The sequence below is a fragment of the Ochotona princeps genome, chromosome X (genome assembly GCF_030435755.1).
Source record: "Ochotona princeps isolate mOchPri1 chromosome X, mOchPri1.hap1, whole genome shotgun sequence".
In the NCBI taxonomy this organism is placed as follows: Eukaryota; Metazoa; Chordata; class Mammalia; order Lagomorpha; family Ochotonidae; genus Ochotona; species Ochotona princeps.
The window spans coordinates 107519532-107575345 of NC_080865.1; the positions used below are offsets into that span (position 1 = coordinate 107519532).

At 41.1% G+C, this 55814-nt stretch overlaps 1 protein-coding gene across 1 annotated transcript; it reads right to left on the bottom strand.

Moving 5' to 3' along the window:
• Positions 1-6107: 6107 nt before the first annotated feature.
• TMLHE (trimethyllysine hydroxylase, epsilon) lies at positions 6108-46047 on the bottom strand. The gene is made up of 7 exons (XM_058658521.1): positions 45875-46047; positions 39920-40096; positions 35450-35729; positions 28465-28584; positions 22510-22746; positions 8017-8155; positions 6108-7394 (listed from the first exon to the last, which is right to left on the bottom strand). Exons 1-7 carry the CDS (start codon positions 46044-46046, stop codon positions 7263-7265), a joined length of 1257 nt encoding a protein of 418 aa, XP_058514504.1. The 5' UTR covers position 46047; the 3' UTR covers positions 6108-7262.
• Positions 46048-55814: the final 9767 nt, after the last annotated feature.

Below are 55814 nucleotides of genomic sequence, written 5' to 3' on the forward strand. Positions count from 1 at the left end.
CCTACCCGTTTCTTCCACCACCCTTCCTCCCGTTTTCCACCACCCTTCTTCCCACTTTTCTTCCCGTACTCTCTGCTTCATTCCCCAGTCTCCTTGTCGCCCCCCCAGTCTCCTCATTGCCTCCTAGTTGTCTCTGAGTTGCCCCCCAGTCTTCTTCTGTCTGTCCATCCCGGTCATGCCCTGTCCTCCGTCTTCGTCCGTCCGTCAGTCCATCTGTCCTCGTCCAGCTTTTACTGGGTACTTTTATATCATTCTCCACCAATCACTTCTCCCGGTGGGTCACTTGGTGTTGTGGGCTAAGGAGTTGGTTAGCACTCGCTAAGCTGAGCACTACAGGCAATGGGCTTGGGGCTGAAAGCACCTGGTCTAATGGAACTCAGCTGTAGCCAATATTCTGCTAATGAGGGTGTGGGGCAAAGCGTAAACAAGAACTAGGTGAAAGGTCAAGAGTGGAGGCAATAAAAGCAGGCCTCGAGAGAGGCCGGAGAGAGATATTTCCATCATTCCAGGTCTCCGTGTCGGGGCCTCATCCCCAGATCCTTCGCCGTGCCATGTTACCGGCCTAGCTGGCCGAAACAACTTGGCACTGATAGGCCAGCAATCGCAGCTGGGAACTGGCCTATCCTGTTTACCTGCTGGCGAGACAAATCCCGCCTCCTGGCCCTCGGGCAGCCACCATCTTGTGTTAGAGTTCGGGCCAAAGCCTCCAGACGTCAGGGTGCGAGCTAGTCAACCCCCAGAGAATGACAAAGTGTCTCGCTGGTAATGCAAACAGCAAACAGAGTTTATTGCGCCAGCATGCTGGGGTCAGACCACACTTGGGGCACGCAGGCCAGCCAAGCCGGGTGGTCCGACCCCGAACAGCCTAAGACAGTAGCTTCCTTAGGCCCTTTGGGGCTGGGAAATACATCCAAAGTAACAACCTTAGACATGTTCATTATTTTATGGCCTTCAGGCACAGGGAGCCTGTTCCGTTCCCATACCCACTATCTTTATGGCTCATCCCATTCTCACACCCTTATCTTCCTCCTGTTCTTGGGACCGGAGAAGAACTGTGCCCTTGCCTTCACAAAGTTGCAAGGCAACAAAGAACAGATTTATCGCTAAAACAAAATCCTCCCAAAGTCTAGGCACCTCCTGGCCTAGCAAAGTAGCAGTTTTATTTAGCACAAGGAAATCTCACACTGCCCAGCAAAAACATACTGTTTTAGCATACTAATATACTATCATAGCATTAACCTATACTCGAACACTTGTGACCACATTACATACACGTGGGGTCAGCCGGACCCCACATCTGTTGATACTATTATGTGATTTTTGTTCTTCAGTTTTTGGATGTGGTGTATCACATTTATGGATTTCCATATGTTGAACCATCCCTGCATTCCCAGGACGAATCCTACTTGGTCTGGATGAATGATCTGTCTGATGTTTTTTTGAATTTTATTGGCTAGGATTTTGTTGAGAATCTTAGCATCAATGTTCATCAGGGAGATTGGTCTGTAGTTTTCCTTCTCTGTTAATTCTGTATCCGGTTTTGGGATTAAAGTGATGTTGGCTTCATAGAATGAATTGGGAAGGGTTGCTTCCTTTTCTATTGTTTTAAAGAGCTTGTGGAGGATTGGGGTTAGCTCTGTTTGGAATGTTTTGTAGAATTCTGCAGTGAAGCCATCTGGGCCTGGGCTTTTCTTTGATGGGAGGTCCTTAATCACTGATTCAATCTCCGCTTCAGTTATGAGTTTATTCAGGTCTTCTGTTGCCTCTGAGGTAAGTTTCGGTAAGTGGTGGGAGTCTAGGAACCTTTCCATTTCCTGGTGGTTTTCTGATTTGTTGGAGTACAGTGCTTTGTAGTAATTTCTAATTATTTTCTTAATGGTTGCAGTGTCTGTTGTTATGTTGCCTTTTTCATCTTTGATGCTGCTAATTCTCACTTTCTCTTGTTTTTTCTTTGTCAGTCGGGCTAGTGGGGTGTCTATTTTATTTATCTTCTCAAGAAACCAGCTTTTTGATTCATTGATTTTGTGTATAGTTTTTTTGATTTCTATCTGATTAATTTCCTCCCTTGTTTTGATAATTTGTTGTTTCTTATTGATTGTGGGGTCCTTTTGCTGCTGTTTTTCCAATTCTCTGAGGTGTGTGCTTAGTTCCTGTGTTTGATGCCTTTCTTGGGCCTTGACATGAGCACCAATTGCAATAAGCTTACCCCGTAGCACTTCTTTGGAGGTGTCCCACAAGTTATGGACTGTTGTATCTGAGTTTTCGTTGGTTTCCATAAATTTTTTATCTCGTTTTTAATTTCTTCTCTAACCCATTGTTCGTTTAATAGCATATTGTTCATCCTCCAAGAGTTTACGTATTTCCTGGGGCATTTTGAATTGCTGATTTCCAGTTTCATTCCGTGGTGGCCTGAGAAGGTACATGGTATGATTCCAATTTTTTTGAAGTTTGTTAGATTTGCTTTGTGACCTATCATGTGGTCTATCCTGGAGAAGGTGCCATGCACTGCTGAAAAAAAAGTATAATCTGCAGCCTTAGGATGAAATGTTCTATAGATGTCTAATAAGTCCAGTTATTCTATTGTTCATGTGAGCTCTGTAGCTTCTTTGTTGAGCTTTTGTCTCGTTGATCTATCTATTGGTGTTAATGGAGTGTTCAGATCTCCCAGGATTATCGTATGTTCATCTGTATCTCCCCTTAAGTCTAAAAGTAATTGTTTCACGTAGCTGGGTGGATCTGGACTCGGAGCATAAATGTCAAGGATGGTAATCACTCCTGATGGATCTTTCTGTTCAAGAATATAAAATGCCTTTGTGTGTCCTTTTTGATGTTTGTTACATTGAAGTCTATATCATCTGAAATTAGAACCGCTACACTAGCCTTTTTTTCTCATCCGTTGGCATGAAATATCTTTTTTCCATCCCTTCACTTTCAGTTTCTTAGCGTCTTTTCTGGTTAGATGTGTCTCTTGTAGGCAGCAGATAGTTGGTTCCTGTTTGTTGATCCAATCTGTTAATCTATGTCTTTTGACTGATGAATTTAGGCCATTTGTGTTTAGGGATAATATTGAGAGCTTGTGATTTTGTCCTGCCATGCGCATGTGTTTTTGAGGCTGTTAGTGTCTAATTGTCTTTCCTTGCATGGACTTTAGTGGGGAGGTCTTCCCATTTGCCATCCTTGCTTATGATTTACTTCCTTTTTCTCTGGGAGTAGTGCATTTCTGAAGAGATTTTGTAGAGCTGGTTTTGTGCTGGCATATTCTTCTAGTTTCTCCTTGCAACGGAAGTATCTAATTTCATTCTCGAATACAAATGAGAGCTTTGCTGGGTACATTATTCTTGGTTGACAGTTGTTCTGTTTCAGGATTTGAAAGACTTGATTGGAGTGTCTGTTCTGAGAAGTCAGCAGTGATCCTGATGGACCTGCCTCTAAATGTAAACTTGTCTATGCTTCGTGCTAGCCTCAGGATTCTTTCTTTGTGTTCGTTGGAGGGGAGCTTGATTACCACGTGTCTGGGTGAAGATCTTTTTGGGTCAAATCTGTGGGATGTTCTTTGGCTTTCCTGGATTTGGACTGGGCTCATGTTCCAAGTGTTTTGGAGTTCTGTATAATTTCATCGAGTACTGGTTGCATACTTGTCTCTCTTTCCACTCCTTCTGGAAGGCCTATAATTCTGATATTCGACTTCTTGATGTTGTTATTCATTTCCTGGATGGCCTTATTAGCTTTATTCAAATGTATCTCCAGTTGATTAATAATCTGCCTGCTTTTATTCTGGGAGTCTTCCAATTCAGATATTCTGTCTTCTGCTGCAATAATTCTGTTGGCTAAGCTCTCAACTCTGTGCTTCAGGTCAAGGATCTGATTATTGACTAATTTTGTTTCTGTGATTATGTGGTTTTTGAATTCCTTAAGTTCCTCCCATCGTTTTTCATTGTCTCTGAAGAGTTTCATAATTGCTTTTCTAAACTCCTTGTCTGATAGGTCTTCAATTTCTTCATCTGTAATCTCTGCAATTGACCAGGCCTTTTGGTGACTTTTTGGGGTGGCACTGGCTCCTTCCTCTGACTCATTTATTTTCCTGTGACCTCGCCCCATGTCTATGTGATAGAAGGTATTGCTGACTTCAAACCCTTGTCCTGTGCTGCCACCTAGTGGGTACCTGAGGTCTTGCTGACCTAGATTTTTTTTTCTTCTTTGTGGCACCTGGATTCCCCTCCCCCCACTTCTTCAGTCTGCGGTCTTGTGGATTCTTTAAAACCGGGCGATATTTATGGTAGCTTTTTTCTTCTTCTTTTTTATTATTTTTACTTCATTAATTACATTGTATTATGTGACACAGTTTCATAGGTACTTGGATTCTCCCCACCCCTCCCCAAACCCTCCCACCATGGTGGATTCCTCCACCTTGTTGCATAACCACAGCTCAAGTTCAGTTGAGATTCCCCCATTGCAAGCATCTACCAAACATAGAGTCCAGCATCTTATTGTCCAGTCAAGTTCAACGGCTTCTTAGGTATACCCTCTCTGGTCTGAAGACAGAGCCTGCAGAGTATCATCCCTATCAATTAAAAGCTCCAATGTACTGGAAACCATAATGCTAAGGGAAATGAGCCAATCCCAAAAGGTTAAATACCACATGTTTGCCTTAATTTAAGATGATATGATGTTATGTATAACATGCTATGTTAGTATGTTATATGTTGTGTATAAACTAAATTTCTGCTTATGGTAGCTTTTGACTGTCCCTTCTGTGGAGTTCTTGTGGCCCTGGGATTGGCGCCGCCCAGTGCTGGGGAGCTCCAGTTCCCAGGATCACTCAGGCTCCTTGTTTCTGAGCCTAGTTACCCTCTCCGGCCTGTCTGCCAGATCCAAGCCTGCCCAGATCCAAGCCTGCCCAGATTCGAGAAAACAGCTCCAGCCTCTTTCACGGTATTTTGTCCCAAGTTCCTCCTGCTAAGGGCGGGCACTTCCCTGTGTTAACGGATCACTGAGGTTCGCTCCCCGAATTTCACTTGCCCAATTTCGCTCGAGTCTCTGCAGCCCAGGGCTCCCTTTTTGTCCTTCTCAGGTTGCTGATCCCAGTATTTTGCATTTGTTTTTCTGCCGTGTGTCACCTTTCTCAGTCCTGGTGGGACTGGGGATGTTCCCACAGTGTTCCCCATGGTTCTTTTCCTCTCAGGTTCACTTCAGACTGCTCCCTTCCCTAACTTTTCGGACCCTCGGTTACATCGTTTAACCCCGTAGGTCATCTTGCCTCCTCCTCAAAGCTGTTACTTCTGATCTAATTGCTAAAAGGTGTAATTCAAACTTCTTGACCAATCCTCTGACCCAGGAGGAAAATGAATTTCATGGAAGACCCCCAAATATTCCTATATAGTACAAATAAAATTAAAAAAAAATACTTTGAGGACACATTTTACAGCAGCACTGAGTGGTTCAACTATCAGATGTGACATCAGATTAGGTTCTATGCACTGTCATAATGCAAATATTTCTCTGCTTTATGACACCTATGTTCACGTTTTTTTTTTCTCTTGAGTGTATACATCTTACAGGGTCTCTCCCCATTCTACATTGTCTATGTGGTTATAGTATGGCTTCACTTTTAGTGAGAGCTGACGTGGGAAGAAGTGGGGGTGGAAATCTACAACTCTGTTCTCTTCCCTGTCTCCCTCTCCCCTGCAACACATAAAATGATACATTTTTAAAAATAGGAGAAGCAAGGTATTGCATTTGATTTGGTCAAACCTTAGCAATTAACATGAATTTTTTTTAAAAGATTTATTTTTTTATTACAAAGTCAGATATACAGAGAGGAGGAGAGACAGAGAGGAAGATCTTCCATCCGATGATTTACTCCCCAAGTGAGCCGCAACGGCCAGTGTGCACCGATCCGAAGCCGGGAACCTGGAACCTCCTCCGGGTCTCCCATGCGGGTGCAGGGTCCCAATGCATTGGGCCGTCCTCGACTGCTTTCCCAGGCCACAAGCAGGGAGCTGAATGGGAAGTGGAGCTGCTGGGATTAGAACCGGCGCCCATATGGGATCCCGGCGCGTTCAAGGCGAGGACTTTAGCCGCTAGGCCATGCCGCTGGGCCCTGTATTCTGTCTTGATGTACATCGGGGGCCAGGGTGACAGGGACAGGTGGGGTAGCTCTGTTGTGTGTGTAAAGGTCTATGTGAAGACTTAGCATACTGATGCTCCAAAGTCTCTGAAAACTTTCTGCAATTGTCCATCACATAATTACCAAACTGATTGTTCCACAGCAACTGTTGTGGCTCATCTAGCTCCTTGAGAGATGATTTGGATGGAAATAACTCTTTCAAGGAGTTAAAACACTATCGTTGACACTGTAGCTGAATTCAATTTTTGCATCATCATTGAGCTTGTGCTACCAAGCAATTGCTACAGTGTCTGCAGCTCTAGAAGACTCTAGAGGAAACATCTAGGGTTTCTGGTAAACCCTTTCATCCACAGGCCTGTGTACATGCCTGTCCAAGATGTTTTCTGGATCATCAATTCTCAAAAAATGTGCCCCCTGGAGGGCTCCCTAATGGGTCGGTATGTTACAAGCCATTTTTACAATAACACTAAGATGGCACCTTCTTTTTTCACTCTTACCATGTCAATGCATGTACAGAGGACTTTTCCAGAGGTTACATGGCATGTGATAATGTGTTGTCTGTCTGGTAGCTGAGGGGGGTGTTCTTCTGTGTTCTTGGGTTTTCAACATTTCTGTCTTAATGTCTAATAAGTGTCTAATAAGTGTCAATAGTTATAACCCACACCCAAGGACTCTTTGGGGTCCTCAATAGCTATTGGTAGTGGTAAGGTGTCCAAGATCACCAAATCTGCATACTGCTTGTTTATCAAGATACTGTCATTTCTAGAATTGATTTCCTTCTAACTGTTCTAATGGCTGCTATTGATCTCTTGCAAATATGAAGAGTGTGTTTCTGAAGCAGACTGGTCAGTATTATATGCAAAGGCTTAAAAAAAACAATCAAACAAGAGGGCCATGTTACATTGTTAGGGACGAAAGCTGCCACACTAGATAGCTGACAGCAGGCTACTCTGAGCGCCACCCTCCTCCCCCGCCCTAACAGGTTTCCCTTTCCAGAGATAGGGGCAGCTCCTGTGTTGTGAGGCGAGACAAAGAGACAATCCGAAGTAGGTTTCTAGCACAATTACTATTCTGCTTATGTGAGATTCTGGTAACCAGGGTGCCATGTGTATTCTTAATCACAATGCTGTCGCTGTTAAGCCTGAAGACCCAAGAGGCGAGCAGTGTTTAGGACATCATCTCTAGTTAAATAACAGCCACAGAGTTGGCGGTAGCCAGTGAAGGATTCTCTGCCATGTAGGACACGCCAGTTGTCTATAAATAGTACCTGTGAATGGATGCAAAGAGAGAAACACCATCAGAAGGGACCATTTACAAGAAAAGTTTCCAGTTATTCTCTGGTTACATTCTTTCTCACAATTAAACAGAGCTTTGGAAACTAATGTGCATATCATCATGAGGTAGACCAAATGGAATTTATGACAGCTATAGTGGGTAACAGCCCCTCTACTTGAGGAGCTCAGATTTCTTGAGTAACTGTTCTCCTTATCAAAGCAAATCAGGTAATTGGTTTTTTTTTCTCTTTTCTGTCTCTTTAATCCTAATTCTATACTTTCTCAAAGGGGATATACTATCTTCTTGTGTGTTACGCTAAGCTGAAGATGTTCCTCATGCAGAGGAAATATCCAGATTCTAAAAATGGAGTCATGAAGCTGGAAGTACCTTTAGAGGTCGTCAAGCTAAAACCCCTGACATACAGATAGAGACACTGATGCCTAGAGGTGGTGCAGGGTCTGTTTCCTGGTCATTCAGTGAATGACAGGATCAGAACACTCGGAACTCTTTTCCATGTTTCCTTTGCAATGTTGTGAGACATGCTAAGTAAGTATCATTTCTGCAGTGCTTCAGTTTATCAAGCTTATTTGCCATCTCTTGAGCTTAGGACCTACCCTGCCAGGCTTCAATTTGACCCAAAATTCATTCTCAGGTCTCCTCAACTCTTGTGTTAGAGTGCGGTGTGCAGTATACCAACGATGGACAACATCATAAGGTACAGTATTGATGACAGCCCGGTCATAGTTGTTGTACCTGATGTGGAATCAGGAGAAAGAAAGATCTCAAAGACGTGATCAAGGCACCTGTTGTTTCTTGAACAATTTTATACACGGCCTTCTCTATGTTTGCTACTTGTCCCAGAGTTGAAGTGACAGTGAGTCAACATCCTCGCTGGAATACAGGGTCAGAGAGGCGAGCCCCAGGGCATGTTGATCCTATCTTGTTTTTCTTTGGAGACTGGCTAGGGGATGCAAGTTAAGCTCTATTTGGTGTCCATTTAGCCTATGATGTTTAGTCTAAAGCACCATCCAATGGACTCAGTCCATATTGTTCAAAGCACTCTGGGCAAAGACCTGAGCTTGCTCCTCTCTGAGCTGAGGCGGGCAAGAGAGGTTATACTAAAGGGGGTTTCTTTTTTGACAGCAGGGTTTATGAATGCTCAAAAAGTGTATCTTCCTTTGTGGAATGAATCCCAGTGGTAGCCCAGCCGACAGTTTACCCAGGGATCTTCACCCATTCATTCAATCCTAACGTTTATATCAGCATCTGCTGTATGATGGGCAGTGTGTTAGATAATAAACATACAGTGATGAGTGCAACAGGCATTATCCTAGACTTTGGGCAGCTCTCATTCTATTGAGGAAGACAGATGAAAGAGAAGTAATGAATACATAAACAACAACATAACTTCAGTCATAAAGAAAAAGGCCACATTGTGTGTTCATGAATGTGTAGGAAATCTGTTTCAGATGGAGTGTTGAGCAAGGGGCTTTCTGGTGAAGTGATGTTGGGCTGGTACCTGTATGATAAGAGACTGGCAATACAACCAGCTGAGAGAGGAGTATTCCTGGCAGAGGGAACACCAGCTACAGAGTCATGGGGTTGAACGGAGTTTCATTGTGTTTTCAAAACAGCAAAAAGGTTATGGGTGGATCTGATAAAGTGAGGGTAACAGCGGAGCAAATGAGGCACAGGAACCATCGAGGGAGCTGATCATCTGTGGACACGCAGGCCATGCTAAGGACTTTGCATTTTATTTTGGGTGCCATGGGAAGCCACTGGATAGTCTGGGCTAAGATAGTGGATTTCTGGATTTTTCTCCTCAGGCAAATTCACCTTTTTCTATGTATGTATGTGTTAGTTTTGCTTAAGTGGCAGGAGAGTAACAGAAAATTACACGCATCACAAACTTGATGAATTTCTCTGCTGTGGTTACATTCATACTACTCTTTGGTATCTGACTTCCTTTGTTTAGTATTGATTTTAGGAGCTTCATCACCACTTAGTCATAGTTTAATTCCTTCTTGGTGCTGTGTGTGAGCACATCACAATTTAATCACCCATTTTACCACTGATAAGCACTTAAGTGGTTTCCAGCTCATAACTGTTACAGAGAGTGAGCATTCCATTACATGTCTTTTGGTGAATGTATGAGGGCCACCCACACAGTTCATGGGAAATTTAAATTAAAAGATAAGTTTACTTTGGTGCAGAAAACCCTTGAAATCCACACATGGTCTTCCTCTTAATAAGCATTTCACATGAAATTCTTGAAGTATTCTCATATGCATTCATTTCTGCTTGATATAAGCTTAAGAATGGAACTTCTGGGTGGTAATGTATGCACATGCTCAGCTTCAACAGATACTGCCAAAAGACATTCTTTTCAAAGAGAAATGGGCATCCAATGGTGTCCTTCTTGGACACTGGGCAGTATTTATTATGGGCAACTACCTGGCATAACCAGAGCCATGTTTGGCCTTAGTTTTCTTATACATAAAATGAAATGAATGAAAAGAGTATAACTTTCACTTAGTTTGCAAGGTTCCTGTGACAGCCAAAGGGAAGAATATAACGTCCTTCCTCCCAGAACTTGAAGAGCAATGTTTAGAGGGAGAGTAGAGTGAGAAAGCACAACCCTCACCAGGGTCATCTTCTCCCCTCCCCTCCCCTCCCCTCCCCTCCCCTCCCCTCCACTCCCATCCTTTCCCTTCCCTTCCCCTCCCCTCCCCTCTGCTCCCCTCCCCTCCCCTCCTTTCCCCTCCCCTCCACTCCCTTCTCCTCCCCTCCTCTCCCTTCTCCTCCCCTCCCCTCCCATCCTCTCCCTTCTCCTCCCCTCCCCTCCCCTCCGCTCCCCTCCCCTCCCATCCTTTCCCTTCCCTTCCCCTCCCCTCCCCTCTGCTCCCTTCCCCTCCCCTCCTTTCCCTTCCCCTCCGCTCCCTTCTCCTCCCCTCCTCTCCCTTCTCCTCCCCTCCCCTCCCCTACTTTCCTTTCCCCTCCCTTCCCCTCCCCTCCTTTCCCTTCCCTTCCCTTCCCTTCCCCTCCCCTCCTTTCCCTTCTCCTCCCCTCCCCTCCCTTCTTCTCCCCTCCTTTCCCTTCCCTTCCCTTCCCTTCTCCTCCCCTTCTTTCCCCTCCCCTCCCCTCCCTTCCCTTCCCTTCCCTTTCTCCTTCCCCTTCTCCTCCCCTCCCCTCCGCTCCCCTCTCCTCCTTTCCCTTCCCTTTCTCCTTCCCTTCTCCTCCCCTCCCCTCCCCTCCGCTCCCCTCCCCTCTCCTCCTTTCCCTTCCCTTCCCCTCCCCTTCCCTCCCCTCCTCTCTCCTCCCCTCCTTTCCCCTCCCCTCCTTTCCCTTCCCGTTCTCCTTCCCCTTCCCTTCTCCTTCCCTCCTCTCTCGTCGTTTCCAAACCTCTCCAATCTCCTTCTCTTCTTTTCAATGAACTTATTTATTTGAAAGTCAAAGTTACAGAAAGAGAGGGAGAGACATAGAAATAGGTCTTCCACCTGTCAGTTCATTCTCCACATGACCCAACAGAGAGGGCTGGGCAAGGCTGAAGTCAGGAGCTAGGAACTCCACCTGGGTTTCCCATGTGGGAGAAGGGGTCCCAAGACGTGTGCTATCTTCCACTGCTTTTCCAGATGTATTAGTAAGGAGCCGCGTTAGAACTGGAGCAGCCAGGTCACGAATGGGTGCCCATATGGGATGCTGGCACTGCAGGTAGTAGCTTAACTCACTATGCCACAGCACCAGCCCTCTTACCAGGTTTCTCACATCCATTGTCAGTTCCAGAAACTTCCAGTGCTGATTAAGCACTTGTGCAAATATTTCTTACATTTACATCTTTCATCAATGCAAAAGGGAAGATGTTACTAACATCCTTGTATGTGTAAGGCAGCTGAAACTTGGAGAGGTCAAAACTGTCACAGAATTTATGAGTAGCACAGAACAGAAAATTCATGATTCCTGTGTGTACCTGTTGAGAAGGCCAACATTTTCCAGATCATAATTTCTTATATAGTTCAAAACAGTTATTTGTTTTCATTTGAAAGGCAGATTTTACAGAGAGAGAAGGAGTGATAGAGATAAGATCTTCCATTCGCTGGTTCACTCCCCAGATGGCCACAATGGCCAGAGCTGACCCAACTTGATGCCAGGAGCTTCTTCTAGGCTTATCACGCAGGTGCAGGATCCCAAAGAATTGGGCCACCCTACAGTGCTTTCCCAGGACATAAGCAAGGAGCTGGATGGGAAGTGGAGTATCCAAGACACGAACCAACACCCATATGGGATGCTAGCACTGCAGGGTAGAGGATCAGCCTGCTGCACCACCGCACTGCCCTCCACCCCTAGACCATAATGGACTTGAAATAGACCCTTAGAGTTTATATGTGGTTTCATATATAGTAACTCATTGATTCTGTGATAACCCTGTGAAAATAAATAGTACAGCTATTAATACCTTACTTTATAAGTAAGGAACATAATGATAAGGCTTGGAATTTACCCAAGGTAACATGTGGTCTAATATTTACTTTTTATATTAGATGATGCTGTTTTCTAAGACCAGTAGTAGGAAGCAGCAAAGTCTGTTGCAGATTAGCTAAACGGATATGCAAAGTTCTTTTGATTAGACTGAGACTATTTCTGGACTTTGGCACAGAATGATGTCAAACTATTCTGTAATTTTTCTTTTTTCCTGCTTTGACATGAAGCGTGAGTGGCCTGGAAGTAAGGGAAAGAAAATAAAGCAGGCATTATCGGCCAAGAAAATCTAGGGAGGTATAATGAAGCTACCCCACGCTTCAACTGACCGATCCCAACTAAAGATTTTCCAATTAAAGAGCTCAGTGATTGAATGGAAGGCACAGCTGATGGATTTGGCTAATGTGATGTAAGCAAAAGATGATAGGCACTGTCTGTATAGCCAGATAGAACATTATTATAAATGCAGGTCACATGTATGACCTTGGAGGAGCTCTTTGATCTCTCACAGTCTCAGTTTCTGCAGCTGAAATCTCAGAGTAATAGTAACCATCTTACCGAGTTGTTAGGAGCATTATGTAGCACACTACACGTGACACACTGGTGCTGTGCCTAACACACAGGAGACTGGGTCTGGCGCGGTGGCTCGGTGTCTAAATCCTCACCTTCCACATGCTGGGATGCCCTGTGGGTGACAGTTTGTACCCCAGATGCTCCACTTCCCTTCCAGCTCCCTGCTTGTGGCCTGGGAAAGCAGTCAAGGATGGCCCAAAGCCTTGGGCCCTTGCACCCGTGTGGGAGACCAGGAAGAAGTTCCTAGCTCTTGGTTTCAGATTGGCACAGCCCTGGCTGTTGCGGTCACTTGGGGAGTGAACCAGCAGATGGAAAATCTTTCTGTCTTTATTTCTTTCTCTCTGTAAGTCTACCTTTCCAATTAAAATAAGTAAATCTTTAAAAAAGAAAAAAACCCACAAGAGATCAATACTGTTAGATAAAATACATCTCAAACCAAAAGTGCAAGCCCTAGAAACCAGGAACATCTTCACAGTGCATTGGTTATACTCAAACTTGGAGAATAAGGTTAGACTAAACTTTCAATAATAATATTAAGGAACAGGGAGATACATATAACTATTTACATGTTAACACCCCTCCCTTTTTAATTTTTGCTAACATGTGCAATAGATTTTCAAGTGTGTTTTGGTGAAGTCATTGTGCTTTACCATTGCAACATCCCATTTATTGAAAAAGCCTACCTATATACAAAGCATACAATATTTTTTTAAAAGTAACTTTATGTTTAAAGATTTATTTATTTATTTATTTATTTATTTATTTATTTATATTGGACAGGCAGATTTACAGAGAGGAGGAGAGGCAGAGAGAAAGGTCTTCCTTCCATTGGTTCACTCCCCAAGTGGCCTCAATGGCTGGAGCTGAGCCTATCCTAACCCAGGAGCCAGGAGCGTCTTCCTGGTCTCCCACGTGGGTACAGGGTTCCAAGGATTTGGGCCATCCTCATCTGCTTTCCCAGGCCACAAGCAGGGAGCTGGATGGGAAGTGGAGCTGCCGGTATTAGAACTGGAGCCCATATGGGATCCTGACATGTGCAAGGTGAGGATTTTTAGCCAATTGAACCATAGCACAGGGCCCATATTTTAATAAAAAATATCAAGGAGTCAGCGTTGTGGTGGATCAGGTTGAGCCACTGCCTGTAATGCCGGCATCCCATACATGTTCGGTTTGAGTTTCAACTGTTCTGCTTCAGACCCAGCTCCCTGCAGGAGGAAGTAGTTAAAGATGGCCCAAGTGTTTGGTCCCAAGTGTTTGGTCCCCTGACACTGACATGGGATACACGAAGATCCTGTTTCCAGTTTTAGGTCAGGCCCAGCCCTGGCCATGGTGGTTCTTTAGGGAGTGGACCAGCAGGTGGAAGATATGCCTCTCTGTCTCTGTCTGTGTGTCTCTCTCTTTCTGTAACTCTGACTATAAGCAAATCTGCATCAAAATGTAAAAGATTGAGCACTGGGTTGTGCTTCCAGTGCCAATTGACCAAACTCATGTGGGATACACCCTGTATTCTCACAGGTGACCAATAAAAATTCTTGACAAAAATTATGAAGTAAAAGCCAGAAACAAAACAAAACAAAACAAAAAACCCCAACTACTTTAGGGTGCACATTTGACCTAATGGTTAAGATATCTGTATTCCATCTAAGATTTGACATGCAACTCTGGCTCCCGATCTCAGCTTTCTATTAATGCACACCCTGGGGGGCAGCAGGTGATGGCTCAGGTGACTGGGTTCCTGTCACCGATGTGGGAGACCTAGATTGCATTCCTGGCTCCCAACTTGGGCCTTGGCCCAGCTACAGCCCTTGCAAGCATTTGAGGAAGTGAATCAGCAGATACAAGTTCTTCCTGTCTCTCTGCCTTTCAAACAACCAAAAGAGGTGAGTAAAAAATTAAACAATCTACTGATGTGCTTCTCCCTTTTAGCAAGCTCAGCGTTAATCTTTCTCAGAAGGGGGCGCTAGAGTGGCACTGAAAGAAGAAGCGCTATTTCTGCCATTTCTGACTGCGGCAAGGGGCTCTGTGGTGTGGGTGTGAAGACATCTTGTAGAGTCAGCCCCAGTCTCTAGACTGGGACCTGGTTTCTGTATGGCCTTGCAGCAGCAGCCTGGTGATAACCTCTCCACAGCCCTGTTGACTCAGTAAACCAGGATCCCTTGTAGCTTGTGTACACATAACCTTCATAACGTGCACACAGCCTCCTGCCCCACCTCTGACCTATATCCTATGCAACCCATGAGCTCTGAAGGCCACCTGCTCTTATGGGTACATAGACTTCTACTACACACTCGTGTCACCAGTTGCTGATTGCCTGCTCTGTCTCCACTCCAGAGGGTAGCCCGTTGTTTGCTCAGCAACTCCACAGCAGGTCCACTCTGGGCAAAACCAGTGAATTTCTCTGTTATTAGGTGGCTCGAACTATTCTTTGTCTAAGGTGTGGACCACTTTCAGGTTTATCCTCCTTTAGACATTCTGCCTCAGCCCTAGGTTGCAACACTGATTTTCCTCAAATCTTAAAGTTACTATTTTATTACCACTCATAACTCTTTTTCTTAAGCATTCTTCATTTAATGCTTTCTGTGGTATCTGTACCTGATTGGGCTCACACTGCCAACACACACACACACACACACACAGTTTATTTCAGGAACAGAAGACTGGCTTGACATTTGAAAATGAATCAGTGTAATTTGTTGAATTAACAGAACAAAGAAGAAAAATGACACAGGGGGATTTCAATGGTTAAGGGGGAAGAAAGACTCTCAGTTACCTTGGAAGGAAAATGCCTCAAGATGTAAGAGCCATCATCAGACACCCTATAGCTGCTATCATACATGGTGAAATACTGAACAGTCTATCCAAAGATTGCAGACTAGGCAAGGGTGTCTGCTCTCACCACACTTACTTAACATGGGACTGTAGGTGCTAGCCGGCACAGTAAGGTAAGAAAACAAGTAAGCATATAGATTGTAGATAAAGAGACAAAACGGCCCCTGTTTTCAGAAAACATGGTTGCCTATGAAGAAAACTTCAAGTAACCAAAACCAAACTCCCACACCAAAGAAATGATTGTAGCAAGGTTTCAGGATAAAATGCAAATGAAAAAAACATCAGAAGACCCTCTGTATACGAGCAGGAGACAGTTGGGAAGTAATATTTTCACTTGTAATACCATCACAACATAAAAATACATAGGCCTAAAATAAACAAGAGGCATATAAAGCCTGTGTCTTCAGCTTTAGGAAACAGCACTGAGTGAAATTAAGGAAGACATCAACAAAGATCAGGTTAATGGGTTGGAAGCCTCAAAATTCAGTATCTGTTCTTACCAAAGTGAAATAGCTTCAAAGTAATCTCAATCATAATCCTCATGCACATTCAATATGAACAAAAAGCTAATTTTAAAACATATATGAACATGCAAAGAGTGCAGAACAGAATCCAGAATCTAGGCTGTGAGTCAAATACAGTTCATTACCTGTTTTATCAGTCTTATCATAACACAGTCCCATCCATTCATTTATATATACTTTGTGGCTAATATTGCACTACCACAGCAGAGCTGAGTAGCTGTGATCCAGTCTGTTTGGCTCTCAACTCCCCAAATATTTACCATTTGTCCCTTTTCGGAAGGGTTCACAGATACCGAATCTCTATAGCAACATTAAAAAACATTTATTTATTTAAAAAAAAACCTAAAATAAATAGACAAACAACAGAAAGTAGAGCTTGAAATCTGACAGGAAAGAGCTGGCGTGGATTGGCTCATGCCTTGCCGGGTGGGACACAAAGATTAGTCACTCCTCACCATGGTGTTGAGGCTTTTCCTGCACACCCCCCAAAAAAATGTTCTGTACCTTAATTGTCGACAAACATCTTGTTAGAGTTACAAGCCAGTCTAGATTATCTCAAAATCTGCCAAGATCAACAAAATTATACTTCAACACAACAAATGGCTAAATGCTAAAATGAAATAGACACGAGACAGCTGAATGGTACCTTATAGCCATTTTAAGGTATATAGCAGCCGGTCCTGTATATAAACTAAAATTGAGATGTCAATGAGCTAATCATAGGTTGTGATTAGGATTTGTTTTTTTTTTTTTTAACATACTGGTTACTCAAAACCATGTCAATTCCATAATATTGCAAATTGCTGTTGATGTTATATTGGGAGTCTTAACTGACAGTGATGATATTCTACCAGCTCTAACTTCGGACCAGAAATGGTCTCCCCAAGAAACTGTTCAACCCATCTGGACAATAAGTAGCTGGACTCTATGCTTGGTATACATATGCAAGGAAAGAATCTTGATTGAATTTGAACTGTAATACTGCATCAAGGTGGAGGAATCCACCATGGAGGGAGGGGAGGGGGAGGAGTGGTGGGATTCCCAGAGCCTATGAAACTGTCACATAATGCAAAACATTAATAAAAAAAAATTATTTACTTGAAAGGCAGAGTGACAGAGCAAGATGGACAAAGAGAGCTGGGGCAGGAGAGGGAGGATACTTCATCTGCTTGTTCACTCCCCAAGTGCTCACAAGTCAGGGCTGGCCCATGCCAAAATCAGGAGTTGGAGAACTCCATACTGGTCTCTTCCATGGGTAGCAGGGGCCAGGTATTTGGGCCATCCTCCCTGGCCCTCCCAGGCATATTAATAGGAAGCCAGATCAGAAGCAAAATAGTGAGGCCTTAAATACAGGATGTAGGCACTGCAAACATCACAGTCTAATCCACTGTGTCTCAACACCAGCCTGCTTAACAATCTTGGAAAAAAGAACAAAAATTGGGAACAATCAGACACACAGAAATCAATACACATTTATACAGCTGTTTGATGTCTGACATAATCGTAAAGGCAGACCAGTGGGGAAAGGAAGGTCTTTTCAATAAATGGGGCTGTAACAACTAGATATCCACATCCCAAGAAAACACACATGAGCTTCCACCCATATCTTACAGCACAGAAAAAAAAGTTTTAAGATAGATCACAGGCCTAAATGTGAAAGTTACAGCCAAAACACATTGAGAAGAACACATAGGGGGATAGCATGATCATGGAAGCAGTGATCACAAAGAAACATTTGATCAACTATATTCATATTTATAATTCATAAAAAATACCAACCTCTGCCCATCAAAAGACAGTATCAAAACTGAGTGACTGTGCTTTCATAATAACATAAGGACAAACAGTAGGAGAGGAAATTGGGGAGGGAGGGAAGGAAGCATAGGGATGAACCCCCATGCCTATAAAGCTATATCATGGAAAATAATAAATTAAAAAAAAAACAAACAAGCTAGGAGACTGCGTTCCTACAATACATATTAGGTAGGAACTGGCAACCAGGCTATATAAATAAGTGCTACAGCTCAATAATGAAAAAAAAAGAAAACCTTGAGAAAAGTGGGAAAGCAATCCAACCTGATACTTCATAAAACAAACACAGGCATCAGCAAGGTAGCAGAACAGGACTCTCCAGCATTCATCTCTCCATGGAATTATCAAATCAAACAACTACCCACACATGAAAATAGTTGCACAAGAGCTCTGGAAATCCAGTGAGAGATTGTAGCATATCGGTGTAGCACAGACATAAGAAAAGACACATCGAAGAGGGAAGGAAGGACAGTTTTATATTACCCATGTCGTCCCCTCACAACCCCAAGAAGTATAGCAGACTGACAGACCTTCTGTTTGGGAGAACGGGAACATGAGCTCTAAGCATTGACCTGGACTCCAACAACCTGGCCCACCTCAGTAAACCCCAGTGCTCGGCAGGCCCCCATGGCCCCAGACTCCAGGCCAATATCCACGGCCTAAGCTCTCTAGCCTCCTCCAGTGTCAAGCAAGATTCTGTAGCCTTGAGCTCCAGGCCTGCAATGACAGACTTGGTGTACAGGCTGCCCCCTCCCTGCCAGGGTGCCCATAGCAGCTCCAGTCCCTGGACTGCTGGACTAGGCTCACAGGACTTGAGCTGTAGAGTTTCTCCACTGCCAGGCTGATGCAGCTTGCTCTGGGCTTTGGGCCACCTCCAGCACCTGACTGACCTTCGCAGCCCTAGTCGACAGGCATTTGCCTTGATAGGTTCAGCTGCCAAACTGGCCCCTATAGATTTGGGCTCCAAGCCTACCTTATGTAGGCAGCCCCCAGGTCCATCCACAGGCTCTATCAAAAGGCCTGCCCCAGTGGATTTTAGCTTCAGGACCAACACTGCAGACCCAGTTATCAGGCTTCACTCACTTTCTCACCCTGACACCAGGCCAGCCTGCCCCAGGACCCCAAGAGCAAGCCTGCCCTGGGACCATGCCAGATGGCCTTCCTAGAATCTCTAGGTAGGCTGACTGGTGAGGTGATTTCACACACAAAAACAGTTTGAGGAGACTCAAATAAGTCTCTAGTCTCTCAAACTTGCAGACATCAACACTTAAGGCAACAGGAAACATGAAAGACTGAGGAGACATAATGCCACCACAAGAACACAAGAAGTTCTGAGTAGGTGACCTCATAGTAATGGAGCTATATGAACTGCCTGAGAAGAAGTTCAAAGCAAGCATTTTAAGGAAGCTCTGTATTTCAAGAAAATACAGGGAGACAACTCAATGAGATCAGGAAAGAAAATAACTAGCAAATTGAGAAACTGAGCACACAGATTGAAACTATAAACTATGTAAAACAAATGCAATTAAGTGGAATGAGGCAGTGGACAATGTCAGCAGCAGAAGGAGTCTTGGAAGATCCAGACACAACCAGAATGATAGAGGAGATAGTAGGACTGATATCACAGAAATACAAAGGATCTTGATTACCAAGAACAATGATACAGCAACAGGTGGGCAATCAGAAGATATGCACAATTTCCTAGGCACATACAATTTATGAAGACTATCTCTTGAAAATATAGCAAAACATAAAAACAAGACAAAATGAAAAAACCTGAATACACCAATAATAAGCAAAGTGGTTGGTTCAGCAATAAAAATTCTCCCACCAAATGTCCAAGCAGTGATGGTTTTACTGCCAAGTTCTACCAAACATTTAAAGAAGAGCCTATACCCCATCTTATTCTTAGCTCTTTGGGAGAACACTTCCAAACCCATTTGACTCTGACACTGCAAGAAAAGAAAAAGACAGAAATCATTATGCCTGATGAACACAATTTGAAAAGCCTCAACAAAATATTAGTAAGCTGAATTCAACAGCACGTTATGAGAATCATTCCTAGAGGCTAACTTGCCATGAACAGGGTTCTAAATATAAAATACTATAGACGAAGAAACTGATGGGACAACTTCAGTACATGATGAAGTCTGCAAACTGCATGGGAACTCTGGAGGACAGTAGAGGCAGAACAAAGCATGCCATCTGCTGTCAATGCCCACTACTCCTTTTTCAGATCCCTTGTCAAGGGACACCATCTTGCCAGGGAGGGAATAATCGGAACCCACCCCGTCGAACTTGGGGAATAACCTTACCTGAATTCCAGTGCTCCAGACCCACACCTACCAGTGAGTAACCAGTATAAGCTGTATTCACTCTGTGGGCCTGGGGCCTGGGATCTTTGATAGCTCCCTCTGCTGGAATACTGGCTCTTGGCGCTTTAAGTCACAGCCTTAGCTATGTGTACATAGTAGGACCTGGGGGGAGGGGGTCATGTCTACATAGTACAGTCTGAGGGCCATGTCTATTGGTGCACGAGCCTTAGTATCACTTACACTTGCCTCAAGTGAAATGAGAACTCCCTCAGTGTCCCACAATACCAGAAAGCATGGCTGCAGTCATCAAAAGCCCAAGTGTGATAGACACACAGCTCTCTGGGGACTGAAGACAGGCATCTCTAGAAGTCCATGTCCACTTCAAAGTCACACTATTACTTGCACAAACTTATGCTGACTAAACAACTGTAGACAATACTGACAATGATTATTGCTGAAGAAATCAGTTAGAGGTTACATCTCTGAGCTCAGATGCAAACCAAGCCAAATCAGCGACCCAAGCAACACCAACATTCCATCTACTCAGAAAAGTATTTTCCGATGAAACTAACTCCATTAAAGAAGTGGAACTGTTGTGGACCACCTAAAGAGTGCATAAACCGGGACAGAGAGACCTGGGAGGGAAAAGTGGGTTCTCCCTTCTTGGGTCACTATTCCCGTGGGAGGGCATGAAAACTAGGACGGGGGCTGGGGTGGCTAGATAGAGAGGCACTCAACAACATCTGTGAGGGCTGGATGGTTGAGTTGGTTAGATAGAACTAAGCTTTAATACCCATTGACAAGTACCAGAGCCAAATGGGATGGGGGACAAACTGGTCTTCAGCTACACATACTGGCAAACCAGGGTAGGGGGCGGTCTGGTGGGGGTTATTGTGGGTCGCCCCGACTAGGCTGCAGCTCCTACTGGTTGATGTAAGGGCCGAACCAGACTGGACTGCAACACCCATTGGTTCCAGTGCAACTTGGGACCGGAAACAGAACCAACACAGCAATAGCAACCACCAGCTGATCGGGGTGATGGACTCTGCCGGGCCCTGTGCTTGCTAGAACATACAAGAAACTAATCTGGGAATACCTCAAAGTTTCTTTGGGGATCTCCCCAATCGAACTGCTGGACTCAGAACTCTAACCAAGAAAAGACAGAAGACAGAACAGGTCAATCATTCATCTCAGCTATATGTTGGCAGTGAAATATGGGGCAAGCGGAGACTTTATGATGGACCATATCAATCAGTGGACGACCTCATCGAGCGAAACTGGCAGCGATTCATAACTGGAGAACTATTAACACCACTTGAGCACATATCTCAGAGCATGCCCCACATCCGGGACTTGGGGTGGGCGGGAAACCAGGTGGGGCTGCTCCCTCAATATCCCCCTTTACCTCAGATACATGATGGAAACAATATAGACATAATAGCATTACCCACTTCCCTATCCCCCTGAACCTTTTTTTTTCTTTTTTTTTTCTTCTTTTTCCTTTAACTATAATTAACTATGTAAAGATTGTCAACAACAATACAATAAAATAGATTAAAAAAAAAAACAAAAACAAAAATAAATAAATAAATAAAGTTTATCTCACAAAAAAAACCAAAACAAACAAACAAAAAGAAGTGGAACTGTTGTGCCAAATGTACACAAGTCAACATAGGGACACGTTAAACATGAAGAGCAAAGGAAGCATGATGGCTCCAAAAAACAAAGAAACAAACAACAAAATCCCAAAATAGTCCTCCAGAAACAGATCCTGATTTGAAGCAAATCTATGAAATATCTGGAGAAGAGCTCAAAATAGTGATCCCAAGGAATCATAATGAGATGCAAGAAAATACAGAGAGACAGTTTAAAGTAGTGAGGAAGATAACAGATAACACGAATGAGAAATTCATGATTCCACAAAATGTCTAAGTGATGATACCCAGCCAACAGTTGGACATGCTGGCCAAGAGAATCACATAATTTGTCTTAGATACATAAACATTTGTGTCATCATGCCTTTGCATATCCAAGATGTTTGATCACTGAAAATAATAACAATTTTACATTTTAACAGTGTTTTGACTTTAAACACACTATTTCCAAATCTTTCTTCCCAAGACGAAGTGTTCCTTGGTTGTTGGCCTATTTATTATCCCATCAGCATTATAAGAATACAAATGTCTTCAGACCAGAGAGGGTATACCTAAGAAGCCGTTGAACTTGACTGGACAATAAGATGCTGGACTCTATGTTTGGTAGATGCTTGCAATGGGGGAATTTCAACTGAACTTGAGCTGTGGTTATGCAACAAGGTGGAGGAATCCACCATGGTGGGAGGGTTTGGGGAGGGGTGTGGAGAATCCAAGTACCTATGAAACTGTGTCACATAATACAATGTAATTAATGAATTAAAAATAATAAATAAATTAAAAAAAGAATACAAAATGTTGTATAATAAAAATTCATAGGATAGCAAGAGTTTATTGTAATAGAATATATGGGTCTTAGGGATTTTCATTACAGTAGAACATCATGATACATACTTTACACTGGCAGATGCTTATTGGGTACTCACCTGATCAAATAGAGCTCTTTATTCCATGGGTAGATATTTAACACTGGTCCAACTCCAATCATGTGGTTGTGACTTTCTCCAACATTTTCAATATACTCATGCTTCAATGGTACTTTGCTGAGGAGTTCAAATTCCTCAGGTGCCTTTTGCAGTACCTGTTGTGCTGCATAAAATCCATCTACCAGCAATGTCTTGCCACCGGTTCCTTCATGTTTAAGACAGTGAAACACTTGAATGCTAAAGAGTGACAAAAAAAAAAAAAAAAGGAAAGAAAATTCTGTTCAGTGAACAGATAACATATCAAAGTTCCAGAAAATTATATATGATTCTTTTCTGAATCGACTTGTGTCACTTTCTTTTCATAAAGAAATAAATCTCATTTTCTAATGATTTTCCCTTATACTCAGTTGTACGATGCAGTCATTTGGAATAACAATGGGGATTTCTTCTAAAAGTACTTGATATGTACTGACCTTCATGTTTGGTGGTCTGGGAATACATAAGGTGTGTTTTCAATTGTTTATTTTTTAGATGTATTTTACTTAAAAATCAGTTACAGAGAGATGAAGGGAAAGAGAGAGAGAGATATCTTGCATCCGTCGGTTCACTCTCCAAATAGCCACAACAGCCAGAGCTGGGCTGATCCAAAGCTCAAAGCCAGGAGTTTCTTCCTGGTCTTCCATGTGGGTGCAGAGTCCCAAGGACTTGAGTCATCCTCCACTGCTTTTCCAAGCCATTAGAAAGGAGCTGATTGAAAGTGAAGCAGTAGGAATCAAACCAGAGACCATATAGGATGCTGGGAGGATCAGCCTGATATACCATTGTGTCAGTTAATTGCTTCATGGTTGTTTTTTGATTGTTTGAGACACACACAACCACACACAGAACTCTCATCAGCTAGTTTACTTTCAAATGTTCACAACAGCTAGAGATCAATGCCAGCAGCTAGGAGCTTCCTTTGGGTCTTAATAACTTGAGCCATTCCTGCTGCCTCCCAATGTCTACATTAGCAGGGGACTGGAACCAGGAGCCAGAACTGGAGCTCAAACCCACGTCATCCATTATGGAATGTATATGTCTCAAGTAGCATCATAATAGCTAGGCAAAATACCCACCGCTAACCTATGTTTTAAAGAAGTTCATAGTCTAATAAGAAGAGACAAAGCAAATAAGTACTAATAAAATATAATATGTACTGTAATAAAATTGTATTCAAGAAACAGTGGGAGCATAAAAGAATGATCTCCCCTGGTGTAGTGCTATATAAAGAAATGTGTTGAAAGAGTGTGGAATCCCAAGAACATCTTCACCTAGATGGAAAAAAATGATATAGAAATTCATCTGCAAACACAAGAGACCATAAATAGCCAAAACCATATTGAAGAATAATGAGAGGCAACCACAACATAGGAATAAACATAAGGAAACATTAAAGTAATAAAATCAAGGAAAATGTTATATAAATAAAATTAAAATGAGAAATATCAGTTCTGGTCATGTTGAACCATGACATTTGTAAGTCAGAATTCAACAGTATCCAGTCGAAGATGTTAAACTCAAAGGACAGGTAGATTTTGTAGACTTAAGGCCAAGAACATGGAAGAAGTCATCTTGAGAGATCATTTCAAGTAATAAAAGAAGTACAAGTAAAAAACCTTGAAGGACAATGTACTTAGGATCATCAAATTCTCTCCAATCGAACATAAGGAAAAGATCCTTAAACGTGCACGTGAAAAAAAGTCAGTTGACATAGAAAGGAATGGCAATTAAACTCACAGGAGATCTCTCACAGGAAACTACAGGCAAGAAGAGAATGGAGTGACATAGTCCAGATTCTAAAAGAAAAAAATTGTCGGCCCACGATAACATATCCAGCAAAGCTTTCCTTCGTCTTTGAAAATGAAATAAAATTCTTCCACAGTCAAGAAAAGTCAAAAGAAAATGCCTCTTCCAAACCTGCCCTACAAAAGATACTTCAAGATGTTCTCTTGACAGAGAAGAGGAATAGCACCTACCAAAACCAAAGGCAAACGGCAAAACATCCCAGTAAAATGACAACAGAAAACTAAACCAATGAACAACAACCCATTCCTAAAAGGACAGGACCAAAGTACCACCCATATACTTTGAACTCTGAATGTCAATGGCTTAAGCTCAATCAAACATCACAGATTAGTAGACTGGATTAAAAAACAAAACCCATCTGTTTATTGTCTAGAAGAGACACATTTTATCAACAAAAATCAGCGGAAGCTATATCTCATGGATTTCGATGTTTTTGTTTTCTGTTAGTTTCATCTCTTCAAAACAGCTTCTTGTGATTAAATTATTCAATGACTCATACATCATTGAGTCACATCATATTTTTCAAGAGGGTTCTTGATTTTCTTTTTCATTTCTTCAGTGACACATTATTCTATCAGTAGCATGCTATTTAACTTCATGGTGTTGTTAAAATATTTTTTTTCTTCCTGATGTTGATTTTGCTTTGTGCCTTTTCATTTAAGGGGGTGTATAATAGCTTTGCAATGGAGACTGTCTCATCTAGTAACATGTTACTTAACTTCAGAGCATTGTAAATTTCTATTTTTCTTTCTATTGTTGATTTTGTTTTTGAAGACAAAGCTTTGCTGGATATGTTATCCTGGGCCAACAAATTTTTCTTTTAGAATCTGGAATATGTCACTCTATTCTCTTCTTGCCTGTAGAGTTTCCTGTGAGAGATCTCCTGTGAGTTTAATTGGCATTCCTTATTATGTCAACTGACTTTTTTCACGTGCACATTTCAGGATTTTTTCCTTCTGTTCAATTGAAGAGAGCTTGATGATCATGTGTGGTGGTGAAGATCGCTTTTGATCAAGCCTGTTGGGAGTTCTGTGCCCCTGCTGGATCTTGTTTCCCAATTTTTTCTCCAGATTAGGGAAATTTTCCTTTATTATTTCATTAAATACATTTGCAACCTCAGTTTCTCTTTCTGCACCTTCTGGGACTCCCATAACTCTTACATTTGGCCTCTTAATAGTGTTTTTCAATTCTTGAATGCTTTTTCTGGCCTGATCCAGCTCTGCTTCCAGATTTTTGTTTGCTTCCCCCTGGTGACAGGAAATATCTTTTAATTTTGAAATTCTTTCTTCTGCTTGCTTCATTCTACTTTGGAGACTCTCCACTGTACTTTTAATTTGCTCTACTGTGTTCTTCATTTCTGATCTATCAGCCTTGATTTGCTTTATTGCTTCCTTAAATTCTTTGAACTCTTGCATGAGTTTCTCATTTTTGATCAGAAGCTTTAAAATGAATCTTATGGATTCTGTGTCCCCCATTTTCTCGATGTCTTCCTCAGTTAACTCTGAGGTTGGCATAGGGTTTTGCTCCTTTGCAGGGGAGTTTTCAGTATTATTCATTGTGCCTTTGTCTCTTCTTTTGCTCTTGGTCATTGTACTTCTGGTTAGCAGAGTCTTCTCCTTGGGGCAACTTTCTAAATTGTGTCACCCACAGGTCTACAATGCGATTTTACTTATTGCAGTTGGTACGCAACTCTTTGCTTGCAGCCACTCATGCCACAACCTCCAGCAGTTCCAGGTCTGGGTTCTTATGTTAGATTTCCACCGTGGTCTCCACAGCCCCAGCTCTTGGCTCACCACTCTCCACCTCCTGTGATACCGTGCTGAGGCTGCACTGTTTTCTCTAACCTTTCTCCCACTTCTGGTTGGAGCAGGTCTCAGGATTAGACAGACACCAGGCGTCCTATATAATTAGGTTGTTGGTGGTGCTTATCTTGCCAGAACCTGTTGGACATTAGGTCTGGGTGCCACACGGACCTATTTTGACCAGTATGATGCCACAGTCGGTATTATTTTTCCTACAGGTCCAGTGCAACCCACTGAACTCAGTGAGTTCTTGTGAGTTCAGCACATGCGCAGTTCACTATTGTCCCCTGCAATCCTAAAGTGTTTGCCTCATTGTACAAAATGGCGCCTGACGTACCACTACTGGAGTTCTTGATCTGCTGGCCGTCAGATCTGAGGGCTACCCAGACCTGCCCTGGGTGGAACCCGTAGAATGCCATGTTGATGTAGTTCACTGAGTCAGAAATCAGTTCACTCCCAGCTCAGTTCATGCTCAGTCCTTTCCCTTGCCTTTGTCTCCTTACGCAAAATGGGATTCAATTTGGCTCTAGGGGGCTGACTGGGCTATGAAATCCACCCTGTTCTCGCACTGCCCGTCTGGGATCTGCTGCTCTGTCTCTGCTCCTGGTCAAATCAAATGGACCAGCAGGATGGACAGTTCTTTGTCTCCCAAGCTCCCAGTGAAAGTCCCTTCCCACCTGGTTGCTGGTGGAGTTCCGGCTGCTGGTGGAGTTCAGATTCCCGTTAGCTCAATGCTGCTGGAGTATCAGTCACTGCAACACCACACCATTGTGTCCGCTGCTTTCCTGTGTCTGTCAGTCTCCAGGTACCCCTCTGCTGTTGTTCTGTCCTCTCCTATTTCCTGGAATGTGTCCTTTCTACTTCATCCTGATTAAATGTTTCTCCATCCGTTTAAATGTGTCCTTACCCTATTCTGCCATCTTGATTCTCTCACAGGTGCAGTCCTTGCCATTTATGTGAAAGGGTGAGTTTAAAAGCAGTTTCTTATCTCTGGTGGTGGTCATAAACAAAGAGTATTTGAACCTGAACCCCTATCCAGCTGCTTCCCATCCCTTTACTCTTTCTTCCTTCTACATCCTCTAAAATGAGTATGCGCATTACAGGGGTCACCACACATTTCTAACATTCAGCTGGATTTCTGGAAGCACAAAAGTTACGTATGCTATATACCATATTTGTCTCACTGTCTTCTCATTCTGTGTGAAAAAGGTTATTTTGCAATTTTTCCTTCTCTATCTTCTGATAAATTTTATTTTCAATCTTCTCAATACAATATGCAAAGCAATCACTTTTGCAACATGATAATTACATGCAAGAAAACTGCAAATTCCCCAGTACATTGAGAGTAAGTTAAAGTTACCTTGCGAGGGCCCGGCTTGTTATCCTAGTGGCTAAAGTCCTTGCCTTGAATTCACTGGGATCACATATGGTCACTGGTTCTAATCCCTAAAGCTCCACTTCCCATCCAGCTCCCTGCTTGTGGCCCAGGAAAGCAGTGGAGGACGGCCCAAAGCCTTGGGATCCTGCACCTGTATGGGAGACCTATAAGAATCTCCTGGCTCCTGGCTTTGGATTAGCGCAGCTCTGGCTGTTGGGACCACTTTGGGAGTGAATCATTGAACAGAAGCTCTTTCTTCCTCTCTCTCCTCTTCTCTGTATATCTGACTTTCCAATAAAAATAAAGAAATGTTGGGCCTGGCGGTGTGGCCTAGCAGCTAAAGTCCTCACCTTGAAAGCCCCGGGATCCCATATGGGCGCCAGTTCTAATCCCGGCAGCTCCACTTCCCATCCAGCTCCCTGCTTGTGGCCTGGGAAAGCAGTTGAGGACAGCCCAAAGCTTTGGGACCCTGCACCCACGTGGGAGACCCGGAAGAGGTTCCTGGTTCCTGGCATAGGATTGGCGCAGTACCGGCCCATTGTGGCTCACTTGGGGAGTGAAACATCGGATGGAAGATCTTCCTCTCTGTCTCTCCTCCTCTGTGTATATCCGGCTTTTCAATAATAATAAAATCTTTAAAAAAAAAAAGAAAGAAATGTTTAAAAAATTACTTTGAGAAAAATTTAATTTAGCAAAACTAGGACTCCACTTATGAAATAAGAGCAGTTTTCAATCACTTAACATCTTTTATTCCCAGGAATATGAAGACTGAGCTGGGATATTTCAAGATGATCACATCTTCAGAGGGAGCGCAAAAACAATCATATAAAACTGCAACAGCAAAAGTGATTTTGATTCAAACAGGTTGAAAAATGACTAAAAAGTCTTTCAAGATCACCACAGGTACTCTGGGAAGTCTACTTCACCTACCCACAGGGTTCTTGAAAATAGGTGGTGTCAGTGTGCCGATCCAGAGCTAGCTTGGTGTATGCAGTATCACCTCTGGAGAAATCTGAAGTGAAACGCCACATCCTTCCGTAGATTGTTTCTCTGTCAAATGAAATAAAGCAAGATCTATTAGCTTCTGGAAGTAATCATACTTGTCCTTCAAAGCTCTTCCCAGTTGTTTCTGTAATTATTCATAGTATCAGTTTTGACAAATCTGTTACCAAGTAATATTCTAGGGAAGTTTATGGGAAGTATAATGTATTCTGAAGGCTTTGGGTGTTATTTTGCATTCTTTCTTTCTTTCTTTCTTTCTTTCTTTCTTTCTTTCTTTCTTTCTTTCTTTCTTTCTTTCGATTTATTTATTTTTATTACAAAGTCAGATATACAGAGAGGAGGAGAGACAGAGAGGAAGATCTTCCATCCAATGATTCACTCCCCAAGTGAGCCGCAACGGCCAGTGCTGCGCCAATCCAAAGCCGGAAACCAGGAACCTCTTCTGGGTCTCCCACACGGGTGCAGGGTCCCAAGGCTTTGAGCCATCCTCAACTGCTTTCCCAGGCCACAAGCAGGGAGCTGGATGGGAAGTGGAGCTGCCGGGATTAGAACCGGCGCCCATATGGGATCCCGTGGCATTCAAGGTGAGGACTTTAGCCATTAGGCCATGCCGCCAGGTCCTATTCTACCTTTCTATAAGCCCATTTTTAACAGTGTTAACATTCAAAGTTTTCCTTGTGCTCCTCTTCCTTTTATAGCAAAAGATAATGTATTTGTTTCTAGCAGTGATTGTAAAGCCTTTATTGTTGCTTTATCTGTAAATTATAGTTAGTTACTAACATTCTTTCAATAATGGTGTTAATTTTCTAATATCTCGGTCACTCGAACTTTCAAGGGTGACTGAAGAGCTACCATATACTTAATGAGAAATAGCATGGAAAATGTAGATTCGTCTTCTGGCTACAGAGAAATAAGGAAGAGAGGAATAGTTTTTATATTATAAACTACTTACTGAGATGTGATATATTATTATTGATACTTCCATTCTTGATGTATATATTACATATTTTAATTTTGTAATTATTGTCCTAGGGAGCTCTCAGATCTGACTGAAGGCAATACTTTAGCCTTCAGAAACAGTTTAACTGTAATACTGAGCTCATTTTTTCTGAGTCCTCCAAATCCAAATAGACAATTAACTACCATTGGAACAAAAATTGCTAATGCCTTTTCAACTTCTTTCTTACAAGCACAGTTTCTTTTGCTTGAAAGTTCTCAAACTGTGTTTCAAACAATGACTCATAAGTGCTGCTGACTTACGTCACATTAACATATAGCAAATGACATAGCATACTGTATACTACATAAAGAACTATATCTGGGTCTTATAAGTAAAAGGAAAGTACTAACTATAGTGAAGTAGATTTAAATCACATTTTTTTTAAGATTTCTTTATTTTATTACAAAGTCAGATATACAGAGAGGAGGAGAGACAGAGAGGAAGATCTTCCGTCTGATGATTCACTCCCCAAGTGAGCCGCAACAGGCCGGTGTGCACCGATCCGATGCCGGGAACCAGGAACCTCTTCCAGGTCTCCCACGTGGGTGCAGGGTCCCAAAGCTTTGGGCCGTCCTCGACTGCCTTCCCAGGCCACAAGCAGGGAGCTGGATGGGAAGTTGAGCTGCCGGGATTAGAACCGGCGCCCATATGGGATCCCGGGGCTTTCAAGGCAAGGACTTTAGCCGCTAGGCCACGCCGCCGGGCCCATTTAAATCACATTTTTAACACCACAACATGATCAATCTATATACGTGCTAGAAATGCAGACTGGGAATACAAAGAATACTGTTCTTAGAAACAGGAAACCAGAACTTATTTGCATTCCAGTTCTACTTCTTACTAGCAGAACAACCCTGGGAAAGATACTTGGGATATCTGAGAGTCAGGTGCCTCATCACTAGAACAGGGGACAAAAGAACAATGACCTTCAAAAAATAGTGCATTTGATTTTTGTTGGCTAAATGCTATACAAGAGTATAAGCCAGCATTAGTAACAACCAGTCACTGACTCAAGTGTTAGCCATCACAGAAAATCAAGCTTGGATGATCTTTGTATATCACCTTATTTAGTTCTCTTTTCAACAGATAGAAGCCAGTAGAGGAGAGGGGACTGAAGGTGTGTGCAAGTGTGTGTGTAATGCATTAGCTTATGCTCATATACACTTATGGAACAACTTGGACTACTACCCGGTTGTCTTTATTCAGTTTCAGTGCTCTTTTTCATATGCAACAGCACTTCTCACTGTTGGGCTAGAAAAAGATATCCATGACTTCATTATATTTAACATATATTAGAATCAAGATGGTGGAATAGGGTAAGGACACGTTTAAACGGATGGAGAAACATTTAATCAGGATGAAGCAGAGAGGGCATATTTCAGGAAATAGGAGAGGACAGAACAACAGCAGAAGGGGTACCTGGAGACTGACAGACACAGGAAAGCAGCGGACACAATGGTGTGGTGTTGCAGTGACTGATACTCCAGCAGCATTGAGCTAATGGTAATCTGAACTCCACCAGCAGCCAGAACTCCACCAGCAACCAGGTGGGAAGGGACTTTCACTGGGAGCTTGGGAAGTGAACCCGGACAAAGAACTGTCCATTCTGCTGGTCCATTTGATTTGACCAGGAGCAGAGACAGAGCAGCAGATCCCAGACGGGCAGTGCGAGAACAGGGTGGATTTCATAGCCCAGTCAGCCCCCTAGAGCCAAATTGAATCCCATTTTGCGTAAGGAGACAAAGGCAAGGGAAAGGACTGAGCATGAACTGAGCTGGGAGTGAACTGATTTCTGACTCAGTGAACTACATCAACATGGCATTCTACGGGTTCCACCCAGGGCAGGTCTGGGTAGCCCTCAGATCTGACGGCCAGCAGATCAAGAACTCCAGTAGTGATACGTCAGGCGCCATTTTGCACACTGAGGCAAACACTTTAGGATTGCAGGGGACAATAGTGAACTGCGCATGTGCTGAACTCACAAGAACTCACTGAGTTCAGTGGGTTGCACTGGACCTGTAGGAAAAATAATACCGACTGTGGCATCATACTGGTCAAAATAGGTCCGTGTGGCACCCAGACCTAATGTCCAACAGGTTCTGGCAAGATAAGCACCACCAACAACCTAATTATATAGGACGCCTGGTGTCTGTCTAATCCTGAGACCTGCTCCAACCAGAAGTGGGAGAAAGGTTAGAGAAAACAGTGCAGCCTCAGCACGGTATCACAGGAGGTGGAGAGTGGTGAGCCAAGAGCTGGGGCTGTGGAGACCACGGTGGAAATCTAACATAAGAACCCAGACCTGGAACTGCTGGAGGTTGTGGCATGAGTGGCTGCAAGCAAAGAGTTGCGTACCAACTGCAATAAGTAAAATCGCATTGTAGACCTGTGGGTGACACAGCTTAGAAACCTGCCAAAAGGAGAAGACTCTGCTAACCAGAGGTACAATGACCAAGAGCAAAAGAAGAGAACAAGGCACAATAAATATTATTGAAGACTCCCCTGCAAAGGAGCAAAAGCCTTTGCCAACCTCAGAGTTAACTGAGGAAGACATCGAGAAAATGGGGGACACAGAATCCATAAGATTCATTTTAAAGCTTCTGATCAAAAATGAGAAACTCATGCAAGAGTTCAAAGAATTTAAGGAAGCAATAAAGCAAATCAAGGCTGATAGATCAGAAATGAAGAACACAGTAGAGCAAATTAAAAGTACAGTGGAGAGTCTCCAAAGTAGAATGAAGCAAGCAGAAAAAAGAATCTCAAAATTAGAAGATATTTTCTGTCACCAGGGGGAAGCAAACAAAAATCTGGAAGCAGAGCTGGATCAGGCCAGAAAAAGCATTCAAGAATTGAAAGACACTATGAAGAGGCCAAATGTAAGAGTTATGGGAGTCCCAGACGGTGCAGAAAGAGAAGCTGCATTTGCAAATGTATTTTTTTAAATTATTTATTATTTAACTTCAGTAATTACATTGTATTATGTGACACAGTTACATAGATACTTGGGTTCTCCCCACCCCTCCCCAAACCCTCCCACCATGGTGGATTCCTCCACCTTGTTGCATAACCACAGCTCAAGTTCAGTTGAGATTTCCCCATTGCAAGCGTATACCAAACATAGAGTCCAGTATCTTATTGTCCCGTCAAGTTCAACGGCTTCTTAGGTATACCCTCTCTGGTCTGAAGACAGAGCCTGCAGAGTATCATCCCAGTCAATTGAAAGCTCCAACATACCATCAGCAAAAATTTATATCATTATGGAATTAATTGACATAGTAATGAGTAACCAATATGTTAAAAGTAAATGCGAGTTCCCAGCCACCTTCTGTGACCACCTCACCTATACTTCAATTTTAGTTTATACACAACATATAACATTCAAAACATAACATGTTATACATAACATCATATCATCTTAAATCAAGGCAAACATGTGGTATTTAACCTTTTGGGATTGGCTCATTTCCCTTAGCATTATGGTTTCCAGTTTGGCCCATTTGGCCACAAAGAACTGCATTTTGTTTTTTTTAATAGCTGAGTAGTAATCCATGGAGTAGATGAACCATAGCTTTCTTGTCCAATCCTCTGTTGATGGGCATTTTGGTTGCTTCCATGTTTTTGCAATTACTGATTGTGCTGCTATGAACATAGGAGTGCATGTTGGTTTCTCATAGAACAAGTGTTCTGGATATATTCCTAGGAGTGCTATTGCCGGGTCATACGGCATGTTGAATTTGAGTTGTTTGAATATTCTCCATACTGATTTCCATAGAGGCTGTACCAGCCTGCAGCCCCACCAGCAGTGGAGTAGGGTTCCCTTTTCCCCGCAACCTCGCCAACAAGTGTCGTTGGTGCTTTTTTTCATGTGGGCCAGTCTTACTGGCGTTAGGTGGTACCTCATTGATGTTTTAATTTGGATTTCCCTTATTGCCACGGAACTTGAGCATTTTTCCATATGTTTATTTGCCATTTGGGTTTGTTCCTTTGTGAAGTGTTTGCCCATTTCCCGTGCCCATTTCTTGAGTGGCTTGTTTGTTTTGACATTTTGGTTGTTTTGTAGCTCTTTGTATATTCTGGATATCAGCCCTCTATCACCTATGTCGTGTGCGAAGATCTTCTCCCATTCTGTGGGTTGCCTTTTTACTTTGTTGATTGTTTCTCTAGCTGTACAGAAGCTTCTTAGTTTGATGAGGTCCCAATTGTTTATTTTGGTCTTGATTTCTACTGCATCTGGAGTCTTTTTTAGGAAGTGAGGGCCTACCCCTAAGTGTTCCAGTGTGTTTCCAACATTTTCTTCCAAAAGTTTGAAGGTTTCCGGATGTAGGTTTATATCTGTTATCCATTTAATAAAGGAAAATTTCCCTAATCTGGAGAAAGAATTGGGAAACAAGATCCAGGAGGGGCACAGAACTCCCAACAGGCTTGATCAAAAGCGATCTTCACCACCACACATGATCATCAAGCTCTCTTCAATGGAACAGAAGGAAAAGATCCTTACATGTGCACGTGAAAAAAATCAGCTGACATAATAAGGAATGCCAATTAAACTCACAGGAGATCTCTCACAGGAAACTCTACAGGCAAGAAGAGAATAGAGTGACATATTCCAGATTCTGAAAGAAAAATTTGTTGGCCCACGATAACATATCCAGCAAAGCTTTCCTTCGTCTTTGGAAATGAAATAAAATTCTTCCACAGTAAAGAAAACTCACAAGAATTGGTCGCTTTCAAACCTGCCCTACAAATGATACTTCAAGATGTTCTCTTGACAGAGAAGAGTAATAACACCTACCAAAACCAAAGGCAAACGGCAAGAACATCCCAGTAAAATGACAACAGAAGACTAAACCAATGAACAACCCATTCCTAAAATGACAGGACCAAAGTACCACCCATACATATTAAACTCTGAATGTAAATGGCTTAAATCCAATCAAATGGCATAGATTAGTAAACTGGATTAAAACACAAAACCCATTTGTTTATTGTCTGGAGGAGACACACTTCAACAAAGATCAGCGGAAACTATATCACATGGGTTTTGTTGTTTTCTGTTAGTTTCATCTCTTCGGAACACTTTTTTCTGATTGAATCATTCAATGACTCGTAGATCATGCAGTAGCATCATTTTCTTCAAGGTGGTTCTTGGTTTTCGTTTCAACGCTGTGCGTTGGTGATTTGATAGCATGTTATTTAACTTCTTGGTGTTGTTAATTTCTTTTTTTCTCCCTGATGTTGATTTTGTTGTGTGGCTCTTAATTTGAGGGGATGTATAGTAGCTGTGTAATGGAGACTGTCATATCTAGTAACATGTCATTTAACTTCAGGCATTGTAAATTTCTATTTTTCTTTCTATTATTGATTTTGTATCATGACTTTTCATTTAAGGGGATGTACAGTAGCTGTGAAATGGAGACTAACATCCAGATGTGAGGATGCAGTGTAGTATGCATTTCTGCTTCCAGACAAAGATGGACTTACAATGGAACTGTTCACTATATCTTGACAATAGGATTCTGGACTCTCTGCCATTGTCCATGCCCGCAATGATGGACATATGACTGTGTATGAAGAACTATATGTTAGTAATGATATAGAGGAACTAGATGGGGGGAAGGGAAATGGGGAGGGGATAAGGGAATATGGAACTGTATCACAAAATGATAATAATAATAATAATAATAATAATAATAAAATGAAAAAAAGAAAAATAAAAAAGAAACTTAAAAAATACATTAGAGATGAATCTAATACTCAAATAAAGCACTAAAAGAGAAAATCCCTTTATTCAAATCACAAAATATTCAGGTTTATAAACAAGGGAGATCATAATTCTTTCATACTTACTACATTTCTTCATTGATCTTAATGCAGTAGAAAATAGTTGTATATTTCAGAAAACTAATTAATTACCTGATCAAACTGATCCTTTCTGCCAACCTTGCTGTGTGTTCTTGAGTGGGAGGGACGTTTTCTACAAATGCAATTCCATAGAGAAGAAAGTTTTGCAGAAATTTCTTCAGTCCCTCATTAGTTTCTAAACAATCTTGGAAATCCACAGATGGGACTTGAGCTTGTTGGTAGATTTCAGCATTCCATAATATTCTAGGCTGAATAACTTTCTGCTTCTGCCCTTCATAGCTGTTTCTCACCAGCCAATCTAAATCATATCTTGTCACATGACCATCTGGCCCTTTTAAGGGAAAAAAGACATAAAATAATTATTGGCTAAAATGCTATCCTCAGTTTTGCATTGTTTATGAAAAAACACGTGCCTAGGGTGTTTCTAACATTGGAGTACTTGTGAGTTAAGTGATATTAAATAAGTGAATCCCCCTACAAGTTGAATTAGTTTATGGAATTATAGCTACACAGTAAATGACTTTCTGGAACTTTCATTAAATCACCAAACAATGATAATTCAGTAAGATTTTACCCTACTCAATATCTTCTCTGCCTGCCCCATCTACGTAAGAATTCAGAATGTTTGAGTCAGAAGGAACTTTTGTACATACGATTTAATCAAGTGTCTGCATGTCTTTCATTCATTTTTAATTGGATTGTTTATTTCTTATATTGAGTTGAAAGCTATTTAGTCTTTGTCCCATTCAGGAACTGAAGATGCCCTCCTGTATACTTTTATAGAGGTTTTATATTTTTATGTCTTGCATTTCAGTCTTTTATCTATTTTGAGGTATAAGGTGTAAAACTAGGTTGGGATTTCTTTTCTTCTTCTATGAATGTCTAATAATACCCAAACCAACCATTGTAAAGACTATCTTTCTTTCATTAAATGGATTTTTCCCAAAGATCAGTCAACTATATTTCTGTGAATTTGTTTCTAGGTTCTCTTTTTATTCTATTATTCTATTTATCAAACTCTTCATCGATAACACATTGTCTTCATTATTTCAGTGACCATGATTCATTGAAATGATTCTTTCCATTTTATCTCATGTTTATGAATTATAGCCATTAATATTAAAATACCCATACTATCTTAAGCAAACTACAGATTCAGTGAAAGCCCTATCAAAATACCAGTGACACTCTAGGCAGAAATTTTTTAATTGTAAAATTAATATAGAGCCACAGAAGACAATAAATTTAACCAAAGTAATATTGAGCCCTAGCTGTAGGCAATTGCCTGGGTTGTCCTGTACCTAGGCAAGTGTTACACTGCTGGGAGAAAAGTAGCTAAAAGGTGGCAGACATTTTGAGTCCTGTTAATGCCAAATGTGTGTTAACTATACTAGTGTGCCAGCATAGCTATCTATTCTATTTTTTAGAGATCTATGGAGATAGTGGGGAACTCCAGGCTAGGACATACTACCCTGGCCCCCAGGCAGGGGAGCTGCAGACTTCCCAGGGAAGAGGTCTGGGAACATATTGGATTGACAGCAGCTGAGGGTAAGTTTGACAGAGAAGGAATGATTTCTGGAGTCTTCCACAGACTGAGCCACTGCACTCATACATAGTACAAGGGAGCTGAGACAGAGTGGTATAGAAGCAGGAAACCAAAGGGCATGTCTGAGCCAGGCCAAGACACCTGCCCATGTGGGATACCTGGACTAAGCTAAGTAGCACTGCCCATTGCCTGTTTGCACACATGAAATCTGGCCCTGGGCCCATGCCTGGATGGGCTAGGCTGCAGTACCCATCCATGAGGGTTGAAACCATAAAACTGTTTGTGTATACTAGGGTTATCGATTTATGTTAACCAACTTTCTACCCTACTACTTTTCAAACTCTCTTATGAGTTCCAATATATATATATTTTTTTATTGAGTCTTTCGGCTTTTCAATGTGCAGAATCATGTTATCTCCAAACAGGCATAATTTGAATACCTCCTTTCCAATCTGAATTCCTTTAATTTCTTTTTTCTTATTTAGAATGTTCCTTCTATGCTTATGTTGCTTAGGGTTTTTAATCATGATGTCATGCTGAGTTTTATCAAATGTCTTCTGCGCATCTATTGAGGTGACCCAATGGTTTTGATTCTTCAATTTGTTCAAGTCGTGTATCACATTTTTTAAATTTGCATTTGTTAAACTAACCCTGCATGCCAGGAATAAATCCTTTCTGGTCCATGTGAATAATTTATCTAATGTGCTGTTGGATCCTGTTGGCTAGCATTTTGTTTGATGATTTTTGCATCTATGTTCATCAGTGATATCAATCTGTAGTTCTTTGTTGTATCTCTAACTGGCTTTGATATTAAGGTGATATTGGCTTCATAGAGTTTGGAAGGACTGCCTCCCTTTCTATTATTTTGAATAGCTTGTGGAGGATTAAGGTATGCTCTTGAAATGGTGGGTGGAATTCAGCTGTGAAGCCTTTTGGTCCTTGGCTTTTCTTTGTTGGGAGGGATTTAATTACTGATTTAATCTCTGTCCTTCTTATAGGTCTATTTAAATTTTTAATTACCTCATGATTCAATTTTGGTAAATTGTATGTCTCCAGAATTTTATTTCTTATAGGTTTTCCTGGCTTTTTGACTGTTGGTGTAGTTGCTTGTGATATTTTCTGATTATTCAATGTATGTCTGTTGTTATATTTCCTTTTTCATCTCTGATCATTTTGAGTCTATTTTATTCATTTTTTCAAAGAACCAGCTCTTCAATTCTTTGATCTTACATATTGTTCTTTTTGTCTCTATTTGGTTTATTTCCTCCTTTATTTTGTTTATTTTTTTAAAGATTTATTTTTTTTTTATTGGAAAGGCAGATATACAGAGAGGAGAGACAGAGAGGAAGATCTTCCGTCCGATGATTCACTCCCCAAGTGGCTGCAATGGCTGGAGCTGAGCCAATGAGAAGCCAGGAGCCTCTTCCGGGCCTCCCATGTGGGTGCAGTGTCCCAAGGCTTTGGGCCATCCTTGACTGCTTTCCCAGGCCACAAGCAGGGAGCTGGATGGGAAGTGGAGCTGCCGGGACTAGAACCAGTGCCCATATGGGATCCCGACAGAGTTCAAGGCGAGGACTTTAGCCACTAGGCCATGCTGCCAGGCCCAAGAATAGACATTTCTTAATAGAAGACATATGAGTAACCAATAATCATATAGAAAAATGCTCAGCATCGTTAATCATCAGTAAAATGCAAATCTAAAGCACAATAAGATATGACCTCACACCAATTAGAATGGGTATGTTCATAGACAAAAGGTAACAAATGCTCATTAGAATGTAGAGAAGAGTGAACCCTTGTATACTCTTGGGGTGTGTGTTATTAAGCATTTCATCACTTTATTAACTACCTGAGAGTAGTTACTTAAGAAGGTTAATTTTGATTCCTGGTTTAGGAGCTTTGGAAAAAATGTCACACTGTATTCCACAAATATGTGTAATTATTATTAATAAAATACTTGTAATGTTTAAAAAAAGAAAATGTATTAAAACTATAAGTTTGAAGAGAACTGATGTCTTGGGCCCAGTATTGTGTGAAGCAGCTAAGCCACTGCTTGTGATGCCAACACTCAGAACTGGAGCGCTGTGTTGAGTCCCAGTATTCAATTTCTAATCCAGTTCCCTACTAATGCACCAGAGAACACAGTGGAAGATGGCTCAACTACTTGGTTTCCCTGCTACAAATATGGGAGACCCAGATGTATTTCTAAGTTCCTAGATTCAGCCAATTGAGGAAGTGGAACAACTAATAGGATTCTCTCTCTCTCCTCTTTCTCTTTTTCCTTCTCTCTCAACCCCAGTTGCTCTCTCTTTCAAATAAATAAATAAATAAACAAATAAATAAATAAATAAATCTTGGAAGTGATATTTTTATTAAGTCTCCCAATCCATGAATGTGGCTTCCCTTTCCAAGTACTCAGATTCTCTCTAATTTATTTTATCACTCTTTTTTATAATTTTTATCATGCACATCTTTTACATATGTGTTATATGGTTATATGTAATTATTTTATTTGGAAAAATTAAACAGCCATTTTTATTTCTATGTATGTAAGCATAGAGAAATTCAATATTTATGTGTTGATATTGTATCACATGGGCTTAACGAATTCATTCTTAGTAATAGCATTTTTACTGCAGATTGCTTTTTCTTATTCCTTTCTAACAGTTATGCATCTTCTTATTTTTCTTGCCTTATTTCAATGACTGGAAATTTCAATATTTTGTTATATAATAGTGGTGAGAGAGAATTTTAAGTAAGAGTTGCTAGAGCAGACATCCTTGCTATATTACCAGTTTTAGGGGAAAAGGGTTTGTTTCAAGAGAAAATAAGCACCAAAAAATTACTTCCAATGCAGGAACAAAAACAAATATAACTTCAAAAACGCCCTAGTTTGGAAATAGAAAGTCCACTTTTCACAAAATTCTTTCCATTGAACAGTACTCCAAAGAACACCAAGTCCCCTATTCACTTACAAGTGAAAAAGAGTGTAGTCTCATCGAGGCGAATGGTCTTTGGCTTGATGCATAAATCCACACTGGCAGTGTCCAGACTACGCTGATGAGTTTTCGAGTTGTAGCAAGATGCTGATCGGCAGTGGTCTCGTAGCCAGACATAATCAAAGCGCATCACAGTGTTAGCATATTGTAGTTCTAAGGGAAAAGATTACATTCATTAGGAACATTTTTTTTAGGAAAGCAAACAGAACAAATATCTGTACCCCAAGAACTTCTTTTTAAAATCTTCTACCAAGAAACAAATGAGGGCCCGGTGGCGTGGCCTAGCGGCTAAAGTCCTCACCTTGAACGCGCCAGTATCCCATATGGGCGCCGGTTCTAATCCCGGCAGCTCCACTTCCCATCCAGCTCCCTGTTTGTGGCCTGGGAAAGCAGGAGAGGACGGCCCAAAGCTTTGGGACCCTGCACCTGCGTGGGAGACCCGGAAGAGGTTCCTGGTCCCGGCATCAGATCGGCGCAGCAACGGCCCATTGCGGCTCACTTGGGGAGTGAAAATATCGGATGGAAGATCTTTCTCTCTCTGTCTCTCCTCCTCTCTGTATATCCGGCTTTCCAATAATAATAATAAAATCTTTACAAAAAAAAAAAAAAGATTGTCAAAAATATAATAAAAAATAAAAAGATATTTATATCACAGTTTTGTTGGGAGTCCATCTTTGATCCAGAAATAGAGATGTATACTGAATTGTATCCTCACTTCTGGATATAATAGTCTCCACTACAGTTATTATACATCCCCTTAAACGAAAAGCCACAATACAAAATCAACAACAGGAAGAAAAATAGAAATTTACATCTTAATGAAGTTAAATAACATGCTACTGAATGATTAACATGTCGCTGAGAAATAAAAAAGAAAATCAAAGATCTTATTGAAGAAAGTGATGCTACTGTATGACCTATGACTCAGTGGAGAGTTTAACATGAGAAAAAAATATTTTGAAAAAGTAAAGATAAAAAACAAAAACATTGAAATTCATGAGATATAGTTTCTGCTGATCCTTATTGGTAAGATGTGTCTCCTGTAGCCAACAGATAGATGGGTTTTGTGTTTTTAATCCAGTCTATCTATCTATGGCATTTGATTGATGGGTTTAAGCCATTTACACTCAGGGTTAATATGGAGAGATGGTAATTTGATTCTGTCATTTAACAATGGGTTGTTCATTGCTTGATTTAGTCTTTTGCTGTTATTTCACTGGGATGTTCTTCACATTTGCCTTTGGTTTTGGTAGGTACTATTTCTCTGTCAAGAGAACATCATTATCATTTGTAAGGCAGGTGGAAGAGGTGTATTCTTTGAACTTTCCTCGACTGTGGAAGGATTTTATTTCATCTTCAAAGACAAAGGAAAGCTTTGCTGGGTACGTTATTCTCAGCTGACAATTTTTTCTTTTCTTTTTAGAATCTGGAATATGTCACTCCACTCTCTTCTGGACCATAGTTTCCTGTAAGAGGTCATCTGTAAGTGAGATTTTGGTCAACCCTGTTGGGAGTTCTGTGCCCCTGCCTTTTTTTTCTTCACTTGACCCAGCTCCAATTCCAGATTTGTGATTGTTTCCCCATGGTGAAAAAAAATCTTCTGATTTTGAGATTCTTTCTTCTGCCTCTTTCATTCTCTTATTGAGACTTTCCACTGAATCTTTAATTTGTTCTATTGCATCCTTCATTTCCAATAATAATTCAGCTTGATTTTGTTTCAGTGTTGCTGTTTCCTGTGTGACATACTCCTTAAATTCCTTGCACTCCTGTATGTGCTTCTTGTTGTTGATAAGAAGCTTTATAACAAGTGTTTTGAATTCTGTATCCCCCATTTTCTCGATGTCTTCCTCAATGAACTCCGAGGTTGGCAAAGGCTTTTGCTCCTTTGCAGGAGTCTTCAGTAATATCCATTGTGCCTTTGTCTCTTCATTTGCTCTTGGTCATTGTACTTCTGGTTAGCAGAGTCTTCTCCTTGGCGCAGGTTTCCAAGCTCTGTCACCCACAGGTCTACAATGCGATTTTACTTATTGCAGTTGGTACACGGCTCTTTGTTTGCAGTCACTTGTGCCACTCCCTCCAACAAGTTCCAGGTCTGAGTTCTTATGTTAGATTTCCACCGTGGTCTCCACAGCCCCAGCTCCTGGCTCACCACTCTCCACCTCTTGTGATACCATGCTGTGGCTACACTATTGCTTATACAACCTTCCTCTCACTTCCTGTTCAAGCAGTTCCCAGGATTAGGGAGATACTAGGTGTCCTAAATAACTAGGTTGTTGGTGGTACTGATCTTGCCAGAACCTGTAGGCCCTTATGTCTGAGGAACACCCAGACCTATTTTCTCCTATAGGGTGCCAAAGTCGATATTATTTTCCCTGTGGGACTAGTGCAATGCACTGAACTCTGAGTTCACTCCCAGCTCAGTGAGACTGTTGTCCCCACGGTCTCAAAGCCTTTGCTACACTGCACAAATGCCACCTGAAGAGCCACCTGAAGTGCCACTTGTGGAGTTCTTGATCTGTTGGCTGATATGTCTGGGTGCTACCCAAACCTATTTTCAGTGCAACCTGCAGGATGCCATGTCAGTGCAATGCACTGAGCCTGAAATGAGTTTGCTCCTAGCTTAGTGCATGCACAGTCCTGTTCCACAGCCTTTGCCTCCCTATATAAAATAGTGCCTGATGCAGCTCTGATGGAGGTCTGGGCTATGAAATCCACCCTGTTTGTGCACTGCCAGTTTGGATTCTGCTGCTCTGTTTCTGCTCCTGATCAAATCAAACAAATCAGCAGGATGGGCAGTTCTATTTTGGGTTCACCTCTGGAGCTCCTGGTGAACTTCCCTTCCCACCTGGTTACTGATGGAGTGTCATTCTCTGAATGCCGCTGAGGTATCTTGTTGCTTAGTCTTCAGGTGTCCCTCGGTCATCCACTTGTCCTCTCGAGTTTCCTGGAATGTGCCCTCTCTGCTTCACCCTGGTTAATGATTCTCTGTTTAAAAGTGTCTTTACCGTATTACTCTATCTTGATCCTCCTGGAAAATTTTAATGTAATACATAAAGCATAAAAAGAAATCTATTTGCAAAAGTATTAAAAATATAGATAAAAGATAAAATAATGGGGAAATTTTTATAACAAAAGGATTGATATCCAGTATAAAAAATAAATTTGTGTAATCATTAAGATGAAAACTGATCAGAAAAATGGGTCCCAAATACCAGTAGAAAAGTCACCAGGAGAGACAAACACATGAAGCCTTCCTCTGCTTAGTAGTGATCAGAGGAATGGGTGTTACAATCAAAACAGGATGTCATTTAATATCTATCAGAGGGACAAAACTTTTAAAGTTTGAGTATAATGAGTATTTTAATGAATGTGAGAAAATACAAACATTGGTAATAGTACAAATTGTCAAATCTTCACTGAATGGCAATCTGGAAATTTCAATAAGTATAATTTTTGATGAATATAATTTTAAAATGTGCATATTTACTTGATCTAGAAATTTACTTCAGATCATCTTTCTCATAGAAACAGTCAAACATGTGGGGATCTTGAAAGGACACTCACAACAGTGTTACAATTGCAAGAAAAGGTTAGAAAATAAAACAAAAAGCCTTTTACTGGAGGAAATGGAGACAACTGAATAAGCTAAGATTTATTAAAAACGCCAAGCCTGTTTTCCTCATATAGAGTTTCCTTAGCAGTACCGTCTTCATTTTAAGGACAAGGAAACTAAAGCTCAGAGTTGTTAATTAACTGTAAGATAACAGGTTGTAGAGATAGGACATGAACCCAAACCATCTAATCTGATAGCCCACAACATGTGTGTGTGTGTGTGTGTGTGTGTGTGTGTGTGTGAGGGTAGAGGTAATGCAATAAAAACTCACCATTTTAGAGGCTGTCCAAAGGCATAAGATGTATTAAAAAGTATTTCTTGTATTTTAATTCCTTTATAAGCCTCTGAACTGTCTTCCACAATGGCTTCATGAGTCTACCTTCTGACTGGCAGTGTATAGGGTTCCTTCATAATCTCACTAAAGGTATACCAGTATCCTAAATGGGTGCCAGTTTAAATCTCTGCTGCTTCATTTCTGATCTAGCTTCCTGCTCGTGGCTTGTAAAAAGCAGCGGAGGATGACCCAAGTGTTTGGTCCCTGCCACACATATGGGAGACCTGGAAGAATGTCAGGAGCCGTGCACTATAGCCACACTGAAGCCATTTTGAATACAGACCTATGGGACAGTGGAAAACCCCCGGTTGGCTAGATGCTTGGGAAAGAGGTTATGAAACTAATCACATGCTTAGCTTCAATTGTTCCTAGCAACTGTTTTAGAATGTGATTGATGCTGTACTTACCGACATCTTGTTACTGATTACCTATGCTATTGTCGATATGCTGGTTACTATTGTTGATATGGTGGCTGCTCAAGAACAATTGGTCTTGAGACCATGGCTTGCGTCCCAGTTTCTCTTTCCCTGAGCCTTAGTTACTGAAGAATATAAAAACCCTCAGTTGAAATCAATAAACTGACAGCTTGATCAGACCTACTGTCTTGCTGTCCATTCTTTGTGTCTCTTGTCCCTTCATTCTCTCCTAGGTGGCTGCGACCCCGTTGACTGTCCTGCTGGACAGGACAGAAGAAGATCCCACCAGCCCTTCGCTTGAATTGGCCCAACTCCAGCCTTGAAACCAGCTGGACAACCAACAGATGGACCATGCTCGTTGTCTCAACTCTGACTTTCAAATAAATAAATATGCTTAAGAGGAGTAATTAGAATGTCAACCAGTGCCCTCCACAACATGAGTGATTCTCATCACTGAGTGACTAGAACTAAAAGGCAGAGGGAAAATTCTCTCTGTGTCTGCTTCAGCCGGGACACTGCTCTTTGCCTCATCTTGGAATGGAATCTACATCATCAGCTTTTCCTTCCTGACCTTCAGACTTGGACTAGAATTCACACCACTGGCTCTCATGCCTTAAGACTAAACTAGAACTACTCCGCTACCGTTACTGGAGCCTCAATTGGAAGATGGGAGTTTCCAATACATATTAGCCTCCATAATTTTGTGAGCTAGTTCTTTATTACATACACACACACAAACACACACAGGCATTTCAAAAAGCTCATGGAAAATAGAATTAAAAGATAAGGTTATTTTGGGCCCGGCGGCGTGGCCTCGCAGCTAAAGTCCTCGCCTTGAATGCCCCGGGATCCCATATGGGCGCCGGTTCTAATCCCAGCAGCTCCACTTCCCATCCAGCTCCCTGCTTGTGGCCTGGGAAAGCAGTGGAGGACGGCCCAAAGCATTGGGACCCTGCACCCACGTGGGAGACCCGGAAGAGGTTCCTGGTTCCCGGCACCGGATTGGCGTGCACTGGCTCGTTGTGGCTCACTTGGGGAGTGAATCATCGCATGGAAGATCTTCCTCTCTGTCTCTCCTCCTCTCTGTATATCCAGCTTTCCAATAATAATAAAATCTTTACAAAAAAAAAGATAAGGTTATTTTGGTACAAACATCAAAATCCATGCATATGAAGCCATAGCCTGGAACTCAGTTCAAGTTCCCGTGTGAGTTGCACACCACCTGATAATTCTGTAGCTGTAACATGCCTTGTCTTTGAGTTTGAACCCTTGTTCCCTTCTACCCTAGGTCACACAGAGGTAAATTTTGCTGAAGCAGTATTTCACTATTTACCATTGTTATTTTTGTCTTTATCATAACTTCGAAGATAATTTTGGAAATAGATGGCTAGACATCCTTTCAACTTCACAGAAACAGTTGTATCTCACAAACCAATATGCCACTACACAACAAAGCCAGCATACTTTATTGACTTGTACATTTAAATGTTTAAGATGGTAAATTTTAAGCTATACATCTTTAAAAAAAAACAATTTGAAAAGCATTTTTACATCCACATATCTCTTACCAAAATGGTCTTCATGTTGCTGCCAGGAACAGTTCAGAGGCTTGGAGGCTGTATGGTGTCCATGCACAGTTAAAGGCAATAAGCTTTTGAAGCTGGGCTGCTGAACAGCAGGGCATATGACCCCACCCTTCATAAAGGCCTGGAGTCTGCTTGACAATTTGCAATACCACATCCTAGAAGATAGGAAAGCAACAATTCAGAATTAGTAACATTATACAAGTTTTATCTAGTTATAGAAATAATACTACACGTGTAACATGTGAAAGAAAACATTTATTATCTCAACTAAGGAAAAGAAACAAAGAAGAAATTCTGAGAACCTAACACTAAGTGACCTGTCACCATTACTTCTATTTTCTCGTGAATCTCTTTTATTCTTGCAATCTTGCTTCTTTTCTCACTATATTGCCACATCAGTTGTTTTTTTTTTTTAATTCACTACAGTTAACCTTCAAAACACACACAATGAGCGTTTTTCAGTTCTCAATCTTTGGGGTCTCTCTGTCTGTGACTGTGGACACATTACTTAAATGTTTGATGTGATTTCCTCCTTAGTAAAATGAAGACATTATTAATATTTAACTTGTGAGTCTGGTGTGAAGGCTAAAGTACTTACAATTGTACCTGTCCCACAGAAACTACTATGTGTGTATCAACTACTATTAGCATTATCTGATGATTACTATTTATGATAAACTATGTCTGTTTAGAAAAGTGTTTTGATAAGCCTTGTAGTTGGTGACTCTGAGTGTGTAATTTCTTTTTTTTTTTTTTTGTAAAGATTTTATTATTATTGGAAAGCCGGATATACAGAGAGGAGGAGAGACAGAGAGGAAGATCTTCCATCCGATGTTTCACTCCCCAAGTGAGCCGCAATGGGCCGGTGCTGCGCTGATCCGATGCCGGGACCAGGAACCTCTTCCGGGTCTCCCACGCGGGTGCAGAGTCCCAAAGCTTTGGGCCGTCCTTGACTGCTTTCCCAGGCCACAAGCAGGGAGCTGGATGGGAAGTGGAGCTGCCGGGATTAGAACCGGCGCCCATATGGGATCCCGGGGCATTCAAGGCGAGGACTTTAGCCGCTAGGCCACGCTGCCGGGCCCCTGAGTGTGTAATTTTAAAAAATTTTGTCAGTAACTCCATTTGCAGGAAGAGGAATTAATTTGTCCTTGAAGAGGAAGAAATGCTTGTATTTACGAAGAAGCTGTGTGGTTCTTGATGTGAACCTTCTTAATGATCCCCTAAATATGTAGTTCAGCAACTTAACCTACAGCATGCTTATTTTGAGTAGACTTGTGCTAGAAAAATAACAATAAAGAAAGCAACCTAACATTTCCTTTTTAAAGGTTCTCCCCCATTGCTAATTATGAAGTCGTGAAGTCTTTACCCTCTGATGATTCTCAAACCTGACTCATTGCATTATATCTTTTCTTGTCACCACCTCAGTTCAGGGCCACCATTATTTCTCACTCAGAATACATGTTCACCCTTTCCCCTGCCTTCAAATCATTTTTTTTTTTGTCCTTGAAAACTTCACATTTTGTATTTGATTCACAATATATTCTAAATACGTCATTTAACATGTTATTAAATGGCATAACAGAGCATGATGCAAACTCATCACAGTTCAGAGACCTGATTAAATTCAGGTTCCATGTTTGGCAAGAATACTTCATGGGTGGTGCTACATACTTCTTATTGCATCACATCAGCAGGAAGACAAAGTCTGGGTGCTCATCTTTTAGCAATTTTTTTTAAAAGATTTATTTTATTTTTATTACAAAGTCAGATATACTGAGAGGAGGAGAGATAGAGAGGAAGTGGAGCTGCCGGGATTAGAAGCAGCGGCCATATGGGATCAAGGCGAGGACCTTAGCCACCAGGCCACGCTGCCGAGCCCATATTTTAGCAATGTTAAGACTGATTGTTAACTTTGAGGGAAGCCCAACCTATCACAAAGCATCCATTACATTTTCCATGCCTTTCAGTTTGTGTATTCATTGACCATCATTGCTTCATTGTTTGACTCTCTATAATCTTTGAAAATGAGTTATACGTAGTAAAAGAATGGTTCTGTGAGTTCAAGTCCAAAGGGTTCATCTTAACATAAGGAAGACATATTCTTCTCTCTCCTTTGAAATTCAATTCCAAATACTTTCATTAAACACTTATTTTTGAGCACCAAGCCTCAGCCTCGAAAGGTAAATAAATTACACGAATAACTACTAACAGTCGATACTTGAAGGTGTCCAGATTCTACCTGGATTGATCTTCTTTCACACCCCTGGTGATCTCCCACTCACAGGTTCTCTCCATTACCAGGTGACTTCCTGGAAGTTTTTTAAAATTCCCCCGACTCCCTCCAAGCATCCTGTGGATTCCTTTATTTCACTTCCTACAATCACGATGGGGTCATCTGTCCTCACTTTGTCTCCTGCGGGATCGTGTAATCTCCCGGTGGACAGCACATATGGTCCCACAGTGTATATCCAGTGCCTGCCTTCAAATCATGTTGCACGGTGTGGTAAGAGTGCACTAAAATAGATACATGGATCTGTTTTATCCTTTGCATGGCTCCCTAAGGCTTTTAGGGTAAGACTCAATCTGTTTATGCTTTATAATGCCTTCTAGTTCTTTTTATTTGCCTCTTGTGTGGTTTTGCTTAGTCCCAGATTCACCATACTCTTTCCTAATTCTAAGACACACTGCTTCATGCTCTTCATTCCCTCAAACTGGAAGTCCTTCCTACTTTGTTGTTTATTAATCTTTTAAGAATTAGTATGAAGATCATCTCATCTAAAAAATCTTCCCTAAACTCCCAGAATAAACTGATAGATTTCTTTTTCTTTGCTTTCATATAATACTCCTCTTATGCCTTTCTTCTTTGTTGAAATCGTTTATATAAAGATAAATATTTTGCTCAATAATAATAGATGTTTTGCAAGATAGACCTGTATGTCTCACTCATTTCTGCCTCCTAACATCCAGCATAATTCCCAATATTTAGTAGAACTCCCTGAGTGCTTGTGGGAATTGAATTACATCACTCTTTCTCTAGCTTCATAGTCTCTTTAAACATAATAAGATATCTGCTATAAAACTTCATACAAGTAAGTAACAAAGATATTAACTAGGTCACTTCAAAGGTCAGGTTTATAGCATCTCATCAAAAAATTCTTCCTAAATGTGTAGACAATGGGATACCAGACTGTCTGACACTGTCTGTACCAGCAATGCCAGGGTACATTTAAGTAAAGAGACTGATGCAATTATGACTCCTTATGAAGGACTATATTATTGTAGCAACGTGGGGACAACCTGTCAGGGGTCAGAGTTTGGGGGGAATTCCAAATAAAATAAAATTTAAAACCCACTTTCCTCTAACCCTTGACCCTTCCCACCCTAATCAACTATGTAAATATCATCAAAACTAAAATTTTAAAAGTTGCTTTAATTTCATTCATTCATTTAATATTTTATACTATGATTTTTCATAATTCCACTAATTACCTCTAAACAACCAATTCAGAAGTAAAAATGAAGTTTATACTGTGTGACTTTATTGGAGCCTTTACAGTTTTCTAAGTACATACTTACTTTTAAAATCTTTCAGAAGCCAACTCAGGAGATATTTAGCTCACTAGTAAGCAGATTATAGACTCTGTTTTTCCTTGTTAGAACTAGTAACATTTTACATAGATGTAGCCTTAAAACACCTCATCTAAGTTACAATTTATCCATTCCAAGACACATTTTTTTTCTTCCAAGAGCATGATTAAAATACTGCTGTTTTATTTTAAAACATGTGTTTCTACAAGCCTGAAGCAATTTTGGGACTTTTAGAATATTAATCATTTAGACACATACCATCGGTTACATATTATATACTTGCTTTTGTGTCCTTCTTCTCTTTGAGAATATTTTTTAAAAATATCCACAAGTTCTTTTTATAGCTTCCTATATAATCTCATGTTGTTCTTTTCATTTACCAGAATAATTTGCTGCTTTATAGTCAAAATTATGTTTCTGAGTGCTTCACAACCTTTGGAGTCTAAAGTTATCTTAATGTAAATTATGTAAAATTAAAAATGTGGGGGAGAATGAAAAAAAATACAGCAAGTATTAACCACAGTAACAGGAACTTCTGGAGAAGAGCGATGGCTGGAAATTCTAGTCAGAATGAGCAATTTCATAATAGGTCAATCTGAATCTCTTCATAGCTATTACTAAAGAGGAAGCATTAGCTGCAGAAAGGCTTAAAGCCAAGAATCCATTTAGTTCCTATCAGTTTTTTCCTTCCAAATGTCTTTCAGATCTGTCCTTTTCTTTCTACTCCTGTAGATGTCTTCATCACCTCATACCTGGACTATTGCCATAGGCTAGACGGTTTCCTTATTTTCAGTCCATTCATATTCCAATCCGTTTTCCATGATTGCCAGATTAATCCTCTTAAAACACTTTCATCATGTCACTCTCTCCTGCTTGAGACTAAGCTAAAATGTCACCTTCTCTGTAAAACAGCCTCAGCACTCTCAGGAAGAATTAGCAGACCTCTGTGCATACCCGTATTAGCACACTTGTGACATGCTTAAATGCTTAATTATTTTTTTTAAAGATTTTATTTATTTTATTACAAAGCCAGATATACACAGAGGAGGAGAGACAGAGAGAAGATCTTCCATCCAATGATTCACTCCCCAAGTGAGCCGCAACGGCCAGTGCTGCGCCAATCCGATGCCGGGAACCTGGAACCTCTTCCGGGTCTCCCACACGGGTGCAGTGTCCCAAGGCTTCGGGCCATCCTCAACTGCCTTCCTAGGCCACAAGCAGGGAGCTGGATGGGAAGTGGAGCTGCCGGGATTAGAACCGGCGCCCATATGGGATCCCGGGGCTTTCAAGGCGAGGACTTTAGCCGCTAGGCCATGCCGCCGGGCCCAATGCTTAATTATTTTTATTGTCGTTTGCTGTGAGTTCCTGAGGATAGGTCACTGGTTTGGGTCATTTTTTTTACAGTGACACTCAGAACTTTTCATAATCATGTTCATCTATCTCTGTCCCACCATCTCAAGGCCATAGCTATGTGGTACCCTGTGCACTCCCCTTCATTCTTCCTAATTATTCTTGATGTTTCAAATTAAACACGAACTAGCTGAAAAATCTTGCTTGATGCTCTTATTAACAAATTAATTAACTGCTTTAGTAAATACGTTGAGAATGCAAAAAGTCTTGGTGCAGTGAGATAAACTGCTGTTGCAATGCCAGCATCCCATACAGGAATACCGGTTTGAGTCCTGACTGCTCCACCTCTAATCTAGCTTCCTGCTAAAACATTTATGAATATAACGGAAGATGGTCCAAGTTTTTGAGCTCCTGCCACTCAGATGGAGTTTCTGGCTTTTGACTTCAGCCTGGGTGTTGTGGCCATTTGGAGAGTCAACCAGTGGATGGGTAAAAGGTTTTCCTCTTTCTGGGTATTCCGCTCTGTCACTTTGATTTCCAAATAAATAAATAAATAAATAAATCTTTTAAAAAGTCCTGCTTACATAAGGTTTATCTTCTAGTGGAAGAAGGTAGATAAACATAATAAGTAAATTACATAGTTTAATATAAGGTAATATAAGCTATGATAAAATGGAAGGATAAAATATTTGCTAAAGGGTTAATTTAAACATGGGAATAAGGGACCAATGCAGCAGCTCAATAGGCCAATATCCTCCACCTGTGGAACTGGCATCTCATATGGGCACCAGTTCATGGCCTAGTTGTTCCACTTCCAATCCAGCTTTCTGCTTATGGCCTGGGAAAGCAGTGAAGCAAAGCCTTGGGAACCTATATTCATGTGGGAGACCTGAGGAAGCTCCTGGCTCCTGGCTTCAGACCTGCTCAGCTCTGGCCATTATGGCTATTTGGTGAGTGAACCAGTGGATAAAAGATCTCTCTCTCTCTCTCTCTATCTCTCTCTCTTTCTCTGTTTCTCATTCTCTCTGTAAAAATCTGCCTAATAAAATTAAATAAATCTTTAGAAAATTACAATGATATTTAATCAAAGGGGAAATAGTCATGATGATATTTGTGGTAAAGTAAGTTAGGCAGAGACGACAGCCAGTACAGACTCAAAATTGTGATTATGCCTGTTGTGGTCAAAACCCAGCAAAGTCAAGTAAGTTAAGTAAGGAATAGAATAATAAATGAAGTCAGAGAGATAGAAGTGGGTGGGTCATTTCATATAAGGCTTGTGAACTAATAATACCTAAAAATTGCATGACAGTACCAAGAGAAAATAAGATAGGATCAACACCCTTGTTGATTTCTCATAGATCCATGGTGGGAATTTGCAAAATGAAGCAATGAATGGGAGCTGTATGTATGTGTATGTCTTTTACTGCCTCTCAGTGAATTATTTTATTTTATTTTATTTTATTTTATTTTATTTTATTTTATTTTATTTTATTTTTTAAAGATTTTATTATTATTGGAAAGCCGGATATACAGAGAGGAGGAGAGACAGAGAGGAAGATCTTCCATCCGATGTTTCACTCCCCAAGTGAGCCGCAACAGGCTGGTACGCGCCAATCCGATGCCGGGACCAGGAACCTCTTCCAGGTTTCCCACGCGGGTGCAGGGTCCCAAAGCTTTGGGCCGTGCTCAACTGCTTTCCCAGGCCACAAGCAGGGAGCTGGATGGGAAGTGGAGCTGGGAGCTGCAGGGATTAGAACCGGCGCCCATATGGGATCCCGGGGCTTTCAAGGCGAGGACTTTAGCCGCTAGGCCATGCCGCCTGGCCCTCAATGAATAATTTTAAAAAATACACTTGCCATTTACAAATTAAATTAATAGATAAAACAAGTAATGGTCAGATATTTGTAAAAGAGGGAAAATACTTATTCATAAAACAATGACCAACATAATTTTGAGGGGCTACATTTTAATGTGGAAAAACATATTTTAAGGCAAAGGGCCTTGCCAGAAATAATCATTACATAAAAAGGTTTTCCAGGACAGCGCTAATACTCTGCCTGTTGCACTGACATCAAGCATGGGCATCATTTCATGTCCCTGTTGTTCCACTTCTGATCCAGCTCTCTGCTAGTGATCTGGGAAGGCAGAGAATGATGGTCTAATGATGGCCCAGGACCTTGGGCCCCTGCACCTACATAGGAGACCTGGAAGATTTCTGGCTCCTGGCTTCAGACCAGCCCAGTTTTAGCCATTGTAGCCATCTGGGGAATGAACCAGCAGATGGAAGAATTCTCTCTCTCTCTCTCCTCTCTTTCAATAATTCTGATTTTTAAATAAAACAAATAAATGTTTAAAAGAAAAGGCATTTTCCAATATAGGATTTTTCTTTTGAAATTTGATGTTCCTAACAAGTAAATAATTGGTAGAACTACAAGGAAAAAATAACAAACCCAGAACCATAGAGACTAATTACCAACATAATATCTTAGCAACTGAAGGAAAGAAGAGAATTTCTCAGTATTAATACAGATTTGGAAAGCTTGTATGCTTGCCTGATAGACTTAAATAGGTAGTTTACACAATAATTACAGAAGAAATCTTCTGCTTAATTATCAAGAGAAATTAAAATACTGAGCAGAAGCCTAAATCATAAACTTTGCATGAACAGATTTCAAGCTACTGATATAATTCACTTTTTAAAATTGTATATTTAATCTACATTTTTACATTAGTATACCTTCTATGTTACACATAAATACTAGATAGTCTTTTGCTAGTATCAGATTCCTTTGTAAGATGATATGAGAAAAAGCTTTGCAGGGTATTGTTAAAGGAATACTTATGTGCAGCAGATGCTATCCCAACTGCTTGGGCTTGTGCCACCAACCTGGGAAACCCATAATGCATTCCTGGCTCTTGACTTCATTTTGGCTCAGCTCTGGCTACCACAAAGTGAACTAGTGGAGAGAAGATCTCTCTCTTTCTCTCTCTCTCTCTTTCTCTCTGTCAGTCTTTCTAATAAGCTAAAAATAAATAAAACTTTTTAAAACAAGGTGAATATTCAGTTTCAGATGGTATTTTTTGAAATACCATTTGGTATTTTATATGAAATAAATTCTTAGAAAATGTAACAGACCACAGTTTTCTAAGACATAGACATTTTCTCCTAGAAGTAACATCAATCACAATGTTTTACAGCTGAATCCTAGCAAACATGCAACAAATAAGTTATTACCATATTAACAAAATCTTTCTAAGAACAGATATAGAGAAGAAAACTCATTCTCATTTTTAGGAGAAATACTCAAAGAACTTTCATACAAAAATTAAACCAATATAACACAATTTATAGACCAATCTCATGAACAGACTTCATGAAACATCATTCAACATCCAATTAATCCTAGGATCACAAGGTTGTTAAAGAAAAGCTCCAGACTCATCTGTATCAGACATTAGAGAAGTGAACTGGTGAATTTTTTCAAAATACTTAATATGAGCAAATCAAATTCACCAATTTTAAAAAGAATTCTTTACCATGACAAGAAGGATTTATTCCAAAAATACAAAGCTAACTCAGTGGCTCAAAATCAATGTAATACACTGTTGTATCAATTTAAAAACGTATTGTGTAGAATAAAGGACAAAACTCAATTTTATGTTTCCCTTTACTTGGAAAGATAAGAAAGTGAAATTATGAAAATAATTCATAATAGCATTAGCAAACAAAGCACTTAGGAATGAATTTTAGAAGGGAAGCAAAGATTTTTCACAATTAAACTACAAAACACTGCTGAGAGAAACTAAATATCTAAACGAATGAAGAAGCATTCCATGTTCATTTGGCTGAAAATTGTAATATTGTTGAAGTCAGAATTCTCCAAAAGTATATTTAATAGAATCTCCATCAAAATCAAGTTCAAAAAATGATGCCTTTATCCAAGTCTATTTTGGCTATTCATAGTCTTTTGCATTCCATATGAATTTTACAATTATTATTTCTAGTTCTACAAAGAATGTCATTGATATCTTGATAGCGATTTCATCACAGTTGTGAATTGCCTTAGATAGCATGGCCATCTTAACAATATTAGTTATTCTGCTTTATAATCACAGGCTAGCTTTCCACTAATTTGGGTCTTCTGTGTTGCTGATCATTGTTTTGTAATTATTGTAGTGATCTTTCATTCCCTTGACTTCTTCTCCTAGTTATTTTTGTGGCTATTGTGGGACTGCTTTCATGACTTTTTTTCTAAATAAAGCTCAGCATTGGTATATTAATATACTGTTGACTTTTGTACATTGATTGTGTATCTTTCAACCAAATACATTCATCAGGGTGTTTTTTTAAGATTTATTTATTTTTCATTGGAAAGTCTGATATACAGATAGGAGAAGAGACAGAGAGGAAGATCTTCCGTCCGATGATTCACTCCCCAAGCAGCTGCATCGGCTGGAGCTGAGCCAATCTGAAGCCAGGAGCCAGGAGCTTTTTCTGGGTCTCCTGCATGGGTGCAGGGTCCCAAGATTTTGGACCATCCTCGACTGCTTTCCCAGGCCACAGGCAGGGAGCTGCATGGGAAGTGGAGCCGCCGGGATTAGAACCAGTGCCCATATGGGATCCCGGGGCTTTCAAGGCGAGGACTTTAGCCTCTAGGCCATGCCGCCGGGCCCTTTGTTTTTATTTTTTAAGGCAAGGCTGGGGTGGGCATTTTGGCATAGTGTAGACACTGAAATACCTTGGTTGTTTCCATCTCTGCTTCCAATTTCACCTTGCTCCTAATGTGCACCCTGGGAGGCAGTGAGCGATGATTTTAGTAGCTGAGTCCTTGCCACCCATATGTATATATAAGTTGGTTTTCAAACATGAAGCCAAGGCAATTCAACAAGTAATGATTTTTTTTCAATAAATGCTCATTGGAAATTGGATATTCAGGGGCTGCGGGAGAGGACATCTAGCTCGGATCCCGAACCCAGTCCACCA

Coding starts and splice junctions, on each gene's coding strand:
- TMLHE (XM_058658521.1), bottom strand. CDS start 46,046: ATGTGGTATTGCAAATTGTCAAGCAGACTCCAGGCCTTTATGAAGGGT. Junction 40,097..45,874: donor GCAACATGAAGACCATTTTG/GTAAGAGATATG, acceptor CTTTTCCCTTAG/AACTACAATATGCTAACACT. Junction 28,585..35,449: donor GAAAGGATCAGTTTGATCAG/GTAATTAATTAG, acceptor TTCATTTGACAG/AGAAACAATCTACGGAAGGA.